General features: G+C 42.1%; 1 protein-coding gene across 1 annotated transcript; it reads left to right on the top strand.

The window, feature by feature from the left end:
- Positions 1 to 35,149: 35,149 nt before the first annotated feature.
- On the top strand, positions 35,150 to 68,544 carry LOC310966212 (activity-dependent neuroprotective protein a-like). The gene is given in 6 exon segments (XM_083940067.1): positions 35,150 to 35,203; positions 35,308 to 35,488; positions 65,354 to 65,466; positions 65,805 to 65,897; positions 65,986 to 68,053; positions 68,056 to 68,544. Coding segments are annotated over 4 exon segments (2,454 nt in total). The 5' UTR covers positions 35,150 to 35,203; positions 35,308 to 35,488; positions 65,354 to 65,358; the 3' UTR covers positions 68,241 to 68,544.
- Positions 68,545 to 72,089: the final 3,545 nt, after the last annotated feature.

The following is a 72,089-nucleotide window of genomic DNA, read 5'->3' as shown; positions in this document are numbered from 1 at the left end:
CAATGCATAAACTTTCATGGAAAAAAAGACACCTGTAGAGTTGTACACCAGGTAACGGCTTTTTGAAAGTCCGTCAAAGATGGCGCGATGCTTCAGATCATTCATGAGAAGTGTGAGGAATTCCCGCCTGGGTCCGCCAGTATCTACGCCTTCTTAAGGGGAGCCAGCATCATCACTAAACTTAACAAACATGTCACTTGCCTCGGAGTATGTGCAACGCTGAAAACCTTGGACAGCTCCATCCCATACATTAGATCTGGACACTTGAATCTGCTGACTTTCTTGTGGTCAATGGGAAGCGCCGAATTTGCAATTATTTCAGATGCACTTGTATGCCTAGACCAAAATTTAAATTTTGTAGCTTATTAGATGAACACAAATTGGATCAATCATCCCTTACATTCAATATTCATAAATTGTACTGATAACACTTGATCATGATTCCTAGGGCACTCTCTAGGCAGTTAATAAAACAACATCTACTTTTAATACATTCAGATGGAGTTCCTTATAGAAAAACATCTCTCTACTGGACCTAGTACAAACTGTTTTTTTCGCTACAGTAACTGAGATTGTTTTTTTCACCCTTCTTAATACAGTGATGTTTATTTGTTTAATAAGTACTCGAACTCTGTGCAAGTCCATTCTCCATTCTACAAAGAGACAGGATGATGGATAATACCCTAATAATTTACTCATGACTCACACATGTTCTTTAGAAGATGCCTCATTTGTTTCTTTGATAGTTAGAACTTCATCTACGTCGTCATCATCATCATCATCATCATCATCATCATCATCATCATCATCATCAATGACGATAGGCGCATACAGGTCTGTGTAGTTTCTGCACAAAGAAAATATGTACACAAAATACAATATTAATGAAACATACCGTGTGTCTTCTTATCAGAGTTCAAGAGTTTTAACATTAAATATGCTAGACTATTTAAAAAAAAGCCCCAACCCCAAACCTGTAACAGGTTCTCTTCATTCCAGGACATCTTGAGGTACTTGGACCAATATCCTCTGTGTTCATCTGTACTGGTTTAAATGGCTGTATTAAAGCATTAAAAAAAATCATGGCGGTTGATCAATTCTTCACATATCACACAAAACAACATTTTCATTAAAGATACACCCAAATATGCTTTACATGGCACTCACCAGCGTGTCAGCTAGGTTAAACCCTGTGGGAGGTCTTTTTATCTTAATATTTGTGTCAGAGTCAGAACTGTCTTACACTTCTCCAACTGCAAAAAACAAAACAATTTAAGTTAGCTTGATTGTTGTCAGTCAAAAACAAACATTTAAAAAGAAGTTAACTCCAGAAGAAGGTGATCAATGTAAAGCTGCTTTAAGACACTGCACCAGAAACAGTTGGTTTTGACATGGTGGAAAAAGTTCACTGAACGTTTTTTCATGCATCTACAACTCCAAGGGGTATGCAGTAATTTTAACATGAATGCAGAAAACACCATGGGGAGCTATTTTTAAACGTGTTTTTTTAAAAACGTGAAATATCTAGCCACAGAAGTAAATGGCATGACAACTTACCTTTTTCAAAGTCCTTCTTTGTGCAGATAAAAATTGTGTTTCTTTGATATGGTTTGCCTAATTCTGCCTTATATTCTTCTAGAATAAAAGGTCTTTGTGTCCCAGGGGTATTGATAACTTCAGATCCATCCGGATACAGAATGATGAAGGTCCTTCTTTCAAGTCTTGGTTGGAGTCTTTTATTTTCTTCACACTCTGATGAAGAAGACTTTGAGCGGTGATGTCAGAGTCGGTTGATAAGGGAATGGTTTTCCCACGTACTGGCTTTAAACCACCCGTCTGAGCAGTCATCAAGCCAAGATTAATCTGCAATAGAAAACAAAGGAACTGGTAGGGAGGCTCTTTATCTGGTTTAAATAACAGTGCTTAATTCAAGTGGTTGTTCCTCTGTTGGCAAATGTTACACATAGACCATAAAAAATGAATCTTAAACGCAAAATGTGACTCAAAGCAGAGGAGCCCTACTCTTTCCTTCAAATCCTAGTATACAGCAGTTTTGTAATTAAAAAAAATAAAAGCTCCATCTTGGCCAAATAAAGGCTTTTTAAAAAATCTTTTAATTTCCACAGAACACAACAATTGATATTCATGATCAGAAGTCAGTTTAAAAGAAAGAAATATGTCAGCCTGCGTCCTTGTTCACTTCCTGTCAGATGATGTCAACTTTTGCCTTTCCTCTGCTTTTTTCTTCCGGTATTCCAGAAAGGTTTTTAATGTTGGTTTTGGATTGGAAGGAGGGTTCTCTGATACTAGGGGGAAGCAAAAAATGCACTCTTATAAAATGGCAAATCATGCATTGCACGTTCATAGAAACAAAAGTAATGGTAAAACACATGGCTAGAATAAAGAGGACGACAGATATCTGATCTTATTATCACCTCGATTATAAATAATTGAACGGCGGGGGGCAGGGATGTTGTGGTGCCAAAGCGATCGTCTGCCAATCAAAACGGGCAAATATGCATAACTATATCCATGTTAACAGCAAAGACATGGACAGAATATAGCCAAGGCAGTCTGTTTTACCTGCTGCAATCACTTTTTGGCAGACAAACACTTGTTAGTGTCACACCACCTTCACTAGATGCATGCAGTCTCACGATATCACAATATCATCCCAGTGCAGACACAAATGGGCATTCCGCTCAAGCCTGCAGCTGGACCCTTCTCCGCTCACGCAGCCGGAGACAAACTTTATACGGGGTTGGTAGCTTCCTTGGCACGACACCCGCTATGAACTTAAACAGCCCAATAAATTAATACGGCGCAAGAGAGTACATCATTTTGGGAAACCCACCATTAGCTGCAAATAAGGTTACGTTAATTTGAACTTTGTTAGTCCATCGTTGGATTCAGCCAAAGACTTTCTCCAAGTCTCTCGCCACAACCACTGCAAAAATTCGGTTGGTCCTCCAACAACTTTTTCCCACAATGACGGCAAAACATCCTTCACCAAATTGTCTGGCGGCGAATGAAGAGACGCGGTCTAGCCTCTAGCAAGCTAGTTAGAGAACTAATTTCCTGTTAAAAGACCGACAGTCCGTCTGTCCAATCAGGAGGGTCCATCCTCTGCGAGATGGGCCCTACCCTTTTTGCGGTAGAAGTTAATGTTGTTGTGTTTTAGGATTTGTCGTTGTGGTTTCAGATTTGTCGTTGTGGTTTCAGATTTGTCGTTGTGGTTTCAGATTTGCCGTTGTGGTTTCGGATTTGTCGTTGTGGTTTCAGATTTGTCGCTGTGGTTTCGGATTTGTCGTCGTGGTTTCAGATTTGTCGTTGTGGTTTCAGATTTGTCGTTGTGTTTTATGATTTGTCGTTTTGTTTTATGATTTGTCGTTTTGCTTTAGGATTTGTTGTTTTGTTTTATGATTTGTGTCACGCAAATCATAAAAATCATGTGAGGTTTGTCCTGTCTTTGGGTTTTTTGTCTTGTGAATTTCCTGTGTCATTTGAAAGATAACTCTCCTCTCGTTCCAGGTCACTTGCCCTTCCTCTTGTGTCACCGGTCTGACGTCATTCCCTGATTCCTTGATTGTTTTCACCTGTGGTTCCCCTCCCTTCATGTGTATAACGTCTGTGTCTCCTCCCCTGTCCCGTTGCCAGATTATTTCGTACCCTGTGTCGAATGTATCCAGCGTTTTGTTCCACAGTCTTGTTCATGCTCTTGATATCTTTGTTTTGTTGTTCAGGTTTTTGTACTCCTTATTTTTGTCCAAGTAAGTTTTCCCTTTTTGAATTCACTTGTGACTTTGTTTTTTCCTCCAGGTTTGAGCGTCTTTGTTTAATTAATTATGTTCACTTTGTATTTGTTTATTCCTCCCGTACGGAGTGTTCTTATTTTGAGATTTATTTGTTAACTTTACCTTTTGTTTTTTTCCCCCTGTGTTGAGCGCTTTTATTTTGTACTTTGGCTTTTTCTGCCGACTTTGGTTTTGTTCCTCCTGTGCGGAGTGATTTTTTGTTTGTGGCTTTTTTCCCTGTGCCACGTCCCAGTCGTCAAGATAATAAATTCAGTGTTGATCCTCCGCATCTGAGTCCTCTTTCCTGCCTGGGTCTGACAATTTGTCGTTGTGATTTAGGATTTGCTGTTGTGATTTGCCCCTCAGGGCCACTGTAGCCGGTGGCCACTCCGCCCCTGACAGAAAGCGTTAACAAAATGAAAATAACAGAAATAGTAAAAATGTTAAAATTAATGATTGATCATCTGTTCTGTGTTCAACTGCTTTTGTCCTCCAGCACCACAGTAAGGAATCTGGGTGTTATTTTTGATCAGGATATGTCCTTCGATTCTCACATAAAACTAACGACAAGGACTGCATATTTTCACCTGCCTAATATTGTGAAAATTAGGAACATTGGGCCTCATTTATCAATCTTGCGTGAAAACGGGCGCAGACCTGAGCGCAGAATTGGTCGTAGGAAAGGACCCACGTGTGATTTATGAAACATTCGTATCTGACCAATCTCAGCGTACGAATGAGCGGGCCTTGATAAATGCGGCGGCTGAATTCGATCGTCATTAACATGTTACGCCCTTAAATATTCCTGGTTCGGAGGCCTCGCCCACTGAGGTCAAACATGCAGAGGAGAAACGCTGGTACGAAAAGAAACACACAGATCGGCTTCCTGACATCCGAGATGGAGCAAAATAAAGATAAAAACGCTGTATGGAATAGAATAACGGAGGCAGTCAACCCAAAGCAGCGCTCCACTGAGACCCGTGTGCGCAGTGTTGGACAGGGGTTGTGCCGTATTCAGCACCCCTGCCGTGAAATGCACCCCCTCGCATTATAGGTGATATTCTGGATCAGAAGGCTGTTGTTTCCACCTATAGGAGTAGTTTATATACAGGTAATTAGTACTTCTGATTGCTCTGTACCGCTGCTACGATGACCTAATTTCCCCTCGGGGATAAACAAAGTTATCTATCTATCCATCTATCTATCTATCTATCTATCTAACCCAATTAAAAGCACACGTTTGAACCTATGAATTGCAAGAAAAGCTGGGATTATATTTAGGAAACACTTAGTCAAATACATCCAACTTGCTCAAAAGATCCATTTCATTCATTTTGTAATTATGGCTGCAGTATATTTCCACGGAACATACAACAAGGTGTTGTTTTGTGTTCGCTATTATCCAAGTTTGGGATTTTAAACTCTTTAAAATATTTTAAAGACTGTAAGTAACCAATGTTCTGACCGTTGTGGGTTACCTGTATATAAACTACTCCTATAGGTGGAAACAACAGCCTTCTGATCCAGAATATCACCTATAATGCGAGAGGGGGCATTTCACGGCAGGGGTGCTGAATACGGCACAACACCAGCGCTCTTGCTCTGTAGCAGGGTTTGCCAGCGGGGTTATTAGGAATTCCATAAGAGAATACCTTTGTCACATAGAAGAACCATACCAAGATGTTAATCATCTGACACCTTGTTTGATTTAATGCAATTTATCGAGGGTAGCCACTTACCGAGGAGATGACTTTGGCTCTTCAGTGCATCTTGCTGCAGCCACGCGCCAACACATTCATTATTTTAATGAATGAATGGCCACCTGGCCACCACGTTTAAAAGCGATAGCTTGGCATCACAAATCACCTGTACATTTATCGAGTGGTAGTTTTTGCGATTGATGAGTGCGTAATCATTCATGGATGGTGCCTTCAGACACACATGAGTACAATCAATCGCTCCAACCACAGTTTTTATTGTTTTTATTCGTTTTAAGAATCTGTTTTTAACTGTTCTTAAATTTTAATTATCTTTGTTTACCTTATGTAAACTAAGGGTCTGTGCTGTCTGTGTGTGTGTAAGCTACTGCTCACGTGAATTTCCCCGCTGTGGGATCAATAAAGTCTATTCTATTCTATTCTATTCTATTCTTCTTATGCTTAATGACAGCCGAGGTTTGTTAATTATTTTCAGCCAGATTTTGCTGTGCTGCACCGCAAATACACAGGCTCAAATTTGTACACGATCTCAGATTAGACGTGAGATTTGATTGTAGCTCCCGCTCACGTCCTAATTGATAAATGGCGACGTTTGCCAGGAAATGGTCGTACGCACCTTTTTCTGCCGTACGTTCGTTTGAAAAATAAGAACATTGTGTCTCAAAGATGCAGAAAAATGAGTCCATGCATTTGTTACTTCTAGGCTGGACTACTGCAACTCCTTATTATCAGGCTGCTCCAATAAGTCTGTTAAGAGTCTCCAGTTGGTCCAAAATGCTGCAGCTCGAGTACTAACTAAAACAAATCGAAGAGAACATATTTCTCCTGTTTTAGCTTCTTTGCACTGGCTACCTGTAAAATCCAGAATAGAATTTAAAATCCTTTTTCTTACCTACAAAGCTCTTATTGGTCAGGCTCCGTCGTATCTTAAAGAGCTCATAGTAGTAGAATGGGAGGCAGAGCCTTCAGCTACCAAGCTCCTCTCTTGTGGAACCAACTCCCAAGTGTTATTCGGGAGGCAGACACTGTCCCCATATTTAAGAGTAAACTTAAAACTTTCCTCTTTGATAAAACTTATAGTTAGGGCTTACAATCCCTCAGCTATGTTGCTATTTTTAAAGCTGAGTTTGTTCTGTTTAATTATGCTGCTATAGGCCTAGTCTGCCCGGGATAATACTTTTCCTGATACTCTGAGCTTCTCTCCTCTCTGTCTGTATCATTGATGTCTCATAAATGCATGTTACTAATTCAGCTTCTTCCCCGGAGTTGTTTGTGCTTTGACATCTCTTAGGTCTCTGCTGATTGTGGTGGTGCCTGCTGCCGTGGTCCTGCATGACGCTTCCTGCTACTACTATAACTATAAGTCATATATACTGTCACTAGTCTTATAAACTATAAAATTTGTAGCCATAAAAACACCATCAGTGGTATGTCTCGCTGTATCGTAGCGGCTATTGCCGCTACTCATCATTGATCATGTTTGTCACCATAATTATTATCATTTTCATATTCTATCACCTTAGCTGTGACTGTTTCTACTATTCTGCTGTATTAACTGCCATAACATATGAGTCATTCACATTACTATAGATATTATTATAGTTACTGTTACTTTTTGGCTGCTTGCATCTCTGGAAGTGTGTCTGTCTCTGTCTTTGTCCATCTGTCCGTCTTTTCTCTCTTTCTCTCTCCTTTCTTCCTCTCTCTGGTGCAGACAGATGTCCGTCCTCCACAGAGCTGGGTCTGTCTGACGTTCCTGTCTGTTATAGTGAAGGCTTTCGTTGCCACCGTACTCTACGGGGGAATTGTTGGGTCTATGTAAATCATAAATAAGTCATAGAGTGTGGTCTATACCTACTCTGTAAAGTGTCCTGAAATAACTTTTGTTATGATTTGGCATTATAAATAAAATTGAATTGAATTAAATTGCCTCTTAGGTATTGAAAACAAAAACAGGGCCAGTAACTACACTTATGGATAAAAATATTTTACTTTATATCACTTTTTATTTACAACCTTTTACCTACCTTTTGTCAAAATTCACTTGCATAAGTTACGTTTGGAACTGCAATTGTATTTTTTATGTCAAGTCTGTGGCGAATGTGCTGCGTAAAAGCAATTCTAAAAGCCTGGTCTTTTAAAAGGGTTGTGTTCAAATGCCAATAGGCGCTCTTTAAACAAGCATTTTTAATAAAAACAGAGCAGGAGACAAGACAGTGATCAGTAAAACCCACAGGCTGAATAAAACACCTTTTAAAAATATTAAAATGGTGTTTAAAACAATAGAGGCGGCCCAGTCTTGCCAGAGATAAAAAATTTTCCCCTTGTGTGACTCCAGGTGTACTGTCTGTGATTACTGTTATAAACCCTCCAAGCTGATTCATCCCACAGGATCAGACAGCTGATAAAAGAGCACGAGCTGTCTGATCCTGTGGGATGAATCAGGGTGTGGTTCAAGTGATTCCTGTCAGTGCCGATTGCTCCAAGTCTGCAGGGGAAGCTCAGCTTCCCCTAAAATGTCACCCAAAAAAAAAGAAAAGTGGTGAATTATGTACTGCTGTGTGTACATTTCATTGACTAAATACGCACTAGAAAGCATTCATCTTTTGTTCAGAATCAGCTCCTTATCACAGGTAACCAGAGCAACTTCCTTCTCCTTCATCCCCACAGCGCCACAGCTCTATAGACAGCCGGACGCTCGGCTTCTACTGAGTTAAATGGGAAAGTGTAGAGCGGGTTGTTCCTCTGCATAGTGATGGGACAAATGAACTGAGGCATTTGAGGCTTGTCTCGAGTAAAAGTGGGCGTGTCAAATGAAGCCGCGCTTCGAGGCCTGTATCGCTTCCGGAAAATGACGTAACCGATGACAAACGAGGCCTCGGTTTGGACAGATCACGTCATTGGTTCGTTCACCGTATCACTTCCCAATAAAACGCTTCAAACCTCGATGCACGCTGTGGGTGTTGTAGGCGTTTATGGTGAGAAGAGTTGGAGAGAGTTAGTGAGAGTTAGAGAGAGTTAGTTAGAGTTGGAGAGAGTTGGAGAGAGTTTGTCAGAATAAGAGTAGCAGTAGCAGGAGAGTAGGAGAAGTAGAAGGAGTAGTGTAGATCATTTCCCCCACTGTAGGGCTTTGATGTGAGATATATATTTTTCTTTCCTTTTACACTGGTTTGTGTTTGTTTGTGTGTATGTCAGTTATTATGTTTGTAAATGTCACTCCTGAGTATATATGTGCACCTTCTGTCACTTTCTTCAGTCACATATACTCTACTTTGACTCATGTATGTAAAGACGTCACTGGGAAGCCACAGTTTGACAGCAGTGTTGTGTTACTCATTCTTAAAGATAACATGTTTAAGTGAAATATGTACAACTGTTTTGTGTATCATTAATAAAATGAGTTGAAAAAATAAACACTGGTGTTTGGGAATGATTTATTCATGTGATGGTGCATGTATATGTTAAGCGTGATTTTACTACAAAGCACTGTAGGAGCATTAACATTCCTGCCAGTTCCATTTTTGTTTGTTTTGCCACAAATTCCTTTTCACAAAGATGGAGCCAGCAAGAAAGAGGAAGTCCTCACCTGTATGGGAGTATTTTGAGTTGACTGATCATAATAAGGTTTGTATGTGTAATGATATACATAAAATAGTGAATATTGTATACTCGCTATACACTGAACTATCAGTCCTAATATGTATGACTTCCTTAAAGGTGAGGTGCTTGCTGTGTGATAAACAGCTAACATACAGCAACAACACTTCCTCCATACTTCGCCATTACAGAGCACTGCATGATCATGCCCAGCCTGCCAACAGGCCGGATACAAGCCAATCAGATATTTTTTTGCATGTTGTCAAAATCTCGGGTTCAGCTCCTACAACACACCAGCATCACTGTTAATTGATAACTGTTACAGGTTCCAGAAAAGCAATGGTGGACATGGACATTACCCCCCTTACAGCAGCTGAGTATGACTCTGTGAACAACACTCTGAGTGTACTCGCCCCATTCCACCAAGCAACAGTTGAGGTTTCTGCTGAGAAGAGGGTATCCTCCTCAAAAGTGATACCTCTCATGAAGATGTTGCATCATCCAATAACAAACAAGATGCACACAATGAATGCATCCACCATTGCGAGGCAGCTGGGGGACAACCTTGTTCGACGTCTGAGGGACCACATGAGTTCTTTGGAGTCAGCAGGTGGCCTGACAATGCCAACTTTATTGGATCCAAGATTTAAAAAATTAGGATTCGAAAATGCAACCAGGAGACAAGAAGCAGTGAACCGGCTGAAAAATTAGTGTGCAAATGTAATAAGGCATGAAGCCTCATCTGCCCCCCCAGACCAGCTGCAAAACACTCGCGTGGCTCAATCTGGTGGCAATAGTAAGTAACCCCATCTGTATCCTTGATTATGACAGTGGTATTGTGCATGACACCCCACCCCCCTTTTTTGTTATTAGGTGAACTTTGGCGGCTGTTGGATGACGCCATAAACAGCAGCGGGAGCAGCTCAAGTGTGGTGGCAGATGCCGTGATTGAAGTGGATCGTTACTTGGCAGAGATGAATATTTCAAGGGATGAGGATCCACTCGTATATTGGCATGGACATAAAGCCATGTATCCACACCTTTACAAACTGGCAGTAACCTGGTTATGTTCGCCAGCGTCTTCAGTGCCATGTGAGAGGGTTTTTTCGAAGGCTGGAGAAGTGTTGTCTAAAAAAAGGAACCGCCTGAATCCAAAAACATTGGAAAAACTAGTGTTTTTGAATAAAAATACAAACTCTTGAAATGTTGTCATTGGTATTTTAATTAAGAACAGAGCTCGATGTCTGTGTTGTTGTCCACATACTTACACATGATCATACTATAGAAATATCCATTGTTTATTGTTTCTGCACACATAAGTAAATCATACATTTCAGCTCAAGTCGTGGTACAATGGCATTGACTGTAATTTGATTTGTCCAGCAGATGGCACTATTCACTGTTTCATTGAGGCCTCGATGAGTGAACCTTTTGGTGAAGCAATGGGCTGGAAAGCCTCAGTGATTCACGGGGCTTCATTTGCCCATCACTACCTCTGCAGCGAAACTAGACGCTCATTGGATAAATGCTGGGCTTTGTCCCGCCCATCGGACGCTCAGCGTCTCTGGGGGGTCTATGGGACAGTGGGCTGGCCCGGACGCTCGGCTTCTGCATGATGATTGGATGAGCTGTCTGAGGCGGAATCCTTTTTTGATTGACTGCTAAATGAGCGAATCAGCGATCTTGAAGAATAAACATCCACCATTTTCCAAGTTTTTCATTCCGTTGTTCTGAACTGATCCGGAGACTTTACCGATCCCCAGAGACTAAGTCTTTGTTAAAAACGGCGAGCGTTGTGTTTGGAGAATCTGTTCTGTCACTCTGCGGTTTCTTTCCCCAACGAGCAACGACCGAGCTTCTCGGTCCGTGTACGTTTTGACCGTTTGTTTTTTCGTTTAAACCAATGAACGAGGAAGCGGAAATACCATGTTTTTTTTCGTTATTTCGTTTTGAACTATACTTGAAAAAACGGCAATTTTTTTTGTTTTTGTTGTCAAAATCAAAAAACAAGAAATGAGAGAACCAGAATCAAATAAACGGCCTAATACTGTTTTTTTTTTTTATTTATTTATCTTTTTTAGTTTGAGGAACGAAATGAAGGAAAGGAAGTCGGGTTACCCAAAAGTGAAAGCAAATACTTCAAATGAAAAGCCAAGAGGCTAGTAGAGAAAAATAATAATAGCCGGTTAGATCGATAGATAAATAGAGATTCGCTCATAGGCCTATAGTTATAGAGGTTATTGATACAGGTGTATTGAATGATGTTCATTTCATCTGGTATTTGATGGTTTATTTGCACCCTTAATAGGCCTGTATGTATTTTGTCTGTATATGTGCCTTATCATTTCAGAACCACCCATACCTCCATGAAGGGAAGAGGATGTGTAGCAATAAATAAGGGCCATTGAAAAAAATAAAGAGGAATTGGTGTCTTCTTAACAAACACCCTTCAGTAGACCTGGCTTCACTTCACCCATCACCGCACCACCAATGCTCGATTTTGCACTTCATCACTGTAACATATCATCATGTTTCACCCTCGCTCAGATTTAAACCTGCTTGTCCTTATGGCCTAACTCTGTCAAAGATGCTTAGAAGATGACAGCAGAGTAAATGATGGCTTCCACAACGTGCATGATCTTTTTTTTAAACTGTAATAGTAAATGCAGGACGTGTAACCACACATCATTTGTGTTATTTATTTGGACTTACTGACCATTTCGGACCTGTAGATTTTTAGGTTCAGATACAGATGCTACAGCTGGTCAGATTGTGTCATTTTTCAATTGATGTCTATGAATGCTGTCAATAGTTTATAAGCACATTCTGACCAAACACCTCAAGTCTCAAACCCCAACCCATAAGTTACAAACTTGTACTAAACCCACTCACCCACCATGACTCCTTGTAAGTGCTCACACCCAGGGGTAAATAGACCCGTCTTTAGTTTTGCAGATTGAAAAAGTATTCATTCAATCAGTGATCAAACTAAGATTTCCTATCAAGTCCAATTGACAGAGGTAATGATACATATACTGAATACACACAAGTGGCTAAATCCTGCGAAGTTTCTGAGTAGAGGGATGAATATTGCAAACTTAAATGTGTGGCCGTGGTTTTTAAGAAGGTTTGAGTCAATAAAAACTTGTGAAAAACCCCATGACAACCTGAAATGTAGATATGGCACAATGTAGTCAATATACAGTGTTGCTGTTCACTTTATTTTCTCAGCTCACAATATATATTAAGGGACGTGTTTGCATGTAACTTCCATTGTTTTTAGTTTGCAGTGCTCAGATGTAAGAATGCTATTGCATCCTATCCAACGAAACATATTAAATGTGAGCTCAAAGGCATGATAGTCTTCACTAAATATTTTCAGCATTTTTAGCCTGTTTTAAATTATTTTAGCCTTGGAAAATGGCATTTTCCTTTGCCTTCAAAATCAGTGTTCTGCAGCCATAGTTTAATTTGTGTTTATGTTGATTTAATTTGTGCTACGCTATGATTATGATAACATTGTACAGTTTATTCATGCCACTGAAAATATACATACTGTATAACGTCATGTTTTGTTTGGTCATATAATACACTGGAGTGTAAAGGGAGAAGATGGATGTGACAAATCTCTTGTGAGTAGCTGTGCTCTCCATGTTTCAGGCTGATACAATGTCATACAGTAAACTCCTAAACAGTGTTCACTCAGTTTATATCAGTGTCATGTGTTTGACTAAATAGCCTACGTTACATTAGATATACCTATCTGATGTGAGCTGTCAAAGATGCTTAGAAGATGACAGCAGAGATAGGCCAGAAGGACATGCAGGTTTAAATCTGAGCTGAGGGTGAATGATGATGATGATGATGATATGTTACAGCGATGAAGTGCAAAATCGAGCACTGGTGGTGCGGTGACGGGTGAAGTGAAGCCAGGTCTACTGAAGGGTGTTTGTTAAGAAGACACCAATTCCTCTTTATTTTTTCATTCAATACATCTGTATCAATAACCTCTATAACTATAGGCCTATGAGCTAATCTCTATCTATCTATCTATCCATCCATCCATCCATCAGTGCTAATGTAGCGTTCTGAAGTGTACAGGGCTTCTAAGGTCTTCTCTCCCCGCAAACTCTGAAAAACTCCCTTGTGGCCTCTCTCTGACGTCACACCTGCGCCCCACTCTCACATGCGTCCCCCCATACAGTAGAGAATGTCCCCATCTCCCAGTACACATGCAAACAACACACACACTGGGGAAAAACATGTGCATCTAAAACACAACACATGCATACAGCCCAAACAGGCTGTGAGGCAATTACTCAATAAACACAACTGTAAAGGGTAAATAGACCAGGTAACCCACACCGTAGAAGCACAAACACATACACAAAAAAAAACACAACATACCTGCAAACCCCCCCCCCCCCCCACCCCTTAAACACAGGGAGTCAGTAAACATGGGCATGTATAAACAGTCACGCCATCACATAGTCCCTAAAGCAAGCAGGAGGTCGTGACGACCTATCAGCCTGAGAGAAGCTTGGTGGGGCAACTGCCTGGTCAGGACCACCTGCAGCTCCTAAGCCAGTGCCACGACCGCAATCCATGCCTTCATCAAGGAGGGACCCGTCCGCAGGGCTACCAGGCGTGGCCACATCCTCCTGCAAAGCAGTTGGCGGGGAAGGGGCGAGGAGGTTCCTAGACGGGCCCTCCAAGGGAAAAGCCACAGGCCGATTGTAGCACCACAGCCTGTCATAGTGGACGGTCTGAAGAGGAGGCTCTTCCCTGAATGGGCTACTAATCTGATAGGTGACCCCAACCTCATCATCCCTGTCCATTTGCCGTTGCACCAAGTATGGTCCCTTCCAATGGGGGGCCAGTTCATGACGGCTCTCTGTGGGGTCATTTAACCACACAAGGTCCCGACCTCATATGGTTCATGCCTCAACCTGGTATCATAGTAAGTCTTTTGCCTTCTGCTTGCCGCAATTTTGTTTCCCCTTGTCTGACTAAAAGCACTGTCTAAGCGCCTGAGAAGAGAACCAGCAAAGTCCTCTGGGGACCCATCTACTGGCCTGCCCTACACCGGCGGGCCCAGCACCATATCCACCGGCGTCTGGGCCTCCCTGCCGTGTGTGAGGAAGTAAGGCGTGAACCGGGTGCTGGAGTGTACACTGGCGTTGTATGTAAAAGCCACCTGCACCAGGAAAGAGTTCCACTCTCCCTTACATGACAAGAGCGCTTTAGCCAGCTGGTCAAAAAGTGTTCTATTAAATATTTATACCATACCATCAGACTTTGGATTATATGGAGTGGTATGAGTTTTCTTCACACCCAGCAGCCTGCACAAATGTTTCACCATATCTGATTCAAACTGCCTCCCCATATCTGTGTGCAGCGTTTCCATCACACCATGTTGCAATGTGGTGGCTTTCTGATCAGCGATGGCACGACACATTGGAAAGGTCTCTCCGCCTGTGAAGACCTCATAGGAGCATGACGTCAAGGAACTGGGGACTTCCTCCTTTGACAGGCGTAACACTTATCATAACCAGCTTTAACATTACTGTACATAGGGCCAATAACAAACACCTCAGGCACGTGCCAAGACCCGTTCATTAGCAAGGTGAGCCATCAAAAGCGTGCCATGCAGGTGTCCGAGGACCTCAGGGACCAAGACAGCGGGGACCACAACTTGGGTTGTTTGTCCCACCTCAGACAGCCAACCCTGCACAACAGTCCATCAATGAAAGCTAGTCGGGAAAACTTGTGCCACAGTCTCCTTAAACCCAGACCAGCATCCTTCAGCCTCCACCTAGGGGGTCTCTGACCTGCCTCCAGCCAGGCCAACACCTGTCTGACGTCAGCGTCATTCTGTTTGAGCTCCCTGACATTGGAGCCATCGCGTGACAGTGTGTAGATTAGGTCTCGGTCCACACAAGCCTGGCCATCAGAAGGTGAATGGGGGCTGGGGCTAGAGCTAGGGGCCTCTGTAGAGGTTGTGGTGGAAGTGGGAGTGTCTATGGCGTACACGGTGCTGGGGTCATTGTCCATGACTATTTGGGTACCTTTGTGCACAAGAGCGGGGATAGCAACAGAAGAGTCATTGTTCGTTAGCTCTGCACTGAGGTCGGGTCTGCGTGCAAGAGCATCCGCGTTAGTGTGTTGACTCCCACTCTTGTGCACGATTACCCAGTCATAAGGGTCAAGTTCCAGGGCCCAGCTGCTGCGACAGCCCGTTTTGTCATTATCAATGAGAGGCAGTCGAAGGCCCAACAACGGTCGGTGATCTGTAACAATAGTGAAGGGGCGAATACCCAATTAGGGCCAAAAATGAGGAACATGCGTAGACCATCGTCGTTCGGTTGCAGTGAGGGACTGACTAGCATAAGCCACCACCTTCCCCAGACCGTCAGCATCTTGTGCCAACACTGCCCCTGTCGCTACCTGAGAAGCGTCTGTGTATAGAATGAAACGGTGAGTGAAGTCTGGGTGACTCATTATAGGTTCAGCACAGAGCGCCTCCTGGCAATCTGCAGTCTACTGAAACGGGACATCCTTCCCTGTAGGGTGACCTAGGGGGGTGGCTCGCTGGGCAAAACTCCTCACAAACTTCCTGTAGTAGGAACCAGGAAGGCACGCACCTCTGTAGCTGATCTTGGCATAGGCCATGACTTCACCTTCTCCGTGTTCTTGAGGTCAGGGCGAAGCCCCTCAGCCGAGATGACATGCCCAAGGAAGACCACATAATCCCGGGCCAGATGGCACTTCCGGGTGTTCAGCGAAGGCAGGCTGCGCCGATCCGAGACCTCTCCCAGAGCAACGAGATGCTCCTCAAATGACCTGCTTAAAATCAATATGTCGTCAAGATACACCATGCAGATGTGCCATGGCAGCCCCTTTAACACCAGCTCCATAACCCGCTGGAATGTTACTGGTGCATTTGTATGCCCCATGGGCATAGATCTGAACTGGTAGAGGCCCTGGCCGGTGGTGAAGGCGGTCTTTTTACGGTCCTCTTGCGCCACTTCCACCTGCCAGTAGCCGTCTGAGAAGTCCAGGGTGCCGAACCAGGTGGCTCCCGCCAGGGCATCAAGTGTATCATCGACACGCAGCAGTGGGTGGGAATCTCTTATTGTCACAGCAGCTCTCCTCAATGACACCGTCCTCCAAAAGGCGCTGGACCTGCCTGTGTATTTCCTTCCGCTTGTCAGGGGAAGTGCAGTAGGCCGGTCGCTTTATTAGGGGGTGGTTACCTGTTTGAATGTGGTGTTTGATCAGGTTGGGGCTGCCCGTCTTACCCCGTGCAGGGCCAAGCACCCCCTGATGTCTCCCCAGCAAGGCCCGCAGCTGGACAATCAGTTACATCAGGTGCATCCCCCTGTTGAAAATCAAAACCCTCTGCAGGGGTGAGAATGTCACAGTCATTAACATGTTGAAATACCCCCAGATGAGACCCAGGACGCAGTTTCAGTTCTGAACAGGGACAATCATTTCACTGAAAGGTGGAACAGTAGCATAAGTAGACATAGAAATGTTACAACATTTAGGAATAAAATCTGCAGCTTGCAAGAGAGGAATGTTAATGTCCCCAACACTAAGAAGACCACGACCCACATCCATAATTGTATGAGTCTGCCCCATGAAATCAAAACCTAGCAAAATAGCCTGTGTAGCCCCCCGCACAACGTGCACAGTTTGTTCACAAGACCTGCCCTCCAAATGTATTGGGAGGGCCACAGTACCTAAAGTGTCCAGTGACTGTCCATTCACTGCACGTCCATACATGTACTGCGTAACGCTGGGATGGACATCCTGAACTCCTCCGAAATCAAAGAAACAGTACAACCAGAGTCAATTAACACAGTCACATCAACTCCCTCTACCAGTCCCTTAACATAGGCCGTAGACTCGGACTCACCCACCGAACAGGAGTCCACCATGGGGTCCGGAATCGCTGCCGCAGAGCTGTCATTGTGTCTCTGTGGGGGCAACACTGGCATCCAGGTCCCGATGCCAGCTACTGGAAGTTTCCCTGCTCTTCTCTGTGCGGAGATGGAGATGGTGACCGTTGCAAGGGGAATAGAAACCTCACTCCCCGTGGCTGACGTTCCTCTGCGAAGCGAGAAGCCAACAGCTGTGTCTCGGGTCCCCCGCTCTCGTGGAGACCTTCCCTCATCGCCGTATCCTAACTGAAGCCTGCGCTGCGGAGACCAGCCTCTCGTGCTGTCGTCCATCCGGAAGTCCCTGGAGGTCGACCTGCGTCCAAACCCGCTACAAGCGCAGTGACAGGCACGCCGCTGCTCCCTGCGCTCCCACGGGCTACGCTGACGAGGCCCAAGAAAAAGGGAGCCAGGACCGTCACACAGTCCCACAGGACGGGCTATCAAATCCCTCACCACCTGGTGGCGCTGGATTGAGAGCTGCCGCAATATGTGGGTTGGAGTAGCGCAATCCAGGCAATTAATACATCTGAAAAGTAAAAATAAGCACATCTAAGGTGATAGAATATGACTGAAATTATGGTGGCAAACATGATCCATGATGAGCAGCGGAAATAGCTACGATACAGCGAGACATACCACTGATGGTGTTTTTATGGCTACCAATTTTATAGTTTATAAGAGTAGTGACAGTATATATGACTAATAGTTATAGAAGTAGCAGGAAGCGTCATGCAGGACCACGGCAGCAGGCACCACCACGATCAGCAGAGACCTGAGAGACGACAATGCACAAACAACTCCGGGAAAGAAGCTGAATTAGGAACATGCGTTTATGAGACATGTATGATACAGACAGAGAGGAGAGAAGCTTGGGGTATCAGGAACAGGATTATCCCCCGGCAGACTAGGCCTATAGCAGCATCATTAAGCAGAACAAACTCAGCTTTAAAAATAACAACATAGCTGAGGGCTCGTAAGCCCTAGCTGTAAGCTTTATCAAAGAGGAAAGTTTTAAGTTTACTCTTAAATATGGGGACAGTGTCTGCCTCCCGAATAACACTTCGGAGTTGGTTCCACAAGAGAGGAGCTTGGTAGCTGAAGGCTCTGCCTCCCATTCTACTTTTGGAGACTCTAGGAACGACAAGTAGCCCTGTTTTCTCAGAGCGCAGCGATCTAGTTGGGTAATACGGTACTATGAGCTCTTTAAGATACGACGGAGCCTGACCAATAAGAGCTTTGTAGGTAAGAAGAAGGATTTTGAATTCTATTCTGGATTTTACAGGTAGCCAGTGCAAAGAAGCTAAAACAGGAGAAATATGTTCTCTTCGATTTGTTTTAGTTAGTACTCGAGCTGCAGCATTTTGGACCAACTGGAGACTCTTAACAGACTTATTGGAGCAGCCTGATAATAAGGAGTTGCAGTAGTCCAGCCTAGAAGTAACAAATGCATGGACTCATTTTTCTGCATCTTTGAGACACAATGTTCTTATTTTTCACAATATTACGCAGGTGAAAATATGCAGTCCTTGTCGTTCGTTTTATGTGAGAATCGAAGGACGAATCCTGATCAAAAATAACACCCAGATTCCTTACTGAGGTGCTGGAGGAACACACATCATCATCCAGAGTAACAATATCTTTAGTTTACCATCAGAAAATTGCAGGTCATCCAGCTTTTTATTTCCTTAATGCACATTTGAAGTTTATCTAACTGATCGGTTTCTTCTGGTTTGATCGACAAATATAAGTGTGTATCCTCAGCATAACAATGAAAATATATGGAGTGCTTCCTTAGAATATTTCCTAAGGGAAGCATATATAAGGTGAATAGAATCGGTCCAAGGACAGAACCCTGTGGGACTCTGTGACTGACTTTAGTGTGCATGGAGGATCTGTCGTTAACATATACAAACTGAGATCTATCTGGTAAATACGACTTAAACCAGCTAAATACGGTTCCTTTAATGGCAATAAGAAGCTCCAGTCTCTGTAGCAGGATGCGATGGTCAATAGTGTCGAAGGCCGCACTAAGATCTAGTAGAACAAGTATAGAGACAAGTCCTTTGTCTGAAGCTATCCCCAAGTCAATTTCAGTCAAAAGGAACTGGACTTGCATATTTGTCAGGAAGACGTTTCACCTCTCATCCAAGAGGCTTCATCAGTTCATGTACGCATCTGACCAGGCTGGGGCTGGACCAGGTTGGGACTGGTTCAACTAACTGGTGTGGAGGTCCCGGTATTTAACTTCACAACCTGGCTCAACAGCATGTGACAAAAGAGGGAGACCACACATAGTCTGTAAATAATTCAAAATGTTTTAATTAATCAAAGGAAATGAGCAATATAATTCAGTATCAGTTGTCAGTATGTATGCAGTGTCTGTGTGTGTGAGAGTGTAAGTGTATGTATGTGGAAACAATATCGAAACAAATAATAATAATGTCAATCAGTCAGGCCAGGAAAGAGAGCGAGAGGATCCTGCAGGTCTGCTTTATAGCCACCTGAGCCCAGCCTGCTCAGGTGTGCTGCATCTCTGATGGCATAGCTCCTCCCACCAATCTCCTGAAACAAAGCAAACAAACAGCCAACAAGAGGACCGAGCAGGACAAACCCAAGGGTCATCACACAAGGCCGGTGATGTCACTGGAACCCTCTGTGCTCCAGGTGCCAACGACAGTCGTTAGAGTGGCAGTCGTTGGTGGAAGTAGGTTTCGACTTCGTTAGTGCTCTATTAAGTCTTAACGACAGTCGTTGGAGTCACAGGAGGCCATTTGTGAACAGTTGTTCTTTGAGGTTAGATTGTTGAATCTCCTGGGAAGGGATGAAAGGGCTGCATTGTAAATTGGATATAAGTGGTGTCTCAGACCTCCTCCTCTGTTTAGCAATGGCTTCTTTCACTCCTGTAGGTACATTGGGTTTAATTGGATCAATAGTGTGACTATCAAATTAAATATTTGATAAAGAAAATTAATAAAGAAAAATTATTACAAATTAATATTTTAATAACTTAACTTTAATTTATTAAAACTTCACACGGAGAACCAATCAAATGTAGGGCCTTGACTCACGTTCAGATTATGAGATTGAGTATTCTCAATAAACTTATCGTTAATCAAGGAAATATTAGTTATCACCAATAATTATCAAAGATAATAATCAAAATGACTCTAGTCAAACCAGAGTTCCTCGGGGCACCACCGTCATAGACGGAGTGACAACTAATATTAAAGTCTCATTAAATATATACTAATAATTAAGGGTTAAACACCGATAAATGTAAGTTTAATTAGTTGAACGATTTAGAAGTTCTTTTCTTAGTAGAAGCTGGCTCATTCATCTTTGTGTAATATTAAATAAACAGACATATGGTAAAGACAAACATTTATTAACAAATTAATAAATGCAACAAACAAAACACAGACGGAGTGACAACTAATATTAAAGTCTCATTAAATATATTAAACTACTAATTAAGGTTAAACACCGATAAATGTAAGTTTAATTAGTTGAAGGATTTAGAAGTTCTTTTCTTAGTAGAAGCTGGCTCATTCATCTTTGTGTAATATTAAATAAACAGACATATGGTAAAGACAAACATTTATTAACAAATTAATAAATGCAACAAACAAAACACAATAAACTAACTAAAGCTAACAGCAAATGTGTGTGTGTGTGTGTGTGTGTGTGTGTGTGTGTGTGTGTGTGTGTGTGTGTGTGTGTGTGTGTGTGTGTGTGTGTGTGTGTGTGTGTGTGTGTGTGTGTGTGTGTGTGTGTTAAGTTGCACAAAGCACCAGCAGCTTGAAATCTCTGTTCTCATTCTTATGACAAAGTTACAACTGTATCTAGCCTTTCATTAAGTCCTATAACATGCAGTAATGCCCAGTTGGTGATTAGTTACCAGTCCAGGAGCTGTTTTGCGTTGCTTGATGCCAGCGGCTGGGTTGAAGAAAGGAAACTGGAAGCTTGTCTTAGTTGTTCTTAGGCAAAAGAGGACTCGCATCGCTCTGTGCTGTGCTCAGTTGAGGATAACCGGTTGGTTGACCTTGCTGGTGATCCCACGCCATAGGCCAGGTCCAGGGCCGAGGGCAGCTGGTCTCCTGGATCCGCAGGAGCGCCTCGAGTTGAGTGAAGAGCAGGAGAAAGAGAGCGCGAGAGATTGTGTGCTTCACTTTATATAGGCCTGGATGATGTCATCGCCAGTGAGTCAATTCAGCCAATGAACAGTTTGGGGTCCCTTGAAGAATTCACAACTGGGTGTGACCTGTTGTGGGGGAGAAGGCATGGCAGCCAGGCTTTTGGGCCTAGTCTTTGAGGTCTTTGTTTCAGCAGGCTTTGGGCCTACTTTTAATCAAACTGACAGTTCGAGTTAATCCAGAAAATTAACAATCATCTTTGAGTGCCGGTTGCACCTACATATCCCCCAAATGTCCTTGAGACTGCACCCGATGTGCGGTTTTAAGGGCATCTTTCACAGTCCATAGATGTACAGAGTGCATTTGTCAGTTCATTTAATGTTTGCAACGTTTTGGGCAGTTATTTCACCAACTGGGAATTGGCTAAACACTACTGATATCTCGACTAGGCAAGAACAAAAGTTACAAAACAAAATCTAAACATGACAATGGCACTATACGAAATACATAATAAACATTGATTCTCAACTACTCTTCAGGTTAGTGAGAACAGAAGTGTTAGTTATGTAAATGTCCTAGGGTGAGATACAGATGAGATCAGTACGGTCAGTTGCATGAGGACAGGTGTATGACTGGTGCTTCAATCATGAGATGTGTCCTAAACTAGTGTTTACCAGTGATCTTATTACAAAATACAAGGAGCTGATCCAAAAGTATTTGCAAAGTATGTACAAGGTGTTAAGTCCAATTACAATTTGGGTCTTATTGAGTTTACTGCGGCTGCTAACAAATCAAAGTTTACCAATTTAACTGTAAGAAAAGTAAGGCTGCTGAGCTTGCATTAATCTTACTATCAGTACAGACGGACTGTAACCTACCAAACCAAGAGGAGCGGACTCTGGAGCTCTGTTGTTTGAAGTTCTTCTTAACTCGTGGCTCAGGGCTGTAACGCTGCCTGTAGCCGTGTACAAAAAGACACTCAGAGGCGCTGTCACTGTCGGATTCTGAGCTGCGGTCAGGGATGCTTTGGTCATCATCTGAGCAGTGGTTTGGCAGGTCATTATGCTGGGCCAGGATCTCAGAATATGGCCTTCTACAGCTCCTGCTCTGGGCATGACTATCCCGTGGCAGCTGGCGGACATGGCGTTTACGCTCTGTGTCCCTATGCTGTGTCTTGTCCCCCCCTTTCGATCTGTTCTGAGGGTGGGGTTCTGAGACAGAAGGTCTGTGTGACCTCACGGTGTTTGAGCTGCTGGAAGCAGATGTTGTTTCCCTTGCTTTGCAATTGACAACAGCCACCTGTGCTATTTTCCTAACCTCGTTAAGAGAGAGGTTATCTTTTCTTGTTTCAAGAATAACGTGCGTACGTATACAAGGATGAAGATTCTGCAAGTACAGGGACTTAAAGGTTGGGTTCTCTTCTAAGCCTGGTGCATTCTTTCCTTGAAAGTATACGTGTCTCAAACGTCTGTAATAGTCTCTGGGACTCTCTTGACGAGAATGTTTAATTTGACTAGCTGCAACCAAAGAAGCAATTTCGTTTGCAGTAGAAGAGAATTCTTCTGTCAGTGCATGACGGAGCTTATTGTAGTCATTTCTGACTCTGGCAGGTTGAGACTGTATAACTTTGCGGACAGCTTTTGAGCTGGTTTTCCACACAAGTTTAACTTTCTCTCTCTGTGTTGCATTGGGCAGGTCAATTAGATTTTCATCTAATTCCCTAAAATGGTCCTCAATGTTATGATCGCAGTTGTCTGGATCAAACACGTCCATATCTTTAGCTAGAAGCTCAAGCTCTTCAAGGCGGGGACATTGTGAGGTCACCGTTTGTGACGGCAAGACTATGCTAGCTCTGTCATCACTCTCAAAGTGATGCAGTGAGGAGGTAGAGGAGGACTGAACTTCCCTGGTCGGCTCTGGAGAGGGCGTTAATCTCTCATTGAGTGGGGAATTTGAATTTGAAAAGCCAGAATCAGCATGGCTGAATGACTTTGGTGGGGCAAGAGTTTCTGATCTAAGCCCTAACAATTCCTTTTTGTGGGAGAAGAAAAAAACAACAGTTCCTCTGATCTACACTATGTGGGTAGCTTGCTTCCTGCACGGGGAGGGGCAACTACAGCACCATGTGATTCTGGGACCAGAATTTACACTAACTGAGATGCAGGGCAGTCAGTCAGGGAATAATATCTGTAAAGTACTACTCAAGCTGAGACACGTGGAAGAAACAGCTGGGTATGTAACTTTGTTTCACAGGGCTTGTAGCACACTGTGGCTCTATCTCTCTCCACTCAGGTTGAAATGCAAGGCAGTTCCAACAGTTCACGCTCTCGGGTTCATAGGGCCGGGGGCACGCTATGAGTTAAGAGGAAGGAGCACTTAATTTAGCAACAATTTATGACTCATTGGATTGCATTGAATATGTGATATTCAAATGCTAAACCAAACTTGAAATAGCTAGCAGCAACAGCAAAATCTTAATGGTAACTATCAGGCTTACAGAGGTTATCAATATTCTCAAATCGCTTTAGCTAAATTTGGCGAATTAATCAAATAACACCACTTTATACTTGTTAGTAAGTACAGCTGGATGTCTACTCCTGTGGAAGACAAGTGGAGTTCAATGGAATGACTTTTAGAAAATTTTGGACGAAAAATCCAAAAATTGTAAAATGTCCAAAAACATGACGAATATTAATATCACACAATTATGAATTATTGCCAGCCAACATAAATAACCCTCACATGGGGCACCAATGTAGGCACATTGGGTTTAATTGGATCAATAGTGTGACTATCAAATTAAATATTTGATAAAGAAAATTAATAAAGAAAAATTGCTGGCTGATTCATCTTTGTGTAATATTAAATAAACAGACATATGGTAAACACAAACATTTATTAACAAATTAATAAATGCAACAAACAAAACACAATAAACTACTAAAGCTAACAGCAAATGTTTGTGTGTGGGTGTGTGTGTGTGTGTGTGTGTGTGTGTGTGTGTGTGTGTGTGTGTGTGTGTGTGTGAGAGTGTGTGTGTGTGTGTGTGTGTGTGAGAGAGAGAGAGACAAAGAGAAGAGGGGGGGGGGGCTGCATCTCAGCTAGAAATCTCTGTTCTCATTCTTATGACAAAGTTACAATTGTATCTAGCCGTTCATTAAGTCCTATAACATGCAGTAATGCCCAGTTGGTGATTAGTTACACCTACACTCCTGTTTCAAACCATCTGTCCTCTCTGTCCAGGATTTGGACATTGTTGTCATCAAAAGAGTGGGCTATCTCCTTGAGATGTAAGTGAACAACAAAGTCCAGGTCTGAGGAGTTTGCTTTCCTGTGTTGGGCCATGCGTTTATGCATTGGTTGTTTTGTTTCCCCAATGTACAGATTTTTGCATTCCTCGTTGCATTGGGCAACATAAACCAGATTGCTTTTGTGGGTGTGTGGTGTTCTGTCCTTGGGATGTACTAGTCTCTGTCTGAGTGTGTTACTGGGTTTGAAATACACAGGGATGCAGTGTTTGTTGAAGATCCTCCTGAGTTTCTCTAATAGCCCAGCCACATACTAGACTATGTTGTTTCACTTGTTTTCTTTTTCTTTTTCAACCACTTTGGTTTTCTTTCTGGAAGCAGCTGCCGTTTTCACAAAGGTCCAGCTGGGGTAGCCACAAGTTGTGAGGGCGCCTCTCAGGTACATGTGTTCTTCCCCTTGGGCCTGTGATCTGGTGGTTGGTACGTTATCAGCTCTATGTTGCAGTGTTCTGATAACTCCAAGCTTTTGGGCCGTACAGTTGCCGTACAGTTGTTTCTAAGGTTCCTGGGTTTGAAGAAAAATTGGTGCCAAGCGAGTTGATTTTGTCTCTAATAGTTATAATTTTGTCATTGGAGAAGGTCATTAAGTCGTTACTACTGAGGGTTATAGGAATACATGGCTCAGTAGAGCTGTGGCTCTCTGAAAAGAAATCTAGGATTGAAATATAGGACTTAAATTTAGTTATAGCACTTTCAGATAAACATCTAGCGTAGAAACTTTTGCACAGAGGTGAGTAGTCCTGTTATACGCATTCAAAAGTTATTAAATATTGGTCTAATAAAATAGGATTCTGGGGAAAGACTATTAAGTCTTTAATTTCCACACCGTAAGCCAAAACAAGGTCGAGGGTGTGATTAAAACAGTGAGTAGGTTTATGTACACTCTGACTAAAACCAATCTAATAGAGAGATAAATGCAATACTAAGGCTATTATTATCAACGTCCATGTGAATATTAAAATCTCCTACAATGATTACTTTATCAGATTTAAGGACTAAATTTGACAGAAACACTGAGAATTCAGATAGAAATTCAGAGTACGGACCAGGAGCACGGTACACTATAACAAGTTTAATTGGCTGCAAAGTTGTCCAGGTTGAATGTGACAGACTAAGAACAAGACTTTCAAATGAATTATAATTTAGTTTAGGTTAAGGGTTGATTAAAAGGCCTGAGTCATAAATAGCTGCAACGCCTCCTCCTCGGCCACTGCCTCGAGGAATATGACTGGAAGAAGTGGATTAATTTAGGCTAACATATTCTTCATGACACAACCAGGTTTAATTTAGACAGAGTAAATCGATATGGTTATCTGATATCAAATCATTTACTAATACAGCTTTAGATCGCAGAGATCCGATGTTTAAAAGTCCACCTTTTTATTTTATGATTTTGTTGGATTATCGCACATTTGGTGTTGATTTGTATCAGGTTTTGCTGCATGACCATGAGGCAGACAGCGTTTGTATACTATACTGAGCTGGAAAGTGCTCCACAGGGAGCACGGAAAGGTGTGTAAGACTGCAACTCTGCTTCTTGTGCGTCTGTGGTAAGGGCAGCGCAGAGAGGTGTATCAAACTTCTTCCTGATCCCAACACTGGGTTATCATGGTTTTAGACAGCTAACACGAGCGACACCCTCCAAAGTAGGACGAATACCATCTCTCCTAATAAGACCAGATTTTCCCCAGAAAGACTGGCAATTATCTACGAAGCCCACATTATTTACCGGGCACCATCCAGACAGCCAGCGACGGAATGATGACATGCGGCTATACATGTCATCGCCAATAAAGTTGGGAAAACTATTACTGTGATGTATCCATTGTTAGCTTGAGAGAGAGACGGTTGACTTCAAAGAGAGAGAGAGAGATTTGATTTTTGAATCAACTTTATTTTTCGTTCATTTTTCAAAAACATAACGATATATTATATTTAAGTCTTTACACTCTTACTCTTAGAGTAAATAAATTAGTGAAAGAATAAATAAATAAATAAATAAATATTTGATTCACATGAGCACATCTCCAAACTGCAGTGTGTGGTTTTCCACAGAACACAACGCCTGATTAAAACACCAAACCTGCTGAAAGGAGTCCAGATCTCCTGCTGCGTTAAAATACTTAAAATCAATGAGGAGTCTGGACTTCATCATATTAATACACACAGTCACAGGTTCAACAATAAAACCATCCTCCACCTTTCTCCTCCGGCTAAAATACACAGCCATCTTGGCCTGCCCTAAAACAAAGTTTAAAAGCTGGCATTTGTTCTTGTGTTGCCGTGTGTATTTAAAACCTAGGATAAAAAGCTGCTTGGTAAAAACCTCCCCACATTTGGTAAAAACAGTTTGTAAAAACAGAAACAAGGGTAAAAGACGAAGACACTCATAAAAACAGTGAAACACAGTCTCTCTTTGGTCGCAGTAGGGACACTTGTCCTCTACTGCAGGGTTTATGGTGGACACAAAGGAGTTTACTGCGATTACTCCATGGAGGAGTCGCCAGTGAATGTCTGCATGTCTTTTGGAGAGTGGAGGCTTGTAGAAGGACCTCCACTCTGGTCTGGCTGCAGGAGCCAGTTGCAGATAACTCCTCCATGGAGTGTCAGGTCTTCTGTCCAGTTTTGTCTTGTTTATTGCTTTCACCAGTATTCTGTAAAATGTTCTTCCTGTGGTACCATCCAGTGGTGCGGGGTGTGTGTAATCCATTAAAATCCCAGAGCAGTCTTTAAAATCCGGTGCCAGGAAAATGGCAGGAAAGGGATTGTCCTCCTTCACTGCTGGATTAAAGGAGGAGTTTAAAAGTAGGCGGTCGTGTCCCGTGAGTCTCTCTCTCCAGTGTTGCAGGAGTTTTTGTGTGACCCTCACTGATGTCAGTCCCAGCTGGGCAGCGAGTCTGGAGGGGTCATCCATCTGGGGCCCAGTCAGCGCCACCACCTGCCCCAGAGTAACAACCCCCCCAGTCTGCAGTCTCGTAGTTAGATTCGTACCTGCCCAGCTGGGAAGGTCCAGACGGGTCCCCCACAGGACCGGCTCCTGAAGGATCCAGTAAAGGGAGTCCGCGTTATCTCTCCTCTCCTTTTTCAGCAGGCTCCACACTCTAAAAACACTTTTATAAAAAGCAGGCAAAGGAGATGTGCTCATGTTTGGTATGTTCATTAAAAACAAATTAAAATCATGACCAAGGCCTTTAAAACCCTGCAGAATGCAGCGGGACAGGGGTCTCCACAGAGTGTCCTTTGGCCCGGTCAGCAGTCTTTGAATAAACTGGAGGCGGAAAGCCGCTCCCCTGCTGGCCAGATGGACCAGGCCTTGCCCCCCCTCTTCTTTAGGTAAAAAAAGGACACTCTGTGGGACCCAGTGTAACTTGTCCCAAATAAAATCAACTAAAACCGACTGAACTTTTGACAGGAGAGAAACTGGAGGATCGACGCAGGCCAGCCGGTGCCACAAGGAGGATGAGACCAGGTTGTTGGCTATTAAGGTTCGGCCTCTATATGACATCTTTGGGAGGAGCCACCTCCACTTCTCCAGCCGACCTTTCACCTTCTCCAGGACATTGTCCCAGTTTTTATTTTTATTGGTCTCATCCCCCAGGAAGACTCCAAGATATCTGAAGCCTCCTTTTTTCCACTGTAGGCCACCAGGCAGCCTGAGCCGACCCCCCAGCTCTCCCCCAGCCATCAGAGCCTCGCTTTTCCCCCAGTTCACCCTAGCAGATGAAATAAAACCAAAGTCTTTTACAGTGTTAGTTAAAAAGTCAATATCTGTTTGTGATTTAACTAAAACAACGAGATCATCCGCGTACACAGACAATTTAAAAGACACAGGACACTGGGGGAAACACACACCTGTCAGTTTAGCTCTGAGTTTGTGGAGCAGAGGCTCGATGGCGATCGGATATAACATCCCAGAGAGAGAGCAGCTCTGCCTCACCCCTCTCTGGATCTCAAATGGTGCGCCCAGTCCGCCGTTAATTTTCAGAACGCTTGCAATGTCACTATAGAGAACCTGGACCATGGCTATGAAACCAGGGTTGAACCCAAAAGCAGCCAGAGTCTGCCACAGGTACTGGTGTTCAACCCGGTCAAAAGCCTTTTCCTGGTCTATTGAAATCAGACCAGTCTCTATACCCAATGAACTGGAGAGCTCCAAAACGTCTCGAATTAAAGTGACGTTGTCACTGATAAGCCTGCCGGGCACACAGTAGGTCTGGTCAGTCTAAGGGCCAGAGCTTTGGACAGGATCTTATAATCCGTGCACAGCAATGAGACCGGCCTCCAGTTCTTAAGTTCCTGCAGGTCTCCCTTTTTAGGCAGCAGGGTTATTGCGGCCCTCCTGCAGCTCAGAGGCAGTCTGCCAGTCTTTAGACTTTCGTTTAGGACCTCTAGCAGATCTGGTCCTAGGGTGGACCAGAAGGACTTGTAAAAATCTGCAGGAAGGCCGTCCATGCCTGGAGCTCTGCCGCTCTGCAGGCTCATGGTGGCAGTGTGGAGCTCCTGCAGCGTCACCTCTGCTGCCAACTCCCTGTTGTCAGCCTCGCTGACCTGAGGGAGACCGCTGAGGAAGCTGCTGCACACATTTGGATTATTTGTCCACTCACTCTTAAAGAGGTCTCTGTAGAAACCGGCAGCATACTTCCTAATCTCAGATGAGTCTGAGACTTGGGAGCAGCTACCCGTACGTAAAGAGTGAATGGTCTTCCTTTGTCCATTTTTTCGCTCCAGCCCAAAGAAGAAGCGAGATGGGGCGTCCATCTGTGTGATGTTCATGAACCTAGACCTGACCAGAGCCCCCTGTGCTGAGACGCCCAGCAGGTTGGCTATGGCCGACTTTTTTGACTTGAGGGAGTCTAAAAGCCCTCGGTTTGCTGTGGAGTCTGCTAAGGTCTGCAGCTCCACCACCTGCGACTCCAGATCTTTCATGGACCGGGTTAAGTCTGTAGTGACACCACAAGTGAACTGCTGGCAGAGCTTCTTTATTTGGGTCTTACCAAAGTCCCACCACTGTTGTATGTTAGTGAAGGCAGGCCTGCTCTCTCTGTGGGACTTCCAAAAAAACTTAAAAGCAGTTCTAAAAGCCTGGTCATCTAAAAGGGCCGTGTTAAAATGCCAATAGGCGCTCTTAAAACGGATGTTTTTGATAAAAACATGACAGGAGACTAAAAAATGATCACTAAAACCCACAGGCTGAATAAAACACCTCTTAAAAATATTTAAATGGTGTTTAAAACAATAAAAGCGGTCCAGTCTGGCCAGAGATAAAACCCCCTCCCTACTGTGGCTCCAGGTGTACTGTCTGTGCTGACTGTTAAAAGCCCTCCACACATCACTCAGCTCATGGTTCTCCATAAGTTGTCTGAGTGTGCGAGATGAAGGAGGGTGTGGCTCAGGATGGTTCCTGTCCAGGGTTGGATTTGTTGTGCAATTAAAATCCCCCCCTAAAAACATAAAACCATCATCCTCACAGTTTTTAACACAGTCACTTAAAATGTTTAAAAACGCTACCCTGTCCACTGCATTAGTGGGAGTGTAGACATTTAAAAACACAAGTTTTACGTTTTCAAAGACAGCTTTAACTTTCAATAAAACACCTGGAACGACTTCATCAATAGTAAAAGAAAAAGGTAAAAAGCTCTGAGCAAATAAAATCCCCACTCCTCCACTCAGACTGGACCTGTGACTTAAAACCACCTCCCCTTTAAAAGCTCTCTTCCAGTCACTTTCATTGTCTACAGTGCTGTGAGTTTCTTGAACAAACATGACATCAATTCTTTTAGTCTCCATCAGTTTAAAAAGGGTGGCTCTTTTAAAATCAGACCTGGCACCGTTCAGGTTTAAGGTGCTGATGTTAAAATCACACATGGATAAAAAAAGAACAACAGTAAAAAGAGCAGTCAGTAAAAGATAAAAACATCTAACAATCCTCTAAATCATTGACGATTTGAGCTCTCACCTTCAGTATTAACTTTTTTAATCTAAATATTTCTTGCTCGGTTAAAATTTCCTCTCCATAGCTCTTCCTGGTGAGCGGCTTGGCTGAACTAATAAAAAGGTGCAGGTCGGGAAAGAACTCACCTACATTAGTCAGCCTGGCTCCTTTCGTTTGCTCCAGGAAGGCTTTAATTTTCTCTGGAGAGTAGTGAGACTGAGGGTCCAGCTGAGTCAGGAGGAGATCACTCTCTGACTCAGTGGACCTCTGGGAACTCGTTTTCTTTACTTTGCTGTTTATTTTTCCACTTTCAATATTCTTTCTTTTCTGTGACATTTTGAGGAGATCGTCTTCTGACAGATCCTCCTCCATCATTTCTTGGTACATATCGTTGTTCTCAGTCATACTATTGTTTGTGGATTCATTGGTCGCAACCACAGGGACCGGCGCCGCGGGAGGATTCTCCGCGACGGACGGCCCCACCGGAGCAGAAAAAACCGGCCTTGCGACAACAACGGGGGTGCCCCACACGGTAACCGGGGCAGGGGTGACATCCGCGGGTGGGTCCCCACCCGGAGCCGCAGCCGCAGCAGCAACGGGCGGATCCCCACCCGGAGCCGCAGCCGCAGCAACGGGCGGACCTCCACCCGCCGCCGCAGCCGCAGCAACGGGCGGACCTCCGCCCGGAGCCGCAGCCGCAGCAACGGGCGGACCTCCACCCGGAGCCGCAGCAGCAGCAACGGCCGGACCCCCACCCGGAGCCGCAGCAGCAGCACCGGGCGGATCTCCCCCCGCAGCAGCCCGCTGTGCTCCGCAGTCCTTCGGGCAGGACCGGACCAAGTGCCCCTCGCCCCCACAACCGAAACATTTCATCGTCTCTGATGAAACAAAGACGACATAATTAAAACCATCAATTTTAAAAGAAAAAGACAGGTTCAGATCAGTGTTTCTTTCTTTTAAGACCATATAAACCTGTCTCCTGTGACAAACAACATGTTTTAATTTCAGGGATTTACATCCCAGCGACACCATTCTGATGGGTGAGACTATCTGTCCGTATTTTGACAGTTCTCTCCCCAGCAATTCATTTTTTATGAACGGGGGAGCGTTTGAAATCATGATTTTCGTGGCCGGGTTGACGAGAGGGGAGACCACTCCCCTCTCTACCACCTCGCCAACCTTAGCCGTACTATCTAAAAACATGACAATGGCCCCGTTCATGCGTGAGGCAGACCTAACACTGTCGTACCCCACCACCTCACCTACAGCTAGTCCAGCTTCCTCTACTGAGCACTGCACTGCGGGGAAAAGCTTTATCGCATGTCTGCGAGTAAGCTTTTCAAAGTCCGCTGCCAGAGCCTCAGCGGCCGGCATTATGCCGCAGGCAGCACGCTGCCCCTCCAAACAATTACACACACACGTTCACACACACACACAAAAACAACCCTTACACCCAAAAAGGACAAACAAATAACTCATAAACACACTCACATCGACGAAAAAGGAAATGTTTTTTTACAAACTTACGAAATTTGAAACAAAAACCAAACGCTCTCAGCTCCACCATTCACTCGCACCCAGCACACTCACTCCCAGCATGCACTCCGAGAGAGAGAGAGAGAGAGAGAGAGAGAGAGAGAGAGAGAGAGAGATGGTTGACTCCAGTGGGAGAGAGACTGCCGAGGCAGGGGACCAGAGAAAACTATTACTGTGATGTATCCATTGTTAGCTTGAGAGAGAGACGGTTGACTTCAAAGAGAGAGAGAGAGAGAGAGAGAGAGAGAGAGAGAGAGAGAGAGAGAGAGAGAGAGAGAGAGAGAGAGAGAGAGAGAGAGAGAGAGAGAGAGAGAGAGAGAGAGAGAGAGAGAGAGAGAGAGAGAGAGAGAGAGAGAGAGACTGCCGAGGTGTCCCTGCGGCTGCAGAAGAGAACGTCTTCCTCACCCCCTTGACCATGCTTCAGGCAAACACACAGACATATTCCAGGCCCCCCTTGCACATATTACTTATGCATACATCAACATAAATGAAAAGAGCGCTCTCTATTTTTTGAATTTTATTTTGCTGGCCAGCCATTTGTTTTTTATTTTTATTTTGAAAGGACAATTGAAAGGCTCTTATTGAACACCTGATCGGTAATTCTTTTTCTTTTCTTTTATTAGTTTACGGGATAAATACTCCCTTAACTGAAGGACAATTAACTCAGACACATTATTCAAGTGTTCTCATAACTGTTCATTTTAATACCACTTTCTTTTGCAATGTTACCACTAAAAGTGGGTATTTTGAGTTGTTTGAAGGAAATGTGAGTAAACTGTGTTTCTGTGAGATATTTGAGGTGAGGTGTATTTCAGTCCCAGATACATATAAATAAATCCTGGGTTGGTAGTAAACTGCTATCAGGAGTCTGAATGATTCTACTGTTTGGTTGCACACACACCGACTCCACATTAATTTGAGTGACCCCCGATTGAGGTCATCGGGTGTCATTACTGACGACGTGAATAACAATCTTACCATATTTACGTTTATCCTTAGCCAGCAGTTTCAAATAGGACTCAATGTCGCCCGCTGTGGCCCGTGGGACGCATTTTACTATGGTCCCTGGTGCTGCCAATAACCAGTGTTGTTTCCTCAGCAGGTGTGTCAATGAGTGGAGAAAACTTGTTTGTAACGTGAACGGGTGGATGGTTAACCATGGGCTTCGATTTAGAACTATTCTTTCCTCTCACAGTCACCCAGGAGGACCCTGGCCGCTCAGGGATTGCCAGGGGAGGGGTAGGAGAAGCTAACGCTGCACTATGTGGCTTTGCACCGGCTAAAGTTATAGGTGGCCAGCTAGCTACTGTAGCATAAGACTGAGCTTCCATGGTGCGGAGCCCTGCCTCTAACTCACTGAGCCTCGCCTCCAATGCTACAAATACACTACACCTATTACACTTACCATTATCACTATAGGAGGCAGAGGAGTAGCTAAACATACGACATTCTGAGCAAGAGAGAGCAGGAGAGAGAGCGGGGGAAGCCATCACCAGCCGTGAAGCTAACTGCTAAGCTAAAGTTGCTAACAGCGTGTAACGTTTAACACTGGCATTAGCGAGAAAGCGGCTGAAAGAAGGAGAGCTGTGAGTGCTTGAGTAGAACTAGTGGATGTTTAAATGTTGTGGTGAATATTATAGCAAAAACAGCTGAATTTAGTGAGAGCAGCTAACAGTGAAACAACAACGAGTGACCAACACACAAGCACCGGAAATTACATAATACGTCACCGTAACACGTCAGCTCCAAGGAGCTAATCTATTCTTTCATTTATTTAAGCATTTATTAATTTATTTCTATATTTATGTATACATGTATTCATTCATTAATTTATTCCTGTATTTCGGCATTTATTTATTAATTCCTGTATTTATTTATACATTTATTTATGCATTTATTTATTTATTTATTGAGACTTAAGTCTCAAGTTGAAAAATGGACAACTTGCATTTATCTTTGATTCCAGTAGGGGACAAAAATAAAATACTCTTTTAAAATGGAAATGTACTTACTTACTTGGGGTGAGCTTTTGAGGTTCTGTGGCATTAAAGCTAATCCATTCCTTACCTATTCAAGCCCCTTCATAGTTAACATTAGGAACAAGAACACATTCATGGAGAGATTTTTTTTTCCATGTGTACTAGAGAAGTTGTATCTCACCAATACTAAACTATATAAATTCCATCTAATGTCTACATAATGTTTAATTTATCTTACCCTACTGCCATCCCAGGTGATAGGAGATGCCCTGGGCTGGAGCTGTTGTCTGAGGCATGTCTCCCTCTTACGCGCAGGCTGTTGACTCTGGCAGCCCTGCAGCAGCTGCTGGAGTGAAGGTTAGATGTTACACACTTGGCAGTGAGAATGTTGGTATAACCTCAAAGGAATAGAGCACATTTGACTTTGAGACAAAAGTAATAACTATGTACCTCACATCATCTTCTTTAGGTGCACCAGTTTGTGTGCCAGGTGAATGGAAAGTCTCCAGACTGGTGATGACAGGTCCTCGCATTGCTGTACTTGAAGTTATGGAACCACTGGCATGATAACAACACGCTTTAAGTCCAGCTCTTGTTTTGGACATCTGTCCTTCTTTTCTCTCTCTTTCTCTCTCCATTTCTTCCTCCCCAACCGGTGCAGACAGATGTGCGTCCTCCACAGAGCTGGGTCTGTCTGACGTTCCTGTCTGTTATAGTGAAGGTTTTCAACGCCACCGTACTCTACGGGGGAATTGTTGGGTCTCTGTAAATCATAAATAAGTCATAGAGTTTGGTCTTTACCTACTCTGTAAAGTGTCCTGAGATAACTTTTGTTAGGATTTGGAACTATAAATAAAATTGAATTGACAAACTGAAATAAAATATTTTGAATTGTGTACTTTTTCAATTGGGTACTAGTATGGGCAGAGTTCATGTGCTAATTTTTCAGGGGGAACATGTGAACAATGAACATGGTTATCTTACTTCAAGTGCTGGTAAACTACAGTTAACATGGTTTTCGCTGTGGTGTTTTTTTTATTAATCAAAATTTCTGAGCAATAAATGGCAGTTTTTCATGCCTGAAAATAAAACATTGTACTAACACGACCAGAATAAATACCCTGCTGCTAACTTTTGTCAATACAGCCAGTGTCTGTCGTGCTCGCTGACACGGCTTCCGTCTTTTTGTCGGCGCCATTTTGGATCGAGAGTTGTCTCAGTGGGACAGATACTGAGCTTAGCCGCTGCCTAACCACCAGTGTGAGTACGAGACTCACTCAGAGGATGCATTGTGGCCCTGGCAGTCAGTCTACCGTTTCCATTAAATGTGCACCGCTCAATGTTGTCTTTCGTTCCTCCAGCAGCTGCAGCAGAGCAGACAATACAGCTAACTAGCTTAGTTGTGGAGCTGGAGATCAGCACTGGCACTGGGGAGAGCGAACATCAGCATCCGTCTGCACGGCCCAGAAAGCCGGTTACCTTCTTCCTTTGCAATTTATGTAGTGAGGAGACCGGCATACAGCTAGTGCCCAGACCTATTATAAGGTGAGTAAACACACTGAATCTGAAGAAATTAGTAACGCTGACCCCGGCAATGCAGCGTTAGCTTTGCTGTTACTAAGTAACGTTAACGTTAGGCGAGCAAGCCGACGTGCGCGGGCAGCACAGCGAGTGTTGGCTAACACACACCACTAGCCCCCAAAAGCTAACAACATGTAACGTTATTGTAAAACTGATTCACGAATCACTGGAGTAATGAGAGGTCGGATCTGCTGTTCATCAGCAGGGAAAGCTAACTTGAAGCATGCATGTTAAAAGAGTGCTAGGGAACTGTAGATACTGTAGTGTTGAGGATAGATAACATATCCCTCTCCGCATCATATTAGTAAATAGGACTGATTAAATGGCGTAACCGTGTATTCACACCGAAAGCGTCAAGCTGCCATTCAAAATCAATCTTAATGACGCGATGTCGCTTCGGGCGACGCGTTCTGACCGACTTTACGCGTGCTGGAACGCGTTCTGACCTACTTTCAAACGCGCTTTTTGACGCGTGTTAAGGACGCATTAAGAACTCCTTCTTCTTCTTCTTCTGGATTTGATTGGCGGCTGGCATCCAGCTTATAGGTGCATTGCCGCCACCTACCGGACTGGAGTGTGGAACATTAGATGACAGAGAAAAAAAAAAATATATATATATAATAATAATAATAAAAAATAAATAAATAAATAATAAAAATTTAAAAAAAACTTAAACCCTATCCATTAAGCCTGTTTCCCTCAAGTATTTACACACATACCTCCTAATGCTTTCTGATATTTGCAACCTGTTCTCTACCGTAAAGCTCACTTTTTCCCTTTGCAGTGCAGATTTTAGATCTCTCCTCTCTCTCTCATATCCCTTGCATTCCATAAGAACATGCTGCACAGTTTCAGGATGATCACACAGTCTACATTTACCAGTAGGATGTTTAGCAATTCTGTGTAGCGTGCTGTTAAGCCCTGTGTGTCCTAATCTGAGGCGGGTAATGACCGCCTCCTCCTTCCTGCTCCCGCCCACCATTCCTACTTTTCCCACCAGTTTTTGTATACCGTAAAAGTGTCTTCCTGTCTCATTTATGTCCCAATATTCCTGCCAAACCCTTTGCATTTGTGTTTTAATGACTGTCTTTCCTTCTGCTTTCCCTAGTGGGATATTGTTTACTGTTTGTAATCTGAGTGCTTGTTTTGCCAGTATATCTGCATCCTCATTGCCCTCAACCCCTACATGAGCAGGAACCCACAGAAAGCTGACAGTCCTCCCCCTGTTTTGAAGGTCATATAACATTTGATGGATCTCCATGATTAGATCTTGCCTACATGACTTCATGGTCCTAATACTACTAAGGGCTGCCCAGCTATCTGATGCAATGAGTGCATTTGCCCTGTTGTCTCCCCCTAACCATCTCAGTGCGAGTGTGATAGCCAGGAGTTCAACTGTATATACTGATGCATGATCTGTTGCTCTCTGCTTAACTGCCACTTTAAATTCTGGAATGTACACCGCAGGCCCAGTGCGCCCATTTTCTGGCTCTTTTGATCCATCTGTAAATATTGACATTCTATTTGGATAATTCTGTTCAATGTATTTCTGCACTATTACTCCAATATCTCCCTGCCTTGGCTTCTTGTTGAGCTTCTGCTGAATATTAAAATCTACTGAAGGCATCTGGAACAACCAGGGCGGAATTTCCGGTAGAGGAACATTGGAAATATACTGCACGTCACATAAACCAATGCTTTCAGCTTTTGCATTTCCAACCCAGCCTAAGCTCCTGAAGTTTGATTTTTTATGCTCTGAGCAGTCCTCTAGTATGGACTTTGCTGGATGATACCTTTTATGACCCTGCAGATAGACCCAGTATGCCAGCATGAGCTTAGTTCTTCTTATTCTCAGAGGTTCTTCCCCCATTTCAACTTGCAGAGCTGCAACTGGAGAGGTCTTAAATGCCACACTACATATCCTGAGACCTTTAGCCTGCTCCACATCCAGCTTCTTAAGGTGACTTTCTGCTGCTGACATATATGCAACACTCCCATAATCTATTCTGGCTCTCATCATGGTTTTATATATATTCAATAGCGACTTCCTGGATGCTCCCCAATCACGACCTGATAAGCATCTCAAGAGGTTATTAACACTTTTACACTTATCTTTTGTCCTCTCAATATGCTGCCTCCAGGTAAGCTTTTCATCAAACAGCACTCCCAAGAAACGAATGATTTTAACTTGCTCCAGTGTTTCACCATATAGCTTTATTGATATTTCTTTATGGCGCTTTGCAAAACATATCACTTGAGTTTTTGCAACTGATAATTTAAACCCCCACCTATTTGCCCACTGCTCCACTGAATCAACTGCTGCCGGCAGCTTCTTCTGCAGATACTTCTGATTTCTCCCCCTTACCCATAATGCCCCATCATCAGCAAATAATGATTTACTTATTCCTCCCCCCACCTCCTCAAAAATGTCATTAATCATACAGTTAAAGAGTATTGGACTGCATACGCTCCCCTGTGGCGTTCCATTTTCAACCGTATATACTGGTGAGTACTCTTTCCCTACTCTGACCTCTATTGTCCTCCCAAACAGGAAACCCAACACCCAATTATACATCTTCCCTCCCACTCCCAATTTATCCAGTTTGATTAGCAGGCCTTCTTTCCACAACATGTCATATGCTTTCTCTATGTCAAAAAACACAGCAACCACAATCTCTTTATTTGTCTGTGCTTTCCTGACTTCTGATTCTAAGCACAGTATTGAGTCCATTGTATTTCTCCCTTTACGAAACCCACTTTGGTATGAAGAAAATAGATCTCCATTTTCCATGAAATACATTAACCTCTCTGTTACCATCTTTTCCATAGTTTTCCCTAGTTGAGATGTAAGTGCTATTGGTCTGTAATTTGATTGGTCTGATGCATCTTTACCTGGTTTTAAAATTGGCACTATAACTGAGTGCTTCCATGCAGCTGGAATCTCCCCTAACTCCCACACTTTGTTGATTAGTTTCAGTATTAACTGTAGTGATCTGTTATCCATGTTATCCAACATACAGTAGCAGATGTCATCTTTCCCTGGCGCTGACTGCCGGGTGCTGGGGATGGCCCTCCTTAGCTCATACATACTGAATGGAAGATCCAGATTCTCTTCTGTTGTTATTTTTTTCTTGTTAACCCATGTATTATGTGCCAGAATAGCGCTCCTTTGCTGTTTAGCCTCTGCTGATAGATTCCCTGAACTATGAACTGTGATTAGTGTTTCAGCCAATAGCATTGCCTTTTCTAACCCACTAACAGCTGTTCTGCTGTTACTTGTCAATATTGGTATTTTTGTATTCCTTCTTATTCCACTAATTTTCCTGATCATTCCCCAAACATCTGATAGCTGTACCTCCCGACCTATCTCACTACAATATTGCCTCCAGCAAGCATGCTTAGCTGTTCTGACCGTCCTTCTAGCCACTGCTTGTGACCTTTTATACTGAATTAGCGACTCCATAGAATGATGTTTCTTTAACAGCCTAAATGCCCTATTTCGTTCTTTAATTGCTTGTCTGTAGTTTTCATCCCACCACGGCACATTCTTTTTGTTTCTGTATCCCAATGCTTTTGGTATCGACTCATTTGCTGATTTTATTATAGCTGTGACTACTACCGTATTAAACTCATCCACCTCTGCCCATTCCTCTTTGTATGCTTGTTCAAATCTTTTCCTCCTCAAGAGTTCCCAGTTAGCTTTATCAATTTTCCATCTTGGCAATCTCATGTCTTCCTCCCGTTGTACCTCTACTCCAATCTTAACATTGATTGGATAGTGGTCACTACCCATTAATGTCTTTTTTAGCACCTCCCAAGCAGTGATACTTGCCATTTCATTTGATGTCATAGTCAAATCAATCACACTCTCCTTATTTTGTACACAGTCATACCTTGTGCCCCTCCTGTCATTCACACATACTAATCCTTCATCTTCTATAAATTCTTCTACTATTAAGCCATTTGCATCAGTTCTCCCACTACCCCATAGAGTGCTATGTGCATTAAAATCACCACACAACACTACTTTCCCCTGCACTTCCCCCATCACCATATTCAGTATATTTACACTTAATCTGTTGCATGGATTGTAGTAATTTGTTATTGCTAGCTCATATTGCTAGCTCATATTGTCCAAATCTTTATTGTTATGGACTCACATTCTCTTCCCTTCCTGTCATTCCTTATAGCAGTGTATCCTTGTATTATGAAATCCCATTGCACTCTCAGCCATGTTTCCTGCACACAAATTATGCTGGGTTTATCCTGCTGGTCTGAGACAAACTTCTTAAGCTCTTGTCCATTTGCTACAAGACTTCTTGCATTCCACTGCAATATACTTATGACCATGATGATCCACCTCCCCATAATGATGTCTGTGACGATGTCTGCGAACTGGGTGAGCCTCTTTTCAACACTTCCTCCACTTCCTCCCAACCAACGGCCTCAACTCCTAAATATTTCTCTGCTGCTTTTACTACTATTTTGATTTTTTCTGTTTTCTTGTCTGTTTGCGCAGTACAGTTAATTACACCAACCATGAACAGTATAAACTGCCTTTTCTCCACAATCAGTGTGTCCTCTTTAACTCTGCTGCATCCCTCACTTGCTCTCACTTCATGCCTGTCTGCCATCTTAACACTACTGCTGTTTGGCTGCATCCCCACCTTTCTGACCGCTTCCGCATATGTGATCCCTTGGGGTGTTTTCACTCGCTGCACCTCTTCTGCTCTCTTACTTACTTCACACCCTCTATATGCGGAGGTATGCTGCCCTCCGCAGTTGCAGCACTTGAGTTTAGCTCCTCTTTCACATTTTCCATACTCATGCTCTCTTGCACACCTCCCACATCTTTGCTTTCCCTTGCATTCTGCCGCTACATGCCCATATTTTTGACACTTGAAGCACCTAAGCGGCGGGGGAACATAGAGCCTCACATCATAACTCATGTAGCCGATAAACACTTTATCAGGGATTCGATCTTCATCAAATGTAAGCAGCACCGACAGACTGTCCCATTTTTGGCCCTCTCGAGTAGTTTGCAGGCGTCTGACTTCCCTCACTCTTGCACCTTTTACGTTCTCTTTTATTTGTTCAGTGGACACTCTAAGGGGAATGCCAAAAATCACTCCTCGAGTGAGACCCCCACCACTAGCTATCGTTGCTTTAACTCTCTTCCCCTCGATCTTATTCAGTCTAATCGCTTTCTCTAGTTGTGTGCTGTCCCTGCAAAAAATCAGTAGTGCTCCACTGCGCAGAACTTTGGCACTCTTTATCTCTCCCACAAGACTGTTTATCCCCTTGGTAAGGAGAACCGGGTTCCACTCACCGAACGAAGCACCTTCTTGCTCCAGTCTGATGATTACCTTATGCTCTTCCTCATTCCCTCTCGCTTGCTCATTATCTGTTTCTTCTGACATTGATCTCCTTCCTTTCTGCCCCACTTTCTTGCGTTTTCTCCTGGCTCTCCCCATTTTCACTTCACTCCAACTTTCACTTCTCCCGCCACCTTGCTCCATTCCTTACTAATTTCCTGATCCATCACTTCCTTCTGCCATCTCCTGTCCATTCCAGTCCGGCGTACCAGCTCACCAACCAATCCGTCCGTCACCGTCCAACGAGCTTGAGAGCTCCGACCAGTCGCCTCATCGCCATTAAGAACTCCTCTAGGACGCGTTGCATATTAAACAGTCAGATGCTAATGATCTCCTCCCCTCGATTTTCTCAGCCAATAAATGTAAACTGCTTTCCACCAATCATATGCCAGGTAAAACAGACCACATCAGTCGATGCCAGATCTCCTTTGTGCAGATCTTTGCTGTTGCAAAGTAAGCTCAAACTACTACAAGCCTACTTGTTTATGCTGTTCATTTAGTGTAGAGTGTGTTTTTAAAAATCTCATATATAACATCTGGCACTCCAAAACTCACTGGGATAAGGACTGATAGTGGAATGGTTAGTGTCAGTTTGTGAGGCGGTTACCTACTGAGCTGCCACTCTGTGCATCAATTTTAAGTTTCCATCCCTCTTCCATGCTGTCTGTTGTGCTGTTAAGGCTAGAGAAAGAGTAGTGCAGTGGGCTGAATGTCCACAGTTTGTTGATGTTTTAATAGATTTTTGACTGATCTTATCTAAGGTATATTGTCATTGATATACCTATACTGTGTGCATACCAATGTAAACAGCGTATGCCAGTGTAATATTTTCGAAGTCCTACCTACCCTTCATCTTCAGTCTTGTTTAGCTGCAAGTTCAAAACCCATATTCGGGCAAAGGACATTTGACATTATTAAGGGTATATAGTTGTTTTTAAATAAGAAATGTTAATTTCACCTTGATCATCTTCTCTTTTGATTATGGTAGATGTGAGTTACAGAGATGTGTAGGTGCTAATGTTTTCTATACTTTATATTCTTAAGTATTTATAGAAATAAGTAAAATGCAGTATGTGGACAAAAATACTAGCAAAACACAACTAGACACATTTACAGCATTGTAAGACCTTGATATACTTATGGCTCTTTTCACTCAGTAATTAAAATGACACAAACGTAAATGAATGCATTTTGTAGTTTTTTAGACAATCTTCAGAATAAATAAACATGAAAATTTGACATCAAGTCAAGACACTGCCAGAGATGGTCACAAGTTACTTTTTGCAAGTCCAAGTCAAGTCTCTGTGGGCAGCAGCAAGCCCTAATCAAGTCTCTTATGGTTTTAATGAATAATAGAATAGAGTTGCAGTGCAACTGTATTGTATAAATACACAAGCTCGCAACTAATGACAGTTTATAATCTATTGTAAATTAACGCAGTTTTACCTGGAACTAATTCCAGACACCTGAAACTTCAGGTCCTGCTTTCATTGGAAGATTTGAAGACCTTTTTAATAACCTGGAGGCTGACACATCTGACTTTCTGCTCCTGATGTTCATGCTCAAAACACTACGTAAACAAAAAGATTGTGCACGAGTCTCAAATCTCGAGTCCAGTCTGAAGTCTCATTTTTATGTGACATAAGGGGGTCTCGAGTTGAGGCTCGGACTCGAGTCGTTGTACGACATGTTGTGCGACTCGAGTCCAAGCCTCAACTCTAGTGCCCATCTCTGGACACTGCAGGTGAATAAGGTAAAATATTTTACTTATAGATATCCTCATGGAACTTTGATTACTGACAATAAAACTATTAAAATATAATAAAAATATATATATAATGGTCTAACTAAACGCAAACCGGATGGAAAAGCATGCCGCTGCAAGATGCTTTGGAAGCCATGCTGGCTCAGTATGCATTCAATTTTGAATAAATCCCCAACAGTGTCACCACTAAAGCACCCCCAAACCATCACACCTCCTCCTCAATGCTTCATGGTGAGAACCAGGCACGTAGAGTCCATCCGTTCAGCTTTTCTACGTCGCACAAAGACACGGTGGTTGGAACCAAAGATCTCAAATTTGGACTCATCAGACCAAAGCACAGATTTCCACTGGTCTAATGTCCATTCCTTGTGTTCTTTAGCCCAAACACGTCTCTTCTGCTTGTTGCCTGTCCTTAGCAGTGGTTTCCTAAGAGGCTATTCTACCATGAAGGCCTGATTCACACAGTCTCCTCTTAACAGTTGTTCTAGAGATGTGTCTGCTGCTAGAACTCTGTGTGGCATTGACCTGCTCTCTAATCTGAGCTGCTGTTAACCTGCAGTTTCTGCGGCTGGTGACTCGGATGAACTTATCCTCCGCAGCAGAGGGGACTGTTGGTCTTCCTCTCCCGGGGCGGGCCTTTTGTGAGCCAGTTTCTTTGTAGCGCTTGATGGTTTTTGCGACTGCACTTGGGGACACTTTCAAAGTTTTCCCAATTTTTCGGACTGACTGACCTTCATTTCTTAAAGTAATGATGGCCACTCGTTTTTCTTTACTTAGCTGCTTTTTTCTTGCATAATACAAATTCTAACAGTCCAGTCAGTGGGACTATCAGCTGTGTATCCACCTGACTTCTGCACAACACAACTGAGGGTCCCAACCCCATTTATAAGGCAAGAAATCCCATTTATTGAACCTGACAGGGCACACCTGTGAATTGGAAACCATTTCACGTGACGACCTCTTGAAGCTCATCAAGAGAATGCAGAGTGTGTGCAAAGCAGTAATCAGAGCAAAAGGTGGCTACTTTGAAGAAACTAGAATATAAGGCGTATTTTCAGTTGTTTTACACTTTTTTGTTAAGTACATATTTCCACATGTGTTAATTCATAGTTTTGATGCCTTCAGTGTGAATCTACAATGTCAATAGTCATGAAAAGAAAGGAAAGGTGTGTCCAAACTTTTGGTCTGTACTGTGTGTATGTATGTATGTATGTATATATATGTATGTATGTATATATATGTATGTATATATATGTATGTATGTGTGTGTATATATATATATATATATATATATATATATATACATACATACACAAACAATAAAAAATACTATGTAACTTAAAACGGGATATTTCGTTTAAGACATTCCAGGAGGGCAGAGGGGATTTTGTCCAGGTTCTTGGAACATCGAGGGCCCTTGTCCATCCAGGTTCCTTATTGCATGTGGAGCGGAGGTGCAGAAGAGTGAAAGTCAAAAAGCGGCCTACATTAAAGACAGAGATATTAATAAAAAATAGAGAAATACTTTAAAGCAAATTAAAATGAGCAAAAGATATATACATACCCCCTTCCCACTTTCCCTTTTCAGCCTCCCATCTCTTCTTTTCCATCTCATAAAACGGAGACTGACAGAACTCTTTCCAGGTCATCTCCATCTCCATGCCCTGGTCACTATAAATGGACTTTGGCAGGGCAGTACACTCACTACAACAATGTCAAATTCAATTCAATTCAATTCAATTTTATTTATAGTGTCAAATCATAACAAAAGTTATCTCAGGACACTTTACAGAGTAGGTAAAGACCACACTCAATGACTTATTTATGATTTACATAGACCCAACAATTCCTCTGTAGAGTACAGTGGCAACGAAAACCTTCCCTATAACAGGCAGGAACGTCAGACAGACCCAGCTCTGAGGAGGACGGCCATCTGTCTTGACCGGTTGGGGAGGAAGAAAAGGAGAGAGAAAGAGAGAAAAGACACACAGATGGACAGAGAGAGACAGACAGACACACTTCCAGAGATGCAAGCAAAGCCTAACAGTAACTATAATATTTATAGTAATGTGAATATAACGTATATGTTAAGGCAGTTAATACAACAGAATAGTAGAAACAAGCACAGCTAAGGTGACAGAATATGAAAATGATAATAATTATGGTGGCAAACATGATCAATGATGAGTAGTGGCAATAGCAGCTACGATACAGCTACAAATTTTATAGTTTATTAAACTAGTGATAGTATATATGAGTAACAGCGACAATAGCAGCAGGAAGCGTCATGTAGGACCATGGCAGCAAGCACCACCACGATCAGCAGAGACCTGCGAGACGACAAAGCACAAACAGCTCCGGGGAAGAAGCTGAATCAGTAACATGCATTGATGGGACATGAATGATTCAGACAGAGAGGAGAGAAGCTCAGAGTATCAGGAAAAGTATTATCCCCCGGCAGACTAGGCCTATAGCAGCATAATTAAGCAGAATAAAGTCTCATCGTAAGCCCTAGCTGTAAGCTTTATCAAAAAGGAAAGTTTTAAGTTTACTCTTAAATATGGGGACAGTGTCTGCCTCCCGAATAACATTTGGGAGTTTGTTCCACAGGAGAGGAGCTTGGTAGCTGAAGGCTCTGCCTCCCATTCTACTTTTGGAGACTCTAGGAACGACGAGTAGCCCTGCATTCTCAGAGCGCAAAGATCTAGTTGGGTGATACGGTACTATGAGCTCTTTAAGATACGACGGAGCCTGACCAATAAGAGCTTTGTACGTAAGGAGAAGGATTTTAAATTCTATTCTAGATTTTACAGGTAGCCAGTGCAGAGAAGCTAATACAGGAGAAATATGTTCTCTTCTATTTGTTTTAGTTAGTACACGAGCTGCAGCATTTTGGACCAACTGGAGACTCTTAACAGACTTATTGGAGCAGCCTGATAATAAGGAATTGCAATAGTCCAGCCTAGAAGTAACAAATGCATGAACAAGTTTCTCTGCATCTTTCTGAGACACAATGTTCCTAATTTTTGCAATATTACGCAGGTGAAAATATGCAGTCCTTGTTGTTAGTTTTATGTGAGAATCGAAGGACATATCCTGATCAAAAATAACACCCAGATTCCTTACTGTGGTGCTGGAGGACAACACAACATCATCCAGAGTAACAATGTCTTTAGCTATTGAATTTCGGAGGCCTTTGGGGCCAAGTACAATAATTTCAGTTTTGTCTGAGTTTAACATCAGGAAATTGCAGGTCATCCAGCTTTTTATTTCCTTAATGCACATTTGAAGTTTATCTAACTGATGGGTTTCTTCTGGTTTGATCGACAAATATAATTGTGTATCATCAGCATAACAATGAAAGTTAATGGAGTGCTTCCTTATAATATTTCCTAAGGGAAGCATATATAAGGTGAAAAGAATCGGTCCAAGGACAGAACCCTGTGGGACTCCGTGACTAACTTTAGTGTGCATGGAGGATTTGTCATTAACATGTACAAACTGAGATCTATCTGATAAATATGACTTAAACCAGCTCAGTGCGGTTCCTTTAATGCAGATCAGATGCTCTAGTCTGTGTAGCAGGATGTGATGGTCAATAGTGTCGAAGGCAGCACTAAGATCTAGTAAGACAAGTACAGAGACAAGTCCTTTGTCTGAAGCTATTAGAAGGTCGTTAGTAATTTTCACCAGTGCTGTCTCAGTGCTATGATTTGCTCTAAATCCTGACTGGAAATCCTCAAATAACTCATTATTATGTAAAAAGTCACACAACTGATTGGCAACTAATTTCTCGAGGATCTTAGAGAGAAAAGGAAGGTTAGATATAGGTCTATAGTTGGCTAGTACCTCAGGATCAAGACTGGGCTTTTTAAGAAGAGGTTTAATTACAGCTACTTTAAAAGACATTGGTACATAACCTGCTGATAAAGACATGTTAATCATATCTAATACAGGAGTGCTAATTAAAGGTAACACTTCTTTAAGTAACCTAGTTGGAATAGAGTCTAGAAGACAAGTAGAAGGTTTTGATGCTGAAATAGTAGAGTTTAATTCGTTAAGGTCGACTGTAGAAAAGCAGTCCAAGAATATATCAGGTCGTACAGTTTGTAAGGTTCCTGGGTTCGATGAAAGATTGGTGCCAAGCGAGTTGATTTTGTCTCTAATAGTTATAATTTTGTCATTAAAGAAGGTCATGAAGTCGTTACTGCTGAGGGTTATAGGAATACATGGCTCAATAGAGCTGTGGCTCTCTGTCAGCCTGGCTACAGTGCTGAAAAGAAATCTAGGATTGTTCTTATTCTCCTCTATTAAAGATGAGTAATATGCTGCTCTGGCATTACGGAGGTCCTTCCTATAGGTTTTAAGACTTTCTTGCCAAACTAAGTGAGATTCCTCCAGTTTAGTGGAGCGCCATTTACTTTCCAACTTTCGCGATATTTGTTTTAATTCACGGGTTTGTGAGTTATACCACGGAGCTAACTTCCTCTGTTTTATTATCTTCTTTTTTAAAGGAGCAACAGAGTCAAGTGTTGTTCTTAGAGAGCCTGCAACACTTTCAACAAGGTGATCAATTTCAGAGAAACTAACGTTAGTGCAGGAGTCTTGAATATTAGGATGAGGCATTAAAGTAAATGCAGATGGAATCGCTTCCTTAAATTTAGTTATAGCACTATCAGATAAACATCTGGTGTAGACACTTTTACCCAGTGGTGAGTAGTCCTGTAATATGAATTCAAAAGTTATTAAATAATGGTCTGATAAAATAGGATTCTGTGGAAAGACTATTAAGTCATCAATTTCCACACCATAAACCAAAACAAGGTCGAGGGTGTGATTAAAACAGTGAGTAGGTTTATGTACACTCTGACTAAAACCAATCGAATCTAATAGAGAGATAAACGCGATACTGAGACTATTATTATCGCTGTCCACATGAATATTAAAATCACCTACAATTATTACTTTGTCGGATTTAAGGACTAAATTTGACAGAAACTCTGAGAATTCGGACAGAAATTCAGAGTACGGACCAGGAGCACGGTACACTATAACAAATATAATTGGCTGCACAGTTTTCCAGGTTGAATGTGAAAGACTAAGAACAAGACTTTCAAATGAATTATAATTTAGTTTAGGTTTAGGGTTTATTAATAGGCCTGAATTATAAATAGCTGCAACGCCTCCTCCTCGACCACTGCCTCGAGAAATATGAGTATTAATATGAGTGGGAGGAGTGGATTCATTTAGGCTAACATATTCTTCGGGACGCAGCCAGGTTTCGGTCAGACAGAGTATATCAATATGGTTGTCTGATATCAGATCGTTTACTAATACAGCTTTAGATGAGAGAGATCTAATGTTTAAAAGTCCACATTTTATTTTCTGATATTGTTGCATTGTCGCAGATTTTGCGTTGATTTGTATCAAGTTTTTCTTTGTAGCTCCTCTTCTGTTCATTTTTGATCTGTTTAATTTAAATGATCGTGGGGCAGACAGTGTTTGTATACTAAACTGAGCTGGAAAATGCTCCACAGGGAGCGCAGAGAGGTGTGTAAGACTGCCACTCTGCTTCCTGGGCACCTGCGATAAGGGCAGCGCAGAGAGGTGTATTAAATCAAATCATAACAAAAGTTATCTCAGGACACTTTACAGAGTAGGTATAGACCACACTCTATGACTTCTTTATGATTTACATAGACCCAACAATTCCCCCATGAGTATGCAGTGGCATGAAAAACCTTCCCCTTTAACAGGCAGGAACGTGGGACAGACCCAGCTCTGTGGAGGAGGGATATCTGTCTGCACCAGTTGGGGAGGAAGAAAAGAAGAGAGAAAAGACAGACAGATGGACAGAGAGAGACAAAGACAGACAGAGAGACAGTCCCAGAGATGCAAGCAACCACCCCTATAATAATATCTATAGTAATGTGAATATGACTAACATGTTATAGAAGCCAATATAGTAGAACAGTAGAACCAAGCACAGCTAAGGTGACAGAATATGACAATGATAATAATTATGATGGTAAATATGATCAATGATGAGTCGTGGTAACAACAGCTGTGATACAATGAAAATGGATGCATAGATGGATAGAGATGCATAGATGGATGCATAGATGGATAGAGATGCATAGATTGATGCATAGATGGATAGAGATGCATAGATTGATGCATATATGGATAGAGATGCATAGATTGATGCATAGATGGATAGAGATGCAAAGATTCATGCATAGATGGATAGAGATGCATAGATGGATGCATAGATAGATGGATAGAGATGCATTGATGGATAGAGATGCATTGATGGATAGAGATGCATTGATGGATAGAGATGCATTGATGGATAGAGATGCATTGATGGATAGAGATGCATTGATGGATAGAGATGCATTGATGGATAGAGATGCATAGATGGATAGAGATGCATAGATGGATGCATAGATGGATAGAGATGCATAGATTGATGCATAGATGGATAGAGATGCATAGATTGATGCATATATGGATAGAGATGCATAGATTGATGCATAGATGGATAGAGATGCAAAGATTCATGCATAGATGGATAGAGATGCATAGATGGATGCATAGATAGATGGATAGAGATGCATTGATGGATAGAGATGCATTGATGGATAGAGATGCATTGATGGATAGAGATGCATTGATGGATAGAGATGCATTGATGGATAGAGATGCATTGATGGATAGAGATGCATTGATGGATAGAGATGCATTGATGGATAGAGATGCATTGATGGATAGAGATGCATAGATGGATAGAGATGCATAGATGGATGCATAGATGGATAGAGATGCATAGATTGATGCATAGATGGATATAGATGCAAAGATTGATGCATAGATTGATGCATAGATGGATAGAGATGCAAAGATTCATGCATAGATGGATAGAGATGCATTGATGGATAGAGATGCATTGATGGATAGAGATGCATTGATGGTTAGAGATGCATAGATGGATAGAGATGCATAGATGGATGCATAGATGGATAGAGATGCATAGATAGGTGGATAGAGATGCATAGATTGATGCATAGATGGACAGAGATGCATAGATTGATGGATAGAGATGCATAGATGGATGGAGATGCATAGATGGATAGAGATGCATAGATTGATGCATAGATTGATGCATAGATGGATAGAGATGCATTGATGGATAGAGATGCATTGATGGATAGAGATGCATTGATGGATAGAGATGCATAGATGGATAGAGATGCATAGATGGATGCATAGATGGATAGAGATGCATAGATTGATGGATAGAGATGCATAGATTGATGCATATATGGATAGAGATGCATAGATTGATGCATAGATGGATAGAGATGCAAAGATTCATGCATAGATGGATAGAGATGCATAGATGGATGCATAGATAGAGAGATAGAGATGCATAGATTGATGGATAGAGATGCATAGATTGATGGATAGAGATGCATTGATGGATAGAGATGCATTGATGGATAGAGATGCATTGATGGATAGAGATGCATTGATGAATAGAGATGCATTGATGGATAGAGATGCATAGATGGATAGAGATGCAAAGATGGATGCATAGATGGATAGAGATGCATAGATTGATGGATAGAGATGCATAGATTGATGGATAGAGATGCATAGATTGATGCATAGATGGATAGAGATGCATAGATGGATAGAGATGCATAGATTGATGCATAGATGGATAGAGATGCATAGATGGATAGAGATGCATAGATGGATGGAGATGCACAGATGGATGCATAGATGGATGGAGATGCATAGATGGATGCATAGATGGATAGAGATGCATTGATGGATGCATAGATGGATAGAGATGCATAGATGGATGGATAGAGATGCATAGATGGATGCATAGATGGATAGAGATGCATAGATGGATGCATAGATGGATAGAGATGCATAGATTGATGGATAGAGATGCATTGATGGATAGAGATGCATTGATGGATAGAGATGCATTGATGGATAGAGATGCATAGATGGATAGAGATGCATAGATGGATGCATAGATGGATAGAGATGCATAGATTGATGGATAGAGATGCATAGATTGATGGATAGAGATGCATAGATTGATGCATAGATGGATAGAGATGCATAGATTGATGGATAGAGATGCATAGATGGATGGAGATGCATAGATGGATAGAGATGCATAGATTGATGCATAGATTGATGCATAGATGGATAGAGATGCATAGATGGATAGAGATGCATAGATGGATAGAAAAGCATAGATGGATAGAGATGCATAGATGGATGGAGATGCACAGATGGATGCATAGATGGATGGAGATGCATAGATGGATGCATAGATGGATAGAGATGCATAGATGGATGCATAGATGGATAGAGATGCATAGATGGGTGCATAGATGGATAGAGATGCATAGATGGATGCATAGATGGATAGAGATGCATAGATTGATGCATAGATGGATAGAGATGCCTAGATGGATAGAGATGCATAGATTGATGCATAGATGGATAGAGATGCATAGATTGATGCATAGATGAATGGAGATGCATCGATGGATGCCTAGATGGATAGAGATGCATAGATTGATGCATAGATGGATAGAAATGCATGGATGGATGCATAGATTGATAGAGATGCATAGATGGATGCATAGATGGATTGAGATGCATAGATGGATAGAGATGCATATATGGATGGAGATGCATAGATAGATGGAGATGCATAGATGGATAGAGATGCATAGATGGATAGAGATGCATAGATGGATAGAGATGCATAGATGGATAGAGATGCATAGATGGATAGAGATGCATAGATGGATGCATAGATTGATAGAGATGCATAGATTGATAGAGATGCATAGATTGATAGAGATGCATAGATGGATGCATAGATGGATGGAGATGCATAGATGGATAGAGATGCATAGATGGATGGAGATGCATAGATGGATGGAGATGCATAGATGGATAGAGATGCATAGATGGATAGAGATGCATAGATGGATAGAGATGCATAGATGGATAGAGATGCATAGATGGATGCATAGATGGATAGAGATGCATAGATGGATAGAGATGCATAGATGGATAGAGATGCATAGATGGATGCATAGATTGATAGAGATGCATAGATTGATAGAGATGCATAGATGGATGCATAGATGGATGGAGATGCATAGATGGATAGAGATGCATAGATGGATAGAGATGCATAGATGGATAGAGATGCATAGATGGATAGAGATGCATAGATGGATGCATAGATGGATAGAGATGCATAGATGGATAGAGATGCATAGATGGATAGAGATACAGATAGATACTTAGATGGATAGAGATACATAGATAGGTAAATAGATAGATAGATACATAGATAGGTAAATAGATAGATAGATACATAGATGGGTGGATATATCGATACTTAGATAGATAGATGGATAGAGATGCATAGATGGATGGAGATGCACAGATGGATGCATAGATGGATGGAGATGCATAGATGGATAGAGATGCATGGATGGATAGAGATGCAACGATGGATAGAAATGCATAGATTGATGCATAGATGGATAGAGATGCATAGATTGATGCATATATGGATAGAGATGCATAGATTGATGCATAGATGGATAGAGATGCAAAGATTCATGCATAGATGGATAGAGATGCATAGATGGATGCATAGATAGATGGATAGAGATGCATAGATGGATAGAGATGCATTGATGGATAGAGATGCATTGATGGATAGAGATGCATTGATGGATAGAGATGCATTGATGGATAGAGATGCATTGATGGATAGAGATGCATAGATGGATAGAGATGCATAGATGGATGCATAGATGGATAGAGATGCATAGATGGATGCATAGATGGATATAGATGCATAGATTGATGCATAGATTGATGCATAGATGGATAGAGATGCAAAGATTCATGCATAGATGGATAGAGATGCATTGATGGATAGAGATGCATTGATGGATAGAGATGCATTGATGGTTAGAGATGCATAGATGGATAGAGATGCATAGATGGATGCATAGATGGATAGAGATGCATAGATTGGTGGATAGAGATGCATAGATTGATGCATAGATGGACAGAGATGCATAGATTGATGGATAGAGATGCATAGATGGATGGAGATGCATAGATGGATAGAGATGCATAGATTGATGCATAGATTGATGCATAGATGGATAGAGATGCATTGATGGATAGAGATGCATTGATGGATAGAGATGCATAGATGGATAGAGATGCATAGATGGATGCATAGATGGATAGAGATGCATAGATTGATGGATAGAGATGCATAGATTGATGCATATATGGATAGAGATGCATAGATTGATGCATAGATGGATAGAGATGCAAAGATTAATGCATAGATGGATAGAGATGCATAGATGGATGCATAGATAGATGGATAGAGATGCATTGATGGATAGAGATGCATTGATGGATAGAGATGCATTGATGGATAGAGATGCATTGATGGATAGAGATGCATTGATGGATAGAGATGCATAGATGGATAGAGATGCATAGATGGATGCATAGATGGATAGAGATGCATAGATGGATGCATAGATGGATATAGATGCATAGATTGATGCATAGATGGATAGAGATGCAAAGATTCATGCATAGATGGATAGAGATGCATTGATGGATAGAGATGCATTGATGGTTAGAGATGCATAGATGGATAGAGATGCATAGATGGATGCATAGATGGATAGAGATGCATAGATTGGTGGATAGAGATGCATAGATTGATGCATAGATGGACAGAGATGCATAGATTGATGGATAGAGATGCATAGATGGATGGAGATGCATAGATGGATAGAGATGCATAGATTGATGCATAGATTGAAGCATAGATGGATAGAGATGCATTGATGGATAGAGATGCATTGATGGATAGAGATGCATAGATGGATAGAGATGCATAGATGGATGCATAGATGGATAGAGATGCATAGATTGATGGATAGAGATGCATAGATTGATGCATATATGGATAGAGATGCACAGATTGATGCATAGATGGATAGAGATGCAAAGATTCATGCATAGATGGATAGAGATGCATAGATGGATGCATAGATAGAGAGATAGAGATGCATAGATTGATGGATAGAGATGCATTGATGGATAGAGATGCATTGATGGATAGAGATGCATTGATGGATAGAGATGCAAAGATGGATGCATAGATGGATAGAGATGCAAAGATGGATGCATAGATGGATAGAGATGCATAGATTGATGGATAGAGATGCATAGATTGATGCATAGATGGATAGAGATGCATAGATGGATAGAGATGCATAGATTGATGCATAGATGGATAGAGATGCATAGATGGATAGAGATGCATAGATGGATGGAGATGCACAGATGGATGCATAGATGGATGGAGATGCATAGATGGATGCATAGATGGATAGAGATGCATAGATGGATGCATAGATTGATAGAGATGCATAGATGGATGCATAGATGGATAGAGATGCATAGATGGATGCATAGATGGATAGAGATGCATAGATGGATAGAGATGCATAGATTGATGCATAGATGGATAGAGATGCCTAGATGGATAGGGATGCATAGATTGATGCATATATGGATAGAGATGCATAGATTGATGCATAGATGGATAGAGATGCATAGATTGATGCATAGATGAATGGAGATGCATAGATGGATGCATAGATTGATGCATAGATGGATGGAGATGCATAGATTGATGGATAGAGATGCATAGATTGATGGATAGAGATGCATTGATGGATAGAGATGCATTGATGGATAGAGATGCATAGATGGATAGAGATGCATAGATGGATGCATAGATGGATAGAGATGCATAGATTGATGGATAGAGATGCATAGATTGATGGATAGAGATGCATAGATTGATGGATAGAGATGCATAGATTGATGCATAGATGGATAGAGATGCATAGATTGATGGATAGAGATGCATAGATGGATGGAGATGCATAGATGGATAGAGATGCATAGATTGATGCATAGATATATGCATAGATGGATAGAGATGCATAGATGGATAGAGATGCATAGATGGATAGAAAAGCATAGATGGATAGAGATGCATAGATGGATGGAGATGCACAGATGGATGCATAGATGGATGGAGATGCATAGATGGATGCATAGATGGATAGAGATGCATAGATGGATGCATAGATGGATAGAGATGCATAGATGGATGCATAGATGGATAGAGATGCATAGATTGATGCATAGATGGATAGAGATGCCTAGATGGATAGGGATGCATAGATTGATGCATAGATGGATAGAGATGCATAGATGGATGCATAGATGGATAGAAATGCATGGATGGATGCATAGATTGATAGAGATGCATAGATGGATGCATAGATGGATTGAGATGCATAGATGGATGCATATATGGATGGAGATGCATATATGGATGGAGATGCATAGATAGATGGAGATGCATAGATGGATGGAGATGCATAGATGGATAGAGATGCATAGATGGATAGAGATGCATAGATGGATAGAGATGCATAGATGGATAGAGATGCATAGATGGATAGAGATGCATAGATGGATGCATAGATTGATAGAGATGCATAGATTGATAGAGATGCATAGATGGATGCATAGATGGATGGAGATGCATAGATGGATAGAGATGCATAGATGGATAGAGATGCATAGATGGATGGAGATGCATAGATGGATAGAGATGCATAGATGGATAGAGATGCATAGATGGATAGAGATGCATAGATGGATGCATAGATGGATAGAGATGCATAGATGGATAGAGATGCATAGATGGATAGAGATGCATAGATGGATGCATAGATTGATAGAGATGCATAGATTGATAGAGATGCATAGATGGATGCATAGATGGATAGAGATGCATAGATGGATAGAGATGCATAGATGGATGGAGATGCATAGATGGATAGAGATGCATAGATGGATAGAGATGCATAGATGGATGCATAGATGGATAGAGATGCATAGATGGATAGAGATGCATAGATGAATAGAGATACAGATAGATACTTAGATGGATAGAGATACATAGATAGGTAAATAGATAGATAGATACATAGATAGGTAAATAGATAGATAGATAGATACATAGATGGGTGGATATATCGATACTTAGATAGATAGATGGATAGAGATGCATAGATGGATGGAGATGCACAGATGGATGCATAGATGGATGGAGATGCATAGATGGATAGAGATGCATGGATGGATAGAGATGCATAGATGGATAGAGATGCATTTATGAACGGCCCTCATTTTTTAAATCAACATCATCTACATCTGAGTCTGTCAGGTGTGCTCTTCCTCACTGCATTGGTTGGCACAGGTTTGTAATTTGCCCAGGTTTGTGCACTTCCGCCCATTGCTGAGACATGTCCACTCTGTTAGTTTACATGACCTCACACTGCACTGATAGTGGATAGAGATGCATAGATGGATTCATAGATCGATGGAGATGCATAGATGGAGGCATAGATGGATGCATAGATGGATGCGTAGATGGATGCATAGATGGATGGAGATGCATAGATGGATGTATAGATGGATAGAGATGCATAGACGGATAGAGATGCATAGATGGATGGAGATGCATAGGTGGATGCATAGATGGATAGAGATGCATATATGGATGCATAAATTGATAGAGATGCATAGATAGATTGAGATGCATAGATGGATGCATAGATGGATGGAGATGCATATATGGATGGAGATGCATAGATAGATGGAGATGCATAGATGGATAGAGATGCATAGATGGATAGAGATGCATAGATGGATGCATAGATTGATAGAGATGCATAGATTGATAGAGATGCATAGATGGATGCATAGATGGATGGAGATGCATAGATGGATGGAGATGCATAGATGGATGGAGATGCATAGATGGATGGAGATGCATAGATGGATAGAGATGCATAGATGGATAGAGATGCATAGATGGATGCATAGATGGATAGAGATGCATAGATGGATAGAGATGCATAGATGGATAGAGATACAGATAGATACTTAGATGGATAGAGATACATAGATAGGTAAATAGATAGATAGATACATAGATAGGTAAATAGATAGATAGATAGATACATAGATGGGTGGATATATAGATACTTAGATAGATAGATGGATAGAGATGCATAGATGGATAGAGATGCATAGATGGATAGAGATGCATAGATTGATAGAGATGCATAGATGGATAGAGATACAGATAGATACTTAGATGGGTAGAGATGCATAGATAGGTAAATAGATAGATAGATACATAGATGGGTGGATAGATAGATACATAGATAGATAGATAGATAGATAGATAGATAGATAGATAGATAGATAGATAGATAAATGGAAACTCAGACGCCATTGACGACATCTCCAACAAAGTGCGATGAAAACAAAGTATACGAATGTATACACTCAATCAATCATCCTGTGTGAAGCAGAACATATAACAGAGTAACAAGGCATTATGACTCACATAGGTAGATGCATAGATGGATGCATAGATGGATAAAGATGCATAGATGGATAGAGATGCATAGATGGATGCATAAATTGATAGAGATGCATAGATGGATAGTGATGCATAGATGGATGCATATATGGATAGTGATGCATAGATGGATGCATATATGGATAGAGATGCATAGATGGATGGAGATGCATAGATGGATAGAGATGCATAGATGGATAGAGATGCATAGATGGATAGAGATGCATAGACGGAGGGAGATGCATAGATGGATAGAGATACATAGATTGATGCATGGATGGATAGAGATGCATAGATGGATGCATAGATTGATAGAGATGCATAGATGGATGGAGATGCATAGATGGATGCATAGATGGATGGAGATGCATAGATGGATGGAGATCCATAGATGGATGGAGATGCATAGATGGATAGAGATGCATAGATGGATGCATAGATGGATGGAGATGCATAGATGTATGCATAGATTGATAGAGATGCATAGATGGATGGAGATGCATAGATGGAGATGCATAGATGGATAGAGATGCATAGATGGATAGAGATGCATAGATGGATAGAGATGCATAGATGGATGCATAAATGGATAGAGATGCATATATGGATAGAGATGCATAGATGGATGCATATATGGATAGAGATGCATAGATGGATGCATAGATGGATGCATAGATGGCTGGAGATGCATGGATGGATAGAGATGCATAGATGGATAGAGATGCATAGATGGATAGAGATGCATATATGGATAGAGATGCATAGATGGATGCATATATGGATAGATATGCATAGATGGATGCATATATGGATAGAGATGCATAGATGGATGGAGATGCATAGATGGATGGAGATGCATAGATGGATGGAGATGCATAGATGGATGGAGATGCATAGATGGATGGAGATGCATAGATGGATAGAAATGCATAGATGGATAGAGATGCATAGATGGATGGAGATGCATAGATGGATAGAGATACATAGATGGATGCATAGATGGATAGAAATGCATGGATGGATGCATAGATTGATAGAGATGCATAGATGGATGCATAGATGGATAGAGATGCATAGATGGATGCATAGATGGATAGAGATGCATAGATGGATAGAGATGCATAGATGGATGCATAGATGGATAGAGATGCAAAGATGGATGCATAGATGGATAGAGATGCATAGATTGATGCATAAATGGATAGAGATGCATAGATGAATGCATAGATTGAATGAGATGCATAGATGGATAGAGATGCATAGATGGATAGAGATGCATAGATGGATGCATAAATGGATAGAGATGCATATATCGATAGAGATGCATAGATGGATGCATATATGGATAGAGATGCATAGATGGATGCATAGATGGATGCATAGATGGATGGAGATGCATGGATGGATAGAGATGCATAGATGGATAGAGATGCATAGATGGATAGAGATGCATATATGGATAGAGATGCATAGATGGATGCATATATGGATAGAGATGCATAGATGGATGCATATATGGATAGAGATGCATAGATGGATGGAGATGCATAGATGGATGGAGATGCATAGATGGATGGAGATGCATAGATGGATAGAGATGCATAGATGGATGGAGATGCATAGATGGATAGAGATACATAGATGGATGCATAGATGGATAGAAATGCATGGATGGATGCATAGATTGATAGAGATGCATAGATGGATGCATAGATGGATAGAGATGCATAGATGGATGCATAGATGGATAGAGATGCATAGATGGATAGAGATGCATAGATGGATGCATAGATGGATAGAGATGCAAAGATGGATGCATAGATGGATAGAGATGCATAGATTGATGCATAAATGGATAGAGATGCATAGATGAATGCATAGATTGATAGAGATGCATAGATGGATAGAGATACAGATAGATACTTAGATGGATAGAGATACATAGATAGATACATAGACGGGTGGATAGATAGATACTTAGATAGATAGATAGATAGATAGATAGATAGAGATACATAGATAGGTAAATAGATAGATACATAGATAGATAGATAGATAGATAGATAGATAGATAGATAAATGGAAACTCAGACGCCATTGACGACATCTCCAACAAAGTGCGATGAAAACAAAGTATACGGATGTATACACTCCATACAATCATCCTGTGTGAAGCAGAACATATAACAGAGTAACAAGGCATTATGACTTACATAGGTGGCATAACTGAGGAGAAGAAGAAATGTTAAAATGTCACTGAACATCATAGTGCACAGAGGGTCATTTATGAACGGCCCTCATTTTTTTAATCAACATCATCTACATCTGAGTCTGTCAGGTGTGCTCTTCCTCACTGCATTGGTTGGCACAGGTTTGTAATTTGCACAGGTTTGTGCACTTCCGCCCATTGTTGAGACATGTCCACTCTGTTAGTTTGCATGACCTCACACTGCACTGACAGTAACTGCAAAACAGCATCTGGTGCTGGGGAACCATGCATTTACTGTAATGCCAGCTGCCCTTCATCATTTGTGGTCCATCCAGATAGATGTGCTCCCCTGTTAAGACTGTTTAATAAACAACACAATTCATTCATTTACAACTATGTGTCATTTTAATAACTGAACATACTGCATTCAGGTTTTTTCTTCAAATATGTAAGAAAATAATGTATAGAAAACACTAGCACACACCTCTCTGTAACTCATATCTACCATAATCAAAAGAGAAGACGAACATCAAGGTGATATTCACATTTCCTCTTTAAAAAACACTAATTACCCATAATAATATCAAAAGTTGAGGAACAGAGGATATTTTTTAAGCGGAAGATTTGAACTTTTAACATTATGACTGTTACATTTTCAATAAATTGAAGGTTTTTACTGTATGTTTTCTTCCATATTTTTATGGACATATCAGTGGTCTCCTAATGCACATAAAGGCCTGTATTTCCTGCTTCAGTGTGCTGGGAATTTCTTGTTATCTGGGCACACAATTACAGCACATTTCAAATAGGTCCACATTGTTTATTCTCTCTTGTGGACTCTGTATGTTCTTAAAAGTGCATCTTGGTCTTATGTTGCCATATTCAGGTTATGTAAATGCATGTTAATACTTAAAACCAAATTCAGCCTCATTGGGTTATGTATTATATTATTACCAGCATAACAGACAGTGTGGAAGAGTGATGCATTGAGTGGGATTTAAAGCTGTACCTCAGTAGGGAACTGCCTCACAAACGGACACTCTAACCATAATTCTATCAGTTTTTCTCAGTGTCAAGAAGACATAAATAGCAAAAATATCTTTTAAATATATTTACACATAACACAAAATGTCCACAAATGTTAGATATGTGAATTTATTTCAAGCACACTAAAAAATAAACAAACACCATGAACAAGTAGTCCTGTAGTAGTTTGTAGTAGTAGTAGTATTTGAGCAAACTTTGCCAAAGGAGATCTGGCATCGACTGATGTGGTCTGTTTTCCCTTGCATATGATTGGTGGAAAGCGGTTCACATCTATTGGCTGAGAAAATTGAGGGGAGGAGATTATCAGCATCTGACCGTTTAATATGTAACGCGTCCTTGAAGAGTACTTGATGCGTCAAAACACGCGTTTGAAATGCAAATTACGGCGTAATTTATGCGCCGCGTAAAGTCAGTCAGAACGCTCTGCAGGACACGCAAAGTCGGTCAGAACGCCCGTCAGTTACGTGCGAATTGTGGCACATTCAGCCTGCCATAATCCAGCTGCAGCACAAGCCCCCGACGTGACACAAGCCCCCGGCTTGACGGAAGTGACGCAATAGTTTTTTTTTTTAACTTTATTGAAAAAGTACAAAACATAGCAACAGTTTAAGGAAATAATTTTAAGAATGGCCTTTTTTCAAAAATATATATATATTTTTACTTTGAAAAAGTACATACAATTCCCCTCAGTCAGGTCTCAGTCCTTCACATGTACACACAGTTACTGTATATTCATCAGTAGTATAGTGTATCTTACAGTTAATTTACAGTCCTTAATATTGTGACATTACAAAAATAAAATCTAAAATCCAATATTACAATGTGGATGCTTTAGTGATGACAAACATCTGCAAAGTTTTAGTGGAAACAAAAATGACATGCAACTTTATTAAACAAAACATTTTTAAAGTCCTTTATAACAGGGAGACGTTAAATTTCAAAAAAGTAGTTGGCTGTAGAAAAGGACGATACTTAAAGTCAGTCCAAGAGCACAGTCATGTGACTGCCAATAAAGATGCATCCTCTAGAAAGCTCAAATATAACTGAATACATTAAACACCTGATCTGCAAAATAACACTAGATTTTAAAAAAACAAAAACACTTCCTGGCAGGTGATGAACATCCAACCTGGGGTCCGTTTCACAAAGGGAGGTAACTCAAACCAGAGAAAGAGGGTTAACTCTAGCCTGTTTCACAGAGAGAGGTAACTTAAGCTCTCGGTGATAACATCCTTTATGAACCTAACCTGGTCGGGACCAGATTTTTCTCAGCAAACCTTGAGTTTCTCTCTGTCTCCGCCCTCTTTCAGCTACACAAGGTATTTGATTTCCTCATTCATTCAGTCAGCATGCAAGTTTTGGCGTAGTATAGTTCTGTCTGTTTTCTGAGAAAATCATTGCAAAAATCAGTCAGTAGGCCGACATTAGAAGTTTTATTAGATGGCGACTATTTTCACTAGCATGGCATGTCCTTTTGATAATGATGCCGTGGATGAAGGTGCAGCATTACTGCACAGAGAATTAAATATTTGTCGCAAGATGATTTCCAGACACACCAACTTGTGCACAGCCTGGATTGATTACCAGAAAGCCTACGATTCTATGCCAAACACATGGCTCACGGAATGCTTGAAGTTGTACAACTAAGGACCTTCGTTGCAAACTCAATGGGGATGTGGAAAACCACACTCGAGGCCAATGGTAAGCCACTTGCACAAGTAGCCATCAAATGTGGCACCTACCAAGGAGATGCTCTGTCCCCACTGCTGTTCTGCATAGGTCTGAACCCCCTAAACCAAATAATCAACAAGACTGGCTGTGGATACCGCCTCAAGAATAGAGCTACGATCAGTCATCTCTACATGGATGACATCAAGCTGTACGCTAAGAGCGAACGGGACATCGATTCCCTGATCCACACCACCAGGATCTACAGCAATGACATTGGGATGTCATTCGGGCTTCAGAAATGTAGTAGGATGGTGACACGGAGAGGCAAGGTTGTCCACACCGAAGGGGTCCCACTCCCAGAAGGAACAATAGCAGACGTGGAGGACAGTTACAAGTACCTTGGAATACCACAGGCAAATGGCAACCTCGAACAGGCAACAAGGAAAGCGGCAACTTCCAAATACCTCCAGCGAGTAAGGCAAGTCCTAAGAAGCCAGCTCAATGGCAAGAACAAGTCTCGGGCAATAAACAGCTACGCCCTGCCAGTGATCAGATACCCTGCAGGAATAATCAGGTGGCCAAAGGACGAGATACAGACCACATATGTTAAGACCTGGAAGCTCCTCACCATGCATGTTGGGTTCCAATCACTAATCCAGCACCCTGAGACCGTACGCAAGCCGTAAGGAAGGAGGCCGTGGACTAGTGAGCGTGAGAGCCACTATCCAGGATGAAACATCCAAGCTCCATGAATACATCAAGGATAAGGCCGCCACGGATGACGTACTCAGTGATTGTCTCAGACAATGGCGAGCAATTGACGAGATGCTGGAGGAGGAGCCAACATGGTAGGACAAGCCCCTACACGGCATGTACCACCTGAACATCACTGAAGTGGCTGATCTGAAGAAGTCCTACCAATGGCTAGAGAGGGCTGGCCTACAGGACAGCACTGAGACACTCATCATGGCAGCAAAGGAGCAGGCCCTCTGCACCAGAGCGATAGAGGCCCTGATATACCACACCAGACAAGACCCAAGGTGTAGGTTGTGCAAAGAGGCACCTGAAATGATCCAACACATAACCGCAGGGTGCAAGATACTGGCAGGGAAAGCATACATGGAACGGCATAACCATGGCTGGCATAGTGTACAGAAACATCTGTGGAGAGTATGGACTGGAAACCCCAAGATCCAAATGGGAAATTCCTCCAAAGGTGGTGGAGAATGAGCGAGCAAAGATCCTGTGCGACTTTCAGATACAGACTGACAGGATGGTAATGGCAAACCAACAAGATATCGTGGTGGTGGATAAAGGACAGATGAAAGCCGTGGTGGTGGATGTGGCGATACCGAGCGATGGGGACATCTGCTAAAAGGAACACGAGAAACTTGAAAAGTACCAAGGGCTCAGAGAGGAGCTGGAGAGAGCCTGGAAGTTAAAGGTGACAGTAGTGCCTGTGGTGATCGGAGCACTAGGTGTAGCTGGAGGAGTGGCTACAGCAGATTCTCGGTAAAACCGGTCCAGTAAATGCAGTGCTCGGAACAGCAAAGATACTACGCAGAACCCTCAAGCTCTCTGGCCTCTGGTAGAGGACCGAGGTATAGTTATATTTATGTATGGGCCTATTATACAAATATTTATATGTTTTTCATATTTTGGATAATAAAGTACTTTACTTACATTCTTTATGTTCTGTTCCACTTTTTGTAGTTGATAATGTATAGATGTCAACATTCAATTCTGTTAAAATTTTATTATAAATGTATTATATAACAAATGATTGTCCCTTGTGATATACATTGAAGATATGGCATGCATGTTCTTTTTTTTTTTTTTTTAATTATGAGAACAGTTTATTACAACAAAAATGGCACCTAAAATAATATTTTGATATTGCAGGACTTTGCTCTGTTGGAATGTTGGGTGGCTCTTAAAAGAGTCGTTTTGGGGTGCTTGTGCACTAGATGTTTTCTTGCCAGGGGACCTGTTCTTCACAGGTGAAGTAGGAGGTAAAGGTCTCTTGCACCCTGATGGCCTCTCTTGCTGCATTGTTGGAAGCAAATCTTCCCAGCCCTGGCAGAGGCTCCACCTTACCACCTGGGACGCTCCCCACCACTGCAGCTGCACACACCTCTCTGCAACTTCTGGCTGGACCTCCACAGCACACCGGTGTATCCTCCACTGGGACGGCAGGATTACAAACGCGTTTTCAACCACCATCCATGCTCTGGACAGACGGTAATTAAAGATGCAACGCTCTCTGGGAAGAAGGCGCCCGGGGAATGGCCTCATCATGTTTCTGCGCAGAGGAAAGGCCTCATCCGCACCAAAAATGTGTGGACGTGGTCCTTGGTGCTCAGCTCCTGGTAGGGGCAGGTCAGCAGGCCAGATCTCAGGGCTTGACCAAAGGCTGAGTTGGCCAGAATGCCACCATCACTAGTCCTCCCCACATCGTGTGTGTCGCTTGAAGTTGAAAAATTTGAACTTTTTAAGTGACATCGCGTGAAGCTGTGCCACGACAGCCAATCAGCGTTGAAATTGCGGTAAGCGTCATCGAAGTTCTCCGTGTAACATCCAGGGGCTCACCGGGCTCACCAAAGCCGCCATTGTTGCAGTCCTTGGGGGAAACCAGACTGTTCCTATCGATATAAAAAAATGGATATAACTATGAACTGTGGGTGGCAGCGACATGCCTTTAGGCATCTAGTCTGCCGGAAATCCAGAAGAAGAAGAAGAAAGCCGTCAGTGAAGAGGGAAGTGTATCTACAGGAGATGGGGCAGCTCCTGTACAGCTACGGACGTTAAATCACTGACGGCCTGATCTCAATACAACACGTCGACACACTTCATCTAAGAGCTCATTTCTATTCTTTTAAAGCATTCAGACCCCTGTTAGCACTAGCATCACTTCCATTTAGCACAACAGCAGATTAGGCTGAGCTGGGGGTTAGCTTCACTTAGCTAGCCGCCTTGGCTTCTACCTCCATCGCTTTTGGTGTGAACGTAACATTATGATGTTGAAGATGATTGATTGAACAACCATATTAAATGTAAACAAAACATATAATCTGTGCTTGCTGTGATTTTGTTCAAATGTAGTTAAACTGGCTTAAAACTAATAAGCGGTGTGTTTTCTGGTTGTCAGGAGAGATGTATCAACTTCCAGTGAATAACCTCACAAGAATCAGGAGAGCTAGGAAACAAGTGAAAATATCACTTGGAGACATTGGACTGGAGTTTTGCAAGGAGGCAGCACAGGTGAGTTTATTTTAGTTGCATGCGAGTAGAAAATTAACTGAATTGAAAAACAAGGCTTATTATAGATTTAAAATAATTTTCATTCATGTTTCAAAAATGATTGTAGCTATGGGTTTTAAATCTGGGACAGTCTTAAATTTCTATTTAGAAAATATTTTATCTGAAATGTGAGGACAATGTAAATCTATGCCGACTCAGCAGAATTTGTCTAAAGCAAGTGTGGCTCATAAACGCAAAGTATTGTTTGCAGACAAAATTGCCCCACATTAGGTAAATTGCTACGTGTTATATTATATTAGGTTATAACTAATATGCCTTCTTTCCAAATCTTTCCTTAGGAATTTAAAGACTTTTGCCCTAATGAGCAATTTGTAAAGGGCAGTCTTTGCCTGGATATCTGCGGATGGGATCCATCCTACTCTAAAACACAGGCAAGTCTTTCTTCTGTGCCCAGGGACTTTTCAAATGTTCACGCACCAATTAGCATATTTGTCTTAATGCCGTTTTTTTTTCTTTTAGGAATACAGATCAAAGCCATTTTGCTGCACAGAGTGCTCATTTTCTTCCAAATACTACTCAGGCTACAAGACTCACTTCCGCAATGTACACAGGAAAATCTTTGATAGTAAAATTCTGCTCAATTGTCCATACTGCACGTTCACAGCAAGTAAGAGAACTTTGGAGGTGCATGTTAAGATATTTCACTTACCCAGTTCAGCGCGGCAGAATTATGGGAACACACAGGGAAATGCATTTGGAAAAAAGGACAAAACGTATCAGGATAGAGTCAGACAGGGAGATGGTGTAGAGAGAGCAATGTATTTTTGCAAAAAATGCTCATTCCGGGACACACTATACAATGTTGTGAGAAGGCACATCTACCGGGAACATTTTCAGCATGTTGTCTCACCATATCTTGGTATGGTTTCTGAATCAACAGTCAAAAATGGTGCAAATTCTGTCAATGGCAACAACATCCTCTGTAAACGCTGCCAGTTCTCCACTCGTAGCTATGAGGCCCTAGTGCAGCATGTTATAGAGTACCACGAGCGCATTGGTGCTCAAGTAACCACCATTATTGGACACGCTAATATTATTGTCTCCAGGACTCAATCCTTGCCAGTTGCTTCTCAGAAGGCCCCACTGATCATGAGCAGGAGCCACACACTCAGAACTGTACCAATAGCACAACCAGTAATTGGCTATTTGAAGCCAATGGCCCCTGCTAGTAAAAAACAGTCTGCCATTCCACCTAGTAAGATATGTGTCGCAGTTCCTGGCAACAGCACCGTGGCTGAAAATAATGCAGCTGGTGTAAACACAGCACAGACACAAAAGTGGAAGATATGCACAGTTTGCAATGAGCTCTTTCCTGAAAACTTCTACAATGCTCATTTTGAGAATGCACACAAGGCAAAGAAAGTGTGGGCACTGGCCAAGTACATCATGAAAATCCACAATTTCACCAGCAAGTGTTTGCTTTGCAACCGCTATCTGCCCAGTGATACACTGCTTAACCACATGCTAATCCACGGGCTCACCTGTCCACAGTGCCACTCTGCTTTCCACAATGTTGAGAAAATCATTGAGCATATGGCAAAGTCTCATCCTGATGACTTTGTTGGACCCCCTGGTGCATCACCTCTGACCTTTGATCTCACCATTAAACAAGATAAGTCCATTAACATACAGCTTGTTGTGCTCACTTTTAACATGAAGGAATCTATCAATGGTCAGAATCAGTCATCACCTACTCAGAATAGTGTTCCACCTCTGGCCAAGCTAAATGCTCCAAAGAGTATTGAAAAGAAAGGTGAACCACTTGCTAGAAGTTTCACCTCGCCGCCTTACAAGAGTGAGGTTGGGAAGACTCTGTGTCCGCTGTGTTTCACCATCCTCAAAGGTCCTATCGCTGATGCTTTGGCCATGCATCTGAGGGAGCAACACCAAGTTCTCCAAACAATGCATCCTGTTGAAAAAAAGGTGACATACAAGTGCATTCATTGCCTTGGAGTGTACACCAGCAACATGGTGGCCTCCACAATCACGCTGCATCTTGTGCAGTGCAGTGCTGTTGGTAGGAACCAGGCAAGCCAAGGCTTTAAGTCTGCCTTGGCTCTCAACTCATATGGGGCTGGCTTCCTTAAGAGACAGCCACCAGCACAGGCCATGCCCAACCCCAAGAGAATGAAACTAAGCAGAGAGACAAAGATTTCCTCCATCCTTCATCGGTCTGAATTTGAAAGTCTTGCGCTGGATCCTAGAAGCTATGAGCACAAGACATATGAGGCCAGGAAAAATTTCCTGACCGCCTACTTCAACCGGCGACCATACCTTTCTCCTCAAGAAGAGGAGAAGCTGTCTGCAAGTCTGTGGCTCTGGAAATCTGACATTTCTAGTCACTTTGCAAACAAGCGAAGGATATGCGAGAGAAGTTGTCAGACCAAGAAGCTGTCTGTGCTGCTCGGCTTTGACATGCACACTCTAAAGAAAGTTAAGCATAATTTGGTTTTTGAGGAAACCAAGTTTGATGGCACCTCAGCTGGGAGATCTGGAGGCCTCAAGTTTGCTACCCCAAGCACAGACCAAAAAACTGTACCTTACAACTAAGTACATGCACAGAGACCATTTTCATCGATTCGGACAGTGAACAAGAAACGGAGGAGAGGCCCAGAGACGAGAGACCAACTGAGAATGGAAATATTGACACATACCAAAACAAAGATGTAAAATCGGAGGAGCCCGCAAACCTGACAGCAGAGATGGACCTTTGAAGGCAGACGACTCCTCTAAAGAGAAAGAGAGCTCTTTGCAAGATGGACAAACAAATGCTTGGGTGACTTTCTATTAGTGTCCCTGCCTAGCAGTGTGCCTTGGTTGAGAAACTGTAAATTAAGACAAAGGGGAAAAAAGAGGGCTGCAGATGGTTGAAAATCACAAATATATGGTCAAATGGCACAGGTGATCACAATGGGCCTCATTTATCAATCTTGCGTGAAAACGGGCGCAGATCTGAGCGCAGAATTGGTCATTGACAGGACCGATGTGTGATATATGAAACATTCGATCCTCAACATATGAATGAGCGGGCCTTGATAAATGCGGCGGCTGAATTTGATCGTCATTAACATGTTACGCTCTTAAATATTCCTGTTTCGGAGGCCTCGCCCACTGAGGTCAAACATGGAGAGAAGAAACACTGGTAAGAAAAGAAACTTTTCCGACACAAAGATCGGCATCCTGACATCCGAGATGGAGCAAAATAAAGATGTATTTTTTGGCAGTCTTAAGAGTGGAATAAAAGGGGCCCATAAAAACGCTGTATGGAAAAGAATAACGGAGGCAGTCAACCCGAAGCAGCGCTCCACTGTGACCGGTGTGCGTGTGTGCGCACCGCTGAACCTGCGCTCCTGCTCTGTAGCGGGGTTTGCCAGCGGGGTTATTAGGTATTCCGTTAGGGGATAACCTTTGTCACATAGAAGAAGCAAACCAAGATGTTAATCATCTGATACCTTGTTTGATTTAATGCAATTTATCGAGGGTAGCCACTAACCGAGGAGATGACTTTGGCTCTGCAGCGCTCTTTCCTTGTCATTCATTCATCTTCAACCTTGTCCCTGTCGGGGTTGCGGGGGGCTGGAGCCGAGCTGTTTTGAAATATAAAAGAATCGTGTGTCCCCCCCTGGCCACCACGTTTAAAAGCGATAGCTTTGCATCACAAATCACCTGCACATTTATCGAATGGTAGTTTTGGCAACTGATGAATGCGCAATCATTCATGGATGGTGCCTTCAGATGCACATGGGTATAATCAATTTCTCCAACCACAATTTTTATTTTTTTTATTCGTTTTTAAGAATCCGTTTTGATCTGTTCTTAATATGTGACTGCTTATGCTTAATGACAGCTCAAATCAAATCAAATCAACCTTTATTTATACGGCGCTTTTCATACAGAAAAGTATCGCAAAGTGCCTTACAGAGATGTACAGAAGAAGAGAAACATCAAATAAAATCAGGAGAAGAAAGTTAAAAGAACCCAACCTTCCCACAGCCATGCACAGAGACATACACAAATGTATATACGTTCATTCACACATTCACATAAACACACACAGCCATGCAGGCACATAGATACACAGACTCACACCTACACCAACGCTAGCTGTCACTACAGAGACATGGCCGGGCAGCGAGACCTGAGGTACAGAGGAGTCTAGAGGAAGCTACCTTTGGGGGGCCAACCACACCGGGAGAGATCCCAGTCCAAGGTCACAGGTAGCACTGCCACAGAGACCACCCCAACCCGAGCAGACAGGAGCCTCCGCACCAAGGTGCAGAGCCCTCTAGCCGCCCGGGCCGGAACCGTCCACGGGACAGCACCCCCCCGCGGCCAAGATCAGAGACAACTCCCAAACTGGCAGGCCCCTTGAGGAAACACTGGAGATTAAAAGCTGAGGTTTGTTAATTATTTTCAGCCATATTTTGCTGTGCTGCACCGCAAATCCACAGGCTGAAATTTGCGTACACGATCTCAGACCTGACGTGAGATTTGATCGTAGCTCCTGCTCAAGTCCAAATTGATAAATGCCGAAGTTTGCCTGGAAATGGTCGTACGCACGTTTTTCTGCCGTATGTTCATTTGATAAATGAGAGCCATTGTTACTAGTGTTGGGAAGAAGGAAAAAAAAGTTATGTTATAGATTAGAAATATATGGCATATGTAAGTGACATTGTATGTATTTTAGACATTGTTCTTTCTTTACTTCATACAGTCTCCGTTATTCACATTTAATTGTCACATAACAGGGCCGGGATGGGTAATCGGGAGATTCGGGAGAATTCCCGGTGGGCCGCTTCACTTTCACTTCAGGGCCGGTCGGGAAAAAAAATGTACTTGTATTTTTGTTTTGTTTTCTTTTAACCTTCTCTGAAAGTACACTGACACACTGAGGGTGATCACCCCTTCTCAAATAGAGTTGGTTTGATCCATAAAGCCTGTGTTTTCCAAATCGTTTTACCAGTAAATAGCTACCGACGTCGCTGACTATGGAAGGTAGGAAGAGGCCAGATTGAGGAAAAGGAAGGCGTTGGAGGAGGATGCTGCCAAATGTGGCAAGCTCACAAACATTTTTACAAGAGGACAGACACAAGTGGCTGCTGGTAAAGAGCAAAAGGCTATTACAGATCTGTGTCCCCAGCCGGACATTTTTGGGCCAATTTTATCCAACTTTCTGTTTGACCTACAAATATAAATGATGGTGTAATATTTTGAGTTTATGTAATGGTGTGAACTCACGTCTACCTTCTTATCTCTTTAACATATGTGGTTTTGACGGCCTAATGTATCTTTGTGTTTACAAGAGTGGTCAAATGGACGCTAACACCGGTGAATTAGCTGTTTTCTCCTCTTTGCCTTAGTCTGACACCCTGGTCTGCTTGCTGTAAAGGGGTGTCAAACTGATCCAGTAAAGGGCCACTGTGGCTGCAGGAAAGGACACACCTGACTAGACTTATGTTATCGACTGAATTTTCTTCACACAGTTGGATTTGTTGGCTCAGGTGTGTTCTTGCTTGGTTGGAATGAAAACCTGCAGCCACAGCGGCCCTTTACTGGATCAGTTTGAGACGCCACTGGGGCTACTGGTCGTCAAATGCTCATTAATGCTGTCAACACATTCAGGACTGTACTTCCTGTCCTTAACAATAAAATGACATGCTTTAACAGCTCCAAAATATACCGTAAAGACTTCTTCATTTCCAGTCTTTATTGTAAACCACCACCTGAGTGTTGCTCCAAACTTCCTTACCTATTTCTCTCATCAAAGTCACTTCCTTTTCCTAATGAGATGTATAAATGCCCATGTACAAATGTGAAATTTACCTTTGCAAATACAATAGCAAATTAATTGAAGTATTAAACCATTTGTATCTCCCAATATATGCCAAATCACATCATTTTAATATATTGATATAAAACCTCCAGAAATCCAGTAAAATTACTCTTAATGTTTTTTATGTAGCCTCTGAGCAGCAGATAAGCCAGTCCACTGCTGAAAAGGATGAGGAGGAGGCCATAACTGCACAATGGACAGGTAGAGAGGATAACAGAGTAAACAATATAAAGTTATTTCATGTAAGATTAGATAACACACACAGCAGAAGTGATGATAGATTCTATAGGATATTCAAATATTCAGAATGAAGTTAACATTAGGCTATAAATTGAGAGGTATGCTTAACTAAATTGTGCTGCATAAATGGGGTCATGACATCAGTGTCTATGCCCTTCTGCCTTTTTATTGCCATGCAATACTGATGAGTCAGATGCTGAGTGAGGAGATAGTGAGACCAAGTATAAACCAAAACAACTGTGCAATATGCCCCATCAACTTTTTATTTCAAATGCTTTATTTAAATTTTAAGTCAGCATATTGTTTCAAGTGAAACGGGCTATTGTTTTTCTTAAATCAAACATGTTTTGAATAAAAACTAAACGATATTAAGAGCTGAACTGTTGCCTCAATTCTCACTCAATTCAATTTCAATCTTGAATAAAGTGGGCTGGTCTTGGGCCTGAAACTCCCGGGCTGAAAAGTGTCCCCACTCTGACTGTCACATAAT

The sequence above is a fragment of the Echiichthys vipera genome (genome assembly GCF_963691815.1).
Source record: "Echiichthys vipera genome assembly, chromosome: Y".
Lineage (NCBI taxonomy): Eukaryota > Metazoa > Chordata > Actinopteri > Perciformes > Trachinidae > Echiichthys > Echiichthys vipera.
Note: the sequence above shows the minus strand (reverse complement) of the source record. Positions and strands in the feature narration are given on the sequence as shown.